Source organism: Helianthus annuus, chromosome 9 (genome assembly GCF_002127325.2).
Source record: "Helianthus annuus cultivar XRQ/B chromosome 9, HanXRQr2.0-SUNRISE, whole genome shotgun sequence".
NCBI classification, from domain to species: Eukaryota; Viridiplantae; Streptophyta; class Magnoliopsida; order Asterales; family Asteraceae; genus Helianthus; species Helianthus annuus.
Window position 1 is genome coordinate 135,080,212 of NC_035441.2, and position 72,089 is coordinate 135,152,300.

At 35.6% G+C, this 72,089-nt stretch overlaps 3 protein-coding genes and 3 long non-coding RNA genes across 7 annotated transcripts; all 6 read left to right on the plus strand.

Annotated features, from left to right (window-relative positions):
• The first annotated feature begins 26,716 nt into the window (after positions 1 to 26,716).
• Positions 26,717 to 34,333, plus strand: LOC110878789 (beta-galactosidase 6). Of its 2 annotated transcripts, XM_022127147.2 has the most exons (18): positions 26,717 to 26,975; positions 29,307 to 29,402; positions 29,559 to 29,671; positions 29,765 to 29,831; positions 30,381 to 30,473; positions 30,543 to 30,686; positions 30,763 to 30,857; positions 30,940 to 31,048; positions 31,414 to 31,617; positions 31,721 to 31,885; positions 31,962 to 32,143; positions 32,222 to 32,313; positions 32,409 to 32,518; positions 32,620 to 32,712; positions 33,119 to 33,220; positions 33,346 to 33,491; positions 33,621 to 33,954; positions 34,072 to 34,333. In XM_022127147.2, the coding sequence occupies exons 1-18, from the start codon at positions 26,805 to 26,807 to the stop codon at positions 34,180 to 34,182; spliced, it is 2,427 nt and encodes an 808-aa protein (XP_021982839.1). In that variant the 5' UTR covers positions 26,717 to 26,804; the 3' UTR covers positions 34,183 to 34,333. The 2 variants fall into 2 exon arrangements, with proteins under 2 accessions (XP_021982839.1, XP_035833500.1); XM_035977607.1 differs by lacking the exon at positions 29,307 to 29,402.
• A 1,741-nt stretch (positions 34,334 to 36,074) lies between these two features.
• LOC110878788 lies at positions 36,075 to 37,753 on the plus strand. Its single transcript, XR_002558222.2, has 3 exons — positions 36,075 to 36,328; positions 37,000 to 37,416; positions 37,625 to 37,753. It is a non-coding gene; the product is annotated as an uncharacterized LOC110878788 (long non-coding RNA).
• LOC110876412 (phenylalanine--tRNA ligase, chloroplastic/mitochondrial) lies at positions 37,752 to 38,548 on the plus strand. Its single transcript, XM_022124586.2, has 4 exons — positions 37,752 to 37,794; positions 37,877 to 37,981; positions 38,062 to 38,175; positions 38,269 to 38,548. The coding sequence occupies exons 2-4, from the start codon at positions 37,898 to 37,900 to the stop codon at positions 38,317 to 38,319; spliced, it is 249 nt and encodes an 82-aa protein (XP_021980278.2). The 5' UTR covers positions 37,752 to 37,794; positions 37,877 to 37,897; the 3' UTR covers positions 38,320 to 38,548.
• Positions 38,549 to 44,983: 6,435 nt separating this feature from the next.
• LOC110876411 lies at positions 44,984 to 46,088 on the plus strand. The gene is made up of 3 exons (XM_035977608.1): positions 44,984 to 45,047; positions 45,146 to 45,200; positions 45,330 to 46,088. Exons 1-3 carry the CDS (start codon positions 45,028 to 45,030, stop codon positions 45,630 to 45,632), a joined length of 378 nt encoding a protein of 125 aa, XP_035833501.1. The 5' UTR covers positions 44,984 to 45,027; the 3' UTR covers positions 45,633 to 46,088.
• Positions 46,089 to 49,290: 3,202 nt separating this feature from the next.
• On the plus strand, positions 49,291 to 49,845 carry LOC110876410. Its single transcript, XR_004867318.1, has 3 exons — positions 49,291 to 49,377; positions 49,452 to 49,587; positions 49,667 to 49,845. It is a non-coding gene; the product is annotated as an uncharacterized LOC110876410 (long non-coding RNA).
• A 120-nt stretch (positions 49,846 to 49,965) lies between these two features.
• LOC110874706 lies at positions 49,966 to 50,724 on the plus strand. Its single transcript, XR_002556153.2, has 4 exons — positions 49,966 to 50,077; positions 50,192 to 50,371; positions 50,461 to 50,529; positions 50,631 to 50,724. It is a non-coding gene; the product is annotated as an uncharacterized LOC110874706 (long non-coding RNA).
• The last annotated feature ends 21,365 nt before the right edge of the window (positions 50,725 to 72,089 follow it).

Below are 72,089 nucleotides of genomic sequence, written 5' to 3' on the forward strand. Positions count from 1 at the left end.
TCATTTTTGGTAACCTTAAGAACAGGGTGATCCTCCCCAGCTTTCCGTTTCAACAAATATCGACAGGATCCAAACGTTGTGAGATCATACATCTCAGCCAGTTCCGCCATTCCCAAATCAATCCCTTCTTGCTCAATGATCCTTTCCAGGGTATACAATACCCTCCAGATCATCGGCATGGCTTGAATATAAGACATGCCAGTCAGGGAAAAGAAAGATTGGGTGAAAGTTGGAAAAGGATATGAATATCCTATGGTGAACGGAGTTACAGGAAAAGCCACCCATGTGTCGGAAATAAAATCGCTTAAAGCAGTAGGAGTGAAAGACTTGAAGATAGCAGCCGCCGGAAAACAGGGACGGATCCTATCGATGTGAGCATCGGTGAAGCAACACCTCTCGGTGAGAGAATCTTTAACGATCCCTTGACCTTTCAAAGGGCTGCTCTTCTTGTGATCCTTGTGAGGGGAATTTCGGAGCAACATACTAACAGAAGAATGCAAACAGAGGAGCAGAAAAACAGAGTAAAAGAAGGAAGAAAGAAAAGAGGAGAATACCTGATCGATCTTCGGACGAGATTATAAAGGGAGTATATCTTGAATTTAAATGCAAATTGATCATAACTCTATCTCCTATTTATAATCATGATCTGCAGGGTTGTCACTTCAATGACGTAAGGGTTGCAACGGCTAGTCCGATTATAACAGCTAGTTATCCGAGTCGCCCGTTGCAGATAGAATCAAAGCAAAATATAACTCGTTAATTTACAATAAACTCCTTATATTTTGGGGGCAATTGTTAGGGCTGGATTTTTATAATACATGATCCTTACGTGTGATCCTAACCAGTGATCCTTGTTTCTTTGGCAGATAGTGATCCTCAGCAGAGTTCCAGGATCAGGATCACGGACCATCATAGGATCCTCATGCTAACAGTTGCTTTCATTAACTTTAATGTTGTTTTGCAGGAATGACTAGCAGGATCCGCTCTTAGCATCACAATCAAGGGATGCGTCTTTACAACTTTGGCATATGCTTAATCGGAGATGAACGTTGTGAAGGATATGGAAACTTGGCATGATTTAAGGGCGATAATTTAGGCTAGATTTACTTTTATTTCTAAAGGGGTAATGAGCTGATTATTAGTTTGTTTACCTAAAATAGGCCACTCACACTTGTATATATAACACTCTTCCCCATTCGGAAGACACACAACACAATTCTCACACACTTAGACACACATTACGATAGTGATCCTTGTACTCAGCTCATTATCATCCGAAGTTGTAACCATATTTTGATATATTGAAGTTGGTGATCGGTAGTTGCCATCACCCGAGGTTTTTTATGCCGGAGATCATACATTGATCAAGGGCTTTTTCCTCGTATAAATCATTGTGTCTTTGCATATTTCATACTGAAGTGATCCTTTACTTTTTCAACAAACCAAGCATCATTCCCCATTTACTTAGAGTTTGGTTGCATTATCCTTGTGTGATTTTTGACCAAAACAATGTTTAACCATCAGAATACTCCCAACTATACGCTTACAATCAAAATGGATGCTTAATCATCAGAAGATCCAAAATAATAAAGTATATGCTAAATTATCAGAAGGAGCAGAATCAAGAAGCCTGTTAAATCAATACTGCATGCTTATACTGTGAGTCATTCTCTTTTTATCAACTGTTTTACTATACCTGAAATTATTTTCAGAGGTTATAATTACCGGGATTAAGTCGTGGTTATCTTGAATCACCGGCTAGTGGGGTATTGTGCACATTACTAATCTCTCACGGTTAGGTTAATAAGCCCTAACATAGGTTAGGCAAATAAGTCCTAACAGTGATAATCGTCGCTACTTGGGTGAAAGGACCCAATAGTGGCATGACCATTGTCACCAGGAAGTGAGACCGGCGCCAGATAAAAATAAGATACTGTCATTGTAATCGTTCTTATGCTGTAATTTATAACTAAGGGTCATTTTATAAAACCTGAATGAACTCACTCAGGATTTCCCGCTGACAAAACCTTTTTAAAACGCGTTTCAGGTAATTATAGTAGATTGGAGTAAGAGTTGGATACGGCACTGTTAGGGCATGAATTTTATGCTAAGGATCATCTATCCTGAGATTGGGCATGGATCACGGATTCTTAATGGATGATGCAGATAGTCTGAGGATCCAGAGTCTGAGGATCACGAGTCTGAGGATCACGAGTCTAAGGATCACGAGTCTGAGGATCACGCGTCTGAGGATCCAGGATCCTTAACAGAACTTACAATTGTCACGTTTTTAATGTGTAAATGCAGATAATGGACGAAGTGGACCACTTCTTTGCGGGAATATCGTGGAATATGCTTCCTAGGCACGTGCATAATGAGGAAATAACCGTTAGTGGTGGTCATGGGTGACTTCCACCTTTTTCGGGAAGCTAGTTACTTGTTTTTTTCTTATCTTTTAAGGGGAAAATGAGCTCAATTAAGGCACAATTCGTACACACCACACAAACAACACACAACACTCGAATTCTCTGCAAACACTTAGCAAAAAACACACACTTTCACTAGAAATTCATTGTATTGAGCTTGTTTTCTTCCGAAGTTGTACAAGGATCACTATTGTTTTTGCAATATAGTTGGTGATCGGTAGTTTCCATCACCCGAGGTTTTTTATGCCGGAGATCTTCTCAAGATCAAGGGCTTTTTCCTCGTATAAATCTCGGTGTTCATCGTTGATTTCATATACTTGTCGTTCATACAATTAACCAAGCATCATACCTCACAAAATCAGATTTTGTTGCATTATCCTTGTGTGATTTTTGACCAAAACAGTTTGGCGCCCACCGTGGGACAATTGGTGCTTCAATTCTGAGAAATTTTGTTCATTTCATTCATTTCGGTTCATTACCTTCAACCACATGGCTTCTCCAGCGAAGAACACTCCAAGCTCTATGTCGGCGGTCACTTTTTCACAGGGCATTCCGCCTTTGCATCATCTCCCCCTTGCATTCCAAAAGAATGCTGAGAATTCTCCGAAAAAGACAACCCCCGTTTTCACAAAACCAACTGTTGTTTCTTCCTCTACACTTACTAACAGCGATTTTTATGCTTTGATTGTGCAGATGAAGGATCACATGCAGCAGGTCAAAACTAATGGCAGGATCCTTCGCGAAATTGATAAAATCAGCAGAGGATCACTCCCCTTTGATGTCGAGGTCGCTGAATTTCGACACTCCGGTCATAACTTCCCAGCACTTTGCAGCTCCACATGTCCAATACCAGGGTGGATCAACAAGAATACGTTTTGGATCATCGGCAATGTCTCAGGCTCAAGGATCCTCTTTCCAGCCTTCAGGATCCTCATTTCAGCATCAGGGATTCTTCACCAATTTAGGAGAATGCATGGGGACGCAACCAGTTCAAGGATCCTCTCAGGTTCAAGGATCCTCTCAGGTTCAAGGATCCTCTCAGGTTCAAGGATCCTCTCAGGTTCATGGATCCTCCTCCCGGGTTCAAGGATCCTCTCAGGTTCAAGGATCCTCTCAGGTTCAAGGATCCTCTCAGGTTCAGGGATCCTCCTCCCAGGTTCAAGGATCCTCTCAGGTTCAAGGATCCTCTCAGGTTCAAGGATCCTCTCAGGTTCAAGGTTCCTCCTTCCAGGTTCAAGGATCTTCATCTCGGGTTTCCGGATCCATGGATTATCCTCCAAGACCTATGTTCACAACACCTCAAGGATCCAACATCTTCCAGGATCAAGGATACTTAAGGAGTGTGTAACCCGGAAGTTCAGATGTTTATCTAGGAGACTTCATACCAATGCAGACCATTGCTTCCTCTGGTCCCTCGGTTATGCCAGAATCCCGCCAACATGGATTCACATCTGGAATTCCAAACTTGAATCATTCAGGAGAGATACCGAAGAGGTTTCAGACACCAAATCTGGTTGCTTGTGCAAGGGCTTTGGATCCACACTTACCGGATCAACATTAAAATGGCTGCTAAGTCTTCCTCCTTACTCTATTACTTCATTTGCTAATCTAGTTAATTTGTTTAATAGCCAATTTTCATGTAGTAGAAAATTTGAACGATTAACTAGTGATCTATATAGGGTAACACAAGGTCAAAATGAATCACTTAGAGATTACATCACTAAGTTTAGTAAAGAATCCTTAGATATCCCTAACTTGGATATAGCTACGGCTGTAGAAGCCTTTAAAATGGGTTTACTTAGGGATTCAATGTTCTATGATGATCTTGTCTTGACCCCTTACAGGAACTTAGATGAGGAAAGAAACAGGGCCCTTAGGTTCATCCGTTTAGAGGATGACAAAAGGATCCACGAGAGATTGTCAGGATCCTCGAAGCAAGACAAATAAGGATCCTATCTCAAGGATAACTGATCTAAGCAATACTCCAAGCATGACGACCAAAGTGTGCATGCTATGGAACAAGAGGAAGATGATCAGGATTATCCTCCTATTTCTGAATATTGTTTTTCTGCTGATAATAATGAACTAATCCTTTCTATGCAGAGTTTAGGTGACAAGGTTAGGTGGCCAAGGAAGAATGACAAACCGTCTGCCACCGAAGATGAATCGAAATGGTGTGCTTACCATGGGGATTCTGGTCATCTCACAGATGAGTGCATAGCATTAAGGAAGGAGATAGGTATCTTTAGAGCAAAGGATACTTGAAGGAATTGCTTGGAAGGAAAAATTCAAGGATCAAGTATCCTGAGAAAGTTCCTGAAAAAGCTCCTCCTCCACCATCCGATGCTTGAATCATCCATTTCATCTCCGGAGGTTCTCAGCAGCTAAGAGACGTGCAAAGGAAACAAAGATGGAGAATGGGGGCAAACCTGTTCGGACCTCCATCCTTACCCAGCAGAAAGTGATATCATATGATGAGGATAACTGTGCGGACATTCAGGATCCTCATCACGACGGTGTAGTTATTACATTATTTATATCTAACCATTTTGTTCGCAGGATTCTCATTGATGGGAAAAGCTCAGTGAACATAATCCAGTTGGATGTCCTCAATAGAATGGACATCCTTGAATCCGATATTGTCCAAAGATCATCTGTCCTTGTGGGATTCAGTGGAGAGACAAAGATTACATTGGGGGACACCAAACTTCCTATCTACATAGAGGGAGTGAATTATGTTAAAAAAATTCTATGTTATTGATTGCTTATCTTGCTGTAATTTTATCTTTGGCAGGCCATGGATACACGATATGAAGGCAATCCCTCTCAACATATCATTAATGTGTCAAGGTCCCAACTCTATGAGATATGGTGAAGATAGAAAGTGATCAGCAGGAGGCAAAGAACTGTTACACTTCTTCAATGAAGCTAGCCTCCAAGGAGCAAGACATCATGGAGGCAAGAGAGCAAGACATCAAGGATATTATGTTTTACCCAGAGGATCCTGAATCCAAAATTTTTATAGGATCTGGGATCCTAGACAGTATTGAGCAGGATTTAGTATCCTTCTTGGAAAGAAGAAAATCTACCTTCGCTTGGAAACATGAAGATATGACATGATAAAGTTTGCACTTGAAAGGAATGCCATTATCCAAGAAGAGGTAGACAAATTGCTCAAGACAAGTTTGAGTGGACTGATAAGCATGAAGCTGCACTTAAGGTTCTTAAGGATTATCTATCCTTAGCACCAGCCCTGATGAAACCAGAAAATGGAGAATCGTTATCCTTATACTTAGCTATTTCAGCTAAAGCAGTAAGTGTGATCCTAGTTAAGGATCATGAAGGCTCTCAACATCCGGTATACTATGTAAGTAAAATTCTACTTGATGCTGAGGCCAGGTATTCTCATTTAGAGAAATTAATTCTTGATTTAATTATGGCTTCTGCTAAACATAGACATTATTTAGAAACTCACACCATTATTGTGAAAACTAACCTTTCTATCAAGAATGTTCTCAGGAAAACTGAAATGGCAGGTAGAATGGCAAAGTGGATAGTCAAGCTTAATGCATATGACATTAAGTATAAACCTAGGACTGTCATCAAGTCCGAAGCTTTAGCTGACTTTGTGGCTGATTTCAGTAGTGATCTACAAAGGGAAGCTGAATTAGAAGTTCAACAACTTGAGAAGACCAAGGATCCATGGACACTCTTCACGGATGGAGCTTCAAATGTTAAAGGAACTGGACAAAGCACACTACTAAAATCGACACAGGGGGACATTATACCCCAATCCATTGCATGTGAATTCCAAACCACTAATCATGAGGCAGAGTATGAGGCCTTGATAGCAGGTTTGCAATTAGCTAATAATATGAGGATCAGGTATCTTCAAGTATATGTAGATTCTCTATCAATTACTAATCATTATAATAGTTCTTACACTGTCAAATGTGAAAAGCTAATCAAGTACTTAGAAATAGTCAGGAAACTGGCAGATTCTTTTGCTTTTTCAGTCTACCACAGGTACCCAGGGAAGAAAATGCAGAAGCTGATGCTTTAACTAACCATGGATCATTCCTAAAGATGCCAGAAGATGTGAAAAATACTCATCACCCATGTTTTAACTCCTGCAATTGAGGATCACGTAGCCATGGAGATAGTGGAGGATTCTGCAATCATACCTGGTGATCCTGCACAGTCGAATTCAGGATCCTGGATCCTTCCAATCCTAAGATATATACAACATGGAGAGATCCCTACAGGACAAAATCCTAAAGCTTTCAAAGTCAAGGAGACTGTGGAAACCACACTGGGGGCAGAGCACTATTCTCAAGGATCCTTAGAACAGGATACTATTGGCCTACCATGAAGATGTATGCTGTGGAATACACAAAGAAGTGTGATGCTTGTCAAAGACACAGTAATATTCTACACCAGCCAACATAACATCTGCATCCTAAGAAGAAGCTTTTGCTCAAAATCAGAAAAAAGGAAATGGCCAGTTATCAACAAAGAATGGTTGGAGCGTACAACAAGAATGTCAGGATTAGAAGATTTCAAGTTGGTGATTTTGTGCTAAGAAAAGCATTCCAGAACACTACAAATCCTTCTGATGGCAAGCTAGCACCAAAGTGGGAAGACCCCTATCTAATTGAAGCTGAATCAGGAAAGGGGGCATATCATTTGTTAACAATGGATGGTGATCTCCTACCAAGAGCTTGGAATGCTGTTCATTTCAAAAAATACTTTAAGTAAGAAGGATCAGGGATCCTCAGCGATACCGGTATTCTGATTAAGGATCCAGGATTCTCAAAGGATATATGATTCTACATTTGGTAACACATTACTTTCATTTTCATTTTCATTCATTTTATACTTATTACTTATCATAAGTTAAAGATGTTAATCAGTTAACATCTATTTTCACAAAGTTTAAGCTTTTGCAGAGTTGTTATCATTTTACAGAAGATCAAAGTGGTTGGCCAACCCTCCAAAGTTTTGGGCTTGTCCCCAGTTTGGGCCTGTCCCCAGTTTCGCCAGTAGCGCACGATGATCCTGGTGCAGTTCAAGGCAGTGCGACCAGTACTCGTTTTAGGGGCTGACAATTTCATTGTACTGGCTGTACCCAGGATCCTACGTATAATGGTAGACGTACCATACATCCGTTCCTAAGGTTTCTAACGTTTTCACGTTAGCTAAGGTTTCGGCATTTTCATGTCGCTCAAGTTTGGATAGTCGCCAGTGAGGGCCATACTCCAGTTTACACAAGTTATATGGGCTTGACCCCAGTTTACATCCGTTTATATGGGATTGACCCCAGTTTACATCCGTTTATTTGGGCTTGTCCCTAGTTTATTTGGGCTTGTCCCCAGTTTGCTGGGCTTGTCCCCAGTTACTAACTCTTATCTTATATTGGCTTAGTCCCAAGTTGTATCCTATTTCAGGTTTTTGGAAACAAACGACCAAGGATCCTTGATCCTTACCTTCCATTAAGGTTTGTCTTATGGTTATCCTGTTTACAATGATAAAGGTTAGGATCCTAACTTGGATTCTCAGGTATGATCCTTAACTATTTTGATTTTATTCATTATTCATTTGAATAACCCTTATACTTTGACAACTGAACTTATGATCCTTAAAATATACTACTTTTCGGAACTTTTCGACTATAGGATATTTGATCCTGGATCATATCCTAAAATTCTTAAACTTAATTTGTTTAACTTTTCTTATTCAAACAAATGTATATCACAACAATTGAAAACTAAAGGATGCATAAGGATAGCGACACGGGAGATAGCCAAAAAGTTAAAGTTATTTTATTCACAAAACATTAAACCTTTTAAGGTTGTCAAAATTGCCAACCCACGTTTCTACCAGCAAAACGTGGCCCGTCCACATGGGTTGGCAAAGGGTGTCCATTGTTTACGGGTCTTTGTAGTGTAGAAAATAAAAGACGGAAGGATAACGATTGGCTTCATCCCCCAAACAGAGGATCCATCCACCACCCATTATCCTGCCTATTGTTCAAGGATCCATGATCCTTCACCCTAGAAACTACTGTCTAAAGTGATACAAGTTTGACGATAAGGATCCTTGATCCTAGAAGCTTTACTTTTCATAGTTTGCTTATTCAGCAATAATTTACAAGGATATAGAATCCTAACTTGGATTCTCCGGTATGTTATATTCTAACTTTTTTGAAGCTAACTTAAAGTGCGGAAGGTTAAAGGACTGTGAAGAAGGATTCATTCTCCACAAACAGAAGGATCTTCTTGTCTGTAAAGGCATTTGAGGAGTTATCTCTAACTCTATATTTGCAATGAAGATTATAGCAGGTCTTATCAGTGACGACAAGTAGTGTAACGACTAGTTACCAGCAGCAACAGCTAGTCCGCTTCTGACGGAAATATGACAGCTGTGAATCCTTATCACAACTGCCATATTGGGGGCAATTGTTAGGGCATGAATTTTATGCTAAGGATCATCTATCCTGAGACTAGGCATGGATCACGGATGCTTAATGGCTGATGCAGAGAGTCTGAGGATCCAGAGTCTGAAGATCATGAGTCTGAGGACCACGAGTCCGAGGATCCTTAACAGAACTTATGTTTTGTTACAATTGTCACGTTTTTAATGTGTAAATGCAGATAATGGACGTAGTGGACTACTTCTTTGCGGGAATATCGTGGAATATGCTTCCTAGGCACGTGCATAATGAGGAAATAACCGTTAGTGGTGGTCATGGGTGACTTCCACCTTTCTCGGGAAGCTAGTTACTTGTTTTTTTCTTATCTTTTAAGGGGAAAATGAGCTCAATTAAGGCACAATTCGTACACACCACACAAACAACACACAACACTCGAATTCTCTGCAAACACTTAGCAAAAAACACACACTTTCACTAGAAATTCATTGTATTGAGCTTGTTTTCTTCCGAAGTTGTACAAGGATCACTATTGTTTTTGCAATATAGTTGGTGATCGGTAGTTTCCATCACCCGAGGTTTTTTATGCCGGAGATCTTCTCAAGATCAAGGGCTTTTTCCTCGTATAAATCTCGGTGTTCATCGTTGATTTCATATACTTGTCGTTCATACAATTAACCAAGCATCATACCTCACAAAATCAGATTTGGTTGCATTATCCTTGTGTGATTTTTGACCAAAACAGGCACCAACAAGCCTTACAGAAGTGGCTCATTTTTATTAATTAAATTAAATTAAGAAAAATTGTTTTATATAATCGGGTTTATCCCTTATCAAAGCTACCATTGTAAAATATGGGTTTTTATCCCATCTATTTAATAAATAAAATCCGGTGTTTCTAAACTCTGGTATTTTTCCTAACTCACGGTCCTGATGAAATTTCCGCTGCAATATTTTTCAAAATAATCACCGGTACCACTTGGCTGTTCGCGGCTCCCGATTCCGTCCAGGGTGGGTCGGAGGTCGTGACAGAAAGGTGGTATCAGAGCCACTGACTTAAGCCAATAGGTGTTGTGATAATAATACCTAAGCTTAAATAAAAGAGTTAGGAATTTGCTATTAACTGGTAGCACACATGATAGCATTTAGACTTGAACTTAAGAAAATATGCCTTAGTGTAAGCTAAGCTAAATACTTGTGTAAATAGAGTGTGATAGAATTTTTGGTATGCCATGAGAATGATAACTAGAACCTTGCAAGTATAATAAATAAGCAATAACACTTGACCCCTGTTATTTCTTCTTTATTTGTACTACTTTGTTTTAGAACATGATCCGTCATGTGAAGACTAATTTGCTTAGTCCTTGTTGAAAGTCATAATGCACTTTCTAAATCATGATTTAATAAAAATACTATTTATGGGAAATATAAAATTTCTCCGACAAGACTGGGTATGGTGTAGCAGACTCTCCAACTTGTCCGGATATACTAAGGTTACCTCTCCGGCTAGAACCGGGTAAGCAGGTATATAATATGTCAAACAAGTGACAAAAATTCCCTAAATAGTATCATGACCTGATATCTGACTTGTTTTTGGAAATATGAATATGTTAAATACATTAACCTTATTAAAGGGTATGTATATTACAGCATGTGAAATATGATTATATAGATATGTATATCTGTAAGGAATTCCAAAAGTCAAAAAAGAATAAAGCACAAGCATATGTGTCAATAATAAATCTAGATTTCTTTATCAGAAATCTCTTGCATATATCTTTAATCCCGATATCAAACATTATTTCGTTTGATCATTTGTCTCGTAACTCATGCGACAAAATAAACGACGGGAACACTTTAAGTTGAGACACCATCAAAAGTATAAGAATTTCCAATGCGTTACCATAAACTACTAACGCAAGTAAGAAACATGTAAAGTTGTGCTAGTGCACAAGAAAACACATGAAACTTAAATTATACGTACACAGACGTTGAAGTATATCACACGCGACTTTCAAAGCAAGACCTTTGGAAAATATGATTGGGCACGACGACACCAATACTAATTCCGTCAGTGGAAGAACTACTAATCAAAAAGCGGCACTCTGCCACATGATCCTACAAACGATCTGAATATCGCTGAGGTACGTTGGGACAACAGAATCAGTGATCCCAACAGAAATTCCCCAAGAATGCTACAGGCCAGACTCCATTCTCTTTGGTATTTGGGGCAGAATCAGTGATCCTAACAGAAATGGTGGTTCCAACTGCTAGAACAAGTATCCGTGATCCTAAGAAAATGATGAGAACTTGGTTCAAGACCTGGATACTATTGAATAAATCATGGATCTGGCTAGGATAAGGATGGCCAGTTATCAACAAAGAATGGCTGGTGCTTACAACAAAAATGTCAGGATCAGGAAGTTTCAAATTGGTGATATGGTGTTAAGGAAAGCATTTCAGAATACCACCAATCCTGCTGATGGAAAATTGGCACCAAAATGGGAAGGCCCTTATTTGATTGAAGCTGAGGCAGGAAAAGGGGGCATATCGATTGCTGACTATGGAAGGTGATTTGCTACCAAGAGCTTGGAATGCTGTCCACTTGAAGAAATATTTCATGTGAGCAGGATCCTCATAGAACAGATGATCCTTACATTGTGGGTATCCTTGAAGGATCCTTAAAGCACAGATGATCCTTACTTTGGTAACGTCCTAAACTCAAACTATTTCATTTCCTTATTTTCTCATATAAGGATAAGGATCATGTGTCCTTTATCCACTTTTCACGTGATTCTGAGTTTTGAAAGTTCAGGTATCCTTAGTAAAATGTTGATTATCCACAAAAGCAATCAGTTCCTTGGGTTTGTCCCCAGTTATTTGGGCTTGACCCCAGTTTCGCCTGTAGCGCATGATGATCCTGGTATAGTTCATGGCAGTGGGACCAGTACTCGCTTTAGGGGCTGATAATTCCATTGTACTGGCTATACCTAGGATCCTACGTATAATGGTAGACGTACCATACATCCGTTCCTAAGGTTTCTAACGTTTTCACGTTAGCTAAGGTTTTGGCATTTTCATGTCACTAAGTTTGGATAGTCGCCAGTTAGGGCCATACTCCAGTTTACATACGATCCTTGGGCTTGTCCCTAGTTATCCTTGGGCTTGTCCCCAGTTATCCTTGGGCTTGTCCCCAGTTATCCTTGGGCTTGTCCCCAGTTGCTAACTTTTATCTTATATTGGCTTAGTCCCAAGTTATGCTCTATTTCAGGTCCTTGAAGTTAAACAACTAAGGATCCTTGATCCTTACTTCTCTCTAAGGTTTATCTTATAGTTATCCTGATTATGGTATTAAGGGTTAGGATCCTAACTTGGATCCTCAGGTATGATCCTTAACTATTTTAATTTTGTTCATTGCTTATTTGAAACACCCTTGTAATTTGACAACTAAGCTCGTGATCCTTAAAATATACTACTTTTTGGGATTTTTCAACTATAGGATATTTGATCCTGGATCATATCCTAAATATTTTCAATCTGACTTATCCAAAATTTCTTATTTAAACAAGTATACATCAAAACAATTGAAAGTTAAAAAGACAAACAAGGATAACAACACAAGATAAGCCAAAAAAGATTGAAGTTATTAACAAACGTTAAACCACTAAAAGTTGTCAAGGTTGCCAACCTACGTTTCTACCAGCAAAACGTGGCCCGTCCACATGGGTTGGCAACGGGTGTCCATTGTTTATGTGGTCTTAGCATGCAGGTAATTAAAAGGCGGCAGGATCACTATGGCTTCATCCCCCAAACAGAGGATCCCTCCACCATTTGCAATCCTGCCTATTGTCTGAAGGATCCTGGATCCTTAACCCTAAAACTATTGTTCAAGTACAAACCATCAATTGTTCAACAAAAATAACCATCAAACTAAAAAAATTGGGCTCCGGCTATGTCTGGAAGTTTCCATCATCGCCCAATCACGCAGCCTAAACCTTCGCTGCATCACCACCTCCGGCTCCACTTGCTTCACCACCTTGATCCTTGCCACTGCCTCCAGCCTCAATTGTCAGGATCTCTTCAGCCTCCGCTTCATCATCCAGCTCAGCCAGCCTTGCCTTCCAGCCTTCCACATCCCAGGTGCTCCTGTCAAAGTCAGGATCCTGAGCTTCCAAGGCCATTTGCAGTTTGGTCTTGTACATCGCTATGGCGGCAGAGACTTTGGCATCTTCGGTGATCTCATGCTTCTCGTAGTCGACATTAATCAGCACCTTAGCCGTCTCGTTTCTGGCATTCTGGAGATCCTTCTGGAGGTCGGCAATCTTGAGATCCTTTAGCAGTGCAACCTGTTGGAGGTCAGCAATCTTCTTATCCTGATCCTCAACGTGGCCAACGTAATCCTCAATCTCAGCGAATTTCTGCAAAGAGGATAATGGATATTTCAAGACCAGGTGATCCTCATACAAGCAGGATATACAAGCAGGGACAGTGATCCTTACCTCACTGAAGTAGTCAAGGAATTGTTGGCGGATCAAGGGCAGACCTTGCAGATCCTCAGCTACGGAGGCTTTTCTCTTCTTTCCTCCCCTTCCTTTGAGGGGTGCCTTGGGGATTGAAGCGGTTGGGCTGGCAGGAGTTTTCTTCTTAGAGGATCTGACAGTGGTAAGATCAGTGACACTGAACTTTGAGGCAGACTTTGTGGATTTTCCAGCACTTGCACAACCAAAACAAAGATAAGTACCTTTACCCTACTTATATTTCACTATTTATTTGAAATTTTAAACAAAGATACTTACTTGACATCGTGACAGAGCCTGAGGATACCTCTTGTGGATCCTGGGTGGTTGTCTTGAACGATCTTATTTCAGGATCGAGTCTCTTAAAGGCGGCAAGCCTCTCTTTGGCAACAGGAGACAGTTTGAGGTGTGAGACGGTAACAGCTACACAACAAAAAAGTAAAAGGGTGTCAGTGATCCTTATATGAAAAGAAAGTTGTCTGGTGATCCTTCTCAGGATCCTCCATCCTACCATGGGTAGCCCATTTCTTGGGTAGATCCTTCCCGTCAGGGATAGAATCCCTTTTTACGAAAAAGAAACGCCGTTTCCAATTAGTGTCGTTCTTGGTGGCCTTGAAGATTGGGTGTTCTTCACCAGGCTTTCGTTTGAACAAGTACCGGTGGGAACCAAAGGTGGTAAGATCATACATCTCGCCCAGCTCTGACATCCCTAGGTCTATCCCCTCCTGCTCAATGATCCTTTCAAGGGTATGCAAAACCCTCCAGATCATCGGCATGGCTTGGATATAAGAAACGCTGGTTAGGGAGAAGAAAGATTGGGTAAAGGCTGGAAAAGGATATGTATAGCCTATGGTGAACGGAGTAACGGGGAAGGCAACCCATGATTCAGAGACATGATCGCTCAGGGCAGTGGGATCGAAGGATTTAAATACGGCATTCGCTGGGAAGCAGTAGCGGATCCTATCAATCTGCAGATCGGTGAAACAACAGCGTTCTTTTATGGAATCTTCGATGATCCCCTGGCTTTTCAGTGGGCTGTTCTTCTGGTGGTCCTTAGCAAGAGAGTTCCGGAGCAACATTTTTGGCGAGATGATGGAAAGAGAAAGAAAACAGAGTAAGAGAAGGAAGAAGATGAAGAGAGAATACCTGTTTGATCTTCGGATTAGATTATAAAGGGAGTATCTCTGAAATTTAAATGATAATTGATCATATCTCTATCTCCTATTTATAATCATGATCGTGCAGGGTTGTCACTTCTGTGACGACAGAATTGCAACGGATAGTTAGATTGCAACGGCTATATATCCGTTAGTTAGTTGCGGATAAGATCATAAAATTTAACTCGTTTATGTTACATAATTACTCCTTATATTTTGGGGGCAATTGTTAGGGCAGGATTTTTAATGACCTATGATCCTCACTTATTATCCTAATCAGTGATCCTTACTTCTGTGACAGATAGTGATCCTCAGAAGTGCTTTAGGATCAGGATCATGGATCATCCTAAGGATCCTTATACTAACGATTGTATACTTTGAATTTCGTATTGTTTTGCAGGAGTAACAAGTTGGACCTGGTCTTGGCAACGTTACTAAGGAATATTCCACGGCTATTTCGCACACGTTTGACTGGAAATGGACGTTGTGGAGAACGTGGGAGCATGGCACGAATTTCGGATAGTTAGTTAGCATAGTTAACTTCTATTTTTAAAAGGGGTAACGAGCTAGTAGTTAGAACACTTGGCTAATTCCAGCTACACACTCTCGTACAATTGCACTCTTGAGCATTCGGCAAAACACTTAACAGTTTTCACACATTCTTGCACGATATACCATAGTGATCCTTGTACCTAGCTCGTTACTATCCGAAGTTGTAAACATTTGTTGGTTAATTTGAACTTGGTGATCGGTAGTTTCCATCACCCGAGGTTTTTTATGCCGGAGATCATTCATTGATCAAGGGCTTTTTCCTCGTATAAATCTTTGTGTCAATTGTGCAAATTACATCTAAGTGATCCTTATCATTGTTCCTCATTTCAAGCATCATACCCCGTAACAAAGAGTTTGGTTGCATTATCCTCATCAGATTTTTGACCAAAACAGTAACTAGTCTATTCTATGTTTTAATTGTATTATGTGGAGTAAGTGTTGTTAATCAGAGAAATCGAAGTAACTGAATGTTTAATCGACGCGAAACGATTTACGACTGTGAATAGTAGGAAGTAACAATGCGATAAAGTTAATCAATCAATAATCAAGCTAATCGAATCATCAATTGAACTCGAAACTCGAATTATGCGAATTTGGTGTTATTATACGTGTGTGTGTGCCTTATATGCTACTTGTGCGTGCTTACTTTATATATGTGTGGTGATCAATCGAATCGAAACTCGAAACTCAATCGAACTCAATCGAATTCGAATTATGATGAATGGTAGCGAAAAGATAGTGTGGAATATAGATGCTTGTATGTAGATATAGTGGTTGGGATTAAAAGTAATTTGAATAGGAAACTCTATCGTATTCATATCGCCTTCAATCGAAACCGAAACATCAGAAATCGTCGCACCGAACGCTCAAAACAGGCTGTGGATCGATCAGGCTCCTAGCCGATCGAACAGCCCAGCCGATCGGACGGACTGTCCGATCGAGCAGGCTGTCCGATCGGGATGCCTGGCCGATCGGCCAGCTCTTTCCCATTTTGGAAGCCTATAAATAGGCTTGTCATTATCATTCTTTCCACTTTTGGAAACCCTCTGATCGACCAGCTCGTGTTCCTCACAATTTCTCAGATTTCTCTCAATCCCGGTAAGATTTCATCCTAAATCTTGTACTTTCTTGATCAATACATGCTCCTACACCTTTCTATCTTTCAAATCTTGATTTCTAACCATGAAATCATCAAGATCTAAGTATTCTAGGATGATGTCATCATGGTGTTCTTCAAGAACTTCATGTTTTGGCCTCAATCCACCAAGAATCACTTGGATCTAGCCGATTTCCACATAAACAAACTAAGATCTATCACAGATCTGAACATTTACATGGTGTGAAGGATTGAAAGAGAGATTTTCAACTTTCTTTCAACTCTTTTACACTCAATGCCTTCAAAACGGTAGAAACGGAGCTTGAGCCAACTCGCCAATCATTCTAATGGTTGCATGGTTCAAGATTCGGATTCTATCTACGAGGTTCACCGATTTCGAGTTAAACGTTAAACTACCGTTCCGAACCGTTCACCGGCCGGACTTGGGTGATTCCTGTCCGAGCAGAGAGAACACGTAAGAACGAAAGTGTCATGGTTCAGTTCATTGTCAAAATACTTCAATATACGTCAAACAATCAGAACAGTCAAGAGTTAGACGAACAGGCCGACCAGGTCAGGATGCTGACCGATCGAACAGGCTGTTCGAACAAACAGCCCAACCGATCGGACATGCCAGATGATCGACCAGGCCAGCCGATCGGCTCGCACATGACCCCACACTTTGACAATTTCATGAAGTATGGTATTGAACGAAATGATGTTCGATCGAATGAGCTGTTTGATAACATTACTCTTCGGATCATGAGATACTATGCTTCAACACTTAATCAATTTTTCAACTCGTTCGATGTATTGGAGTGCCACTCGATCGAACATGTTGTTCGATCAGGTGACATCACTTGCTACTGAAGTGTCTAACCGATCGGTTAGGCCGGCCGATCGAACAGGCTGTTCGATCGATTGACCCGAAAGGTAAGAACACTTCAATGTTCTCAAATACTACAACGAAAAACTTCAAAAGGTCAAACCATCATACACAAACACATCATACTCAAAGAAAGAAACAATCCACTCGAACAGTCCAACCGATCGAGCCTACCGGCCGATCGAACAGGCTGTCCGAACGGACTGTCTGACCGAACGAACAACCCGTTCGATCGACCAGGCTGTTCGACCCATCATCACTTGTTTCCATTTTACGCGTTACTCATCGTTATGTTATCGAACTATTCAGGCTAACCCTACTCTCAAGCACTCCCTTCAATCCATCAATCAATCGCTGTGAGTATACTCGAACCCTTTTTGCTTTAGCACTTTTGGGTGTTACATACGTTACTTATCTAAATCACAATCGAACACACTACCCAACTATATAAACGCTAACCGTTCTGCATGTACTACGTGACTAAATGAATGCTTGTTGTTATGTTTACACGTGGAATGCTGTCTACCTGCCTTAACGACGTAGTACTATAGTTTGGACTCAGCACCCGTTCACACGGGGGTTGTTAAGGACAATTACTTGAATGGATTACGGTGGTAATCATGTATTGCGATCTGTCTCGGACAGTCAACCCGCAGTCATTGGTATCTCCATGTCGATAATTAACATGCTTCGTTTTCCTCTGTGTACGTGCTGGTTATGCGTAAACTATTTCGAACTCTATATGCTATTATCAAACTTGTATGCTCACCTTTACACTTTATGTATTGACTTTATTTTAACGTATGTGACAGGCAATTAGGATGCTTATCTGCTAGGAAGGCGAGCTAGAATAAGCGTCTAGAGCATAGTTGTCTGTAGATCTTGCAGATCGAATCTCTAGAAGCATTTGAACAACACTTACATATTATTTAAATCTGAGTTGTCGGAACAATATATTTGACTAGATGCTTATCTGTAATAACTTGTTTTATTATTTGGGATACGGTATGGGACGTATTATTTAAACTAAATAGTAATGATAGTTGTTGTGGAAACTTCTGGACAATCTGTTTCGCTCAGTGCCATGCCCCGATGATTCCGCCATCGGTTGGGGTGTGACAAAAATAGTGCCACGTGTTCACATATTAGACAACCTAAGAAGACTAAAATCAAAGAAGAAGGCTGATGTACAGCCATGTGTACTGTCACACCCCAACCAATGGCGGAAACATCGGGATGAGACGAAGTGTGAAGATTGCTCGAGACATCATAACGCTAATAATTGTGACAAGTATTTAAATAATCGTTTCATTTCATTTCTAAAGAATCAAGTACAAGGTTTTGAAACGAAGTACAACAACATGAATAATAAAATGATACAATACAAATACAATTCTTTCTAAGTGTGTATCTAAGCATCCTACTAGATTCCATGCATCGTCAACATCCACCTGTAACATGTTAAAATAAAGTTCAATGCAAAAGCAAAGGCGAGTATACAAGTTTGAAACATACATAGCAAAAGATAAGTTTGAACAATTCCTCATAGCAAGCATGTGATTCAAGATGAACATTTAAATATGGTATGTGTCTAACATATCAAACCAAGGAAACGCAATATGCTCATGACATTACCGAAGATAAAGAGGCGGGTCGTTAAACCTATAGCGCTACATATGTCACGGTTTGGCTCGTATGAAGTTAATGATAAATTCGACACATAAGATTAATCCAAGTTTAAAGCATCAAGCCATCACGTATACAAGCATGTTATAGGAATGTTCATGTGTTTAAGCAAAATGTTCATGTGTAAGTTTGTTGATAGATAAACATGTTACACCCCAAAAGTGGTAAAAGTAAAAAAGGGGAATACGAGTATACTCACAAGGCTTGCATATGCTTTCCGATTATCCAATTGTTGACGAGTAGAGATTTAGAGTCCGAATGTATAAGGGTTAAAGTTCAAGTATGTTTAGAGTCGAGATTCGGTGTTTAAAACAACATAAAAATAAGATATGAGAATAACATGGAAAATAATCATTTAGTACATATGATGCTTGTTCTTGACACTAGGAAACTCGAAGGAGTTTAGATGTTTTTTCATGGAACAAGGTTCCATTAGAATCGTGACAAGTTATCATAGTCTAGGATGATGTAATCTAGTACCCCGACATATGAACACTAGTTCATCATCAAAGATTCGATTATTCGAATAATATGTTTAGGGTATATAATATATGTCCAATAGTTCAAGCATGAGGTAGAAGATTAAAATCTTCATTTTGGTACCTCTAAATGTCATAGAAATCATGTAGGAGGTAGGAAGATCAAGTCTTCCATTTAGGCACCTCTATGTGTTCACCACTACACTTGATATAAAAACAACCAAGGAGGGTCATGAACATATAATAAAGAATAAGAAATATACACACTAACTAAGAGAAATCATCAAATCATGTGAGGATTGTATGTTTGGACAACCCAAGTTGTTCCATAATCACTCATGTATCAAAGATAAAGTTTGACATGACTTGTGGGTTAAAAACCCTAAACAAAACACCAAGTTTATGAGGTTTAATCCTCTGATTTTTAAGTGTCTCAACCTTGTTTTTAAGCCTAACCAACCACTAAAGTGTTGTAAGCATTAGGACATAGGTTTGAGATGAGATAGACTCAAGTTTGGTAAGAAATAACAAGGATTTCATGAAAACAAAAACAATCAGTGGACTTTGGAGCCTTTTTGCCGGAGTTCCAGGGACTTATTTACTGTGAAAAACCCATGGAAACGTAGATAAGGTCAATACAAAGTAGTAGGAAAAAGAATCGAGTGAATCGGATAAGAATTGAGTGAGTTATGCTCATTTTCGTGAAGGGGTGTCAATCTGCTCGAACCCTTGCTTTCAGCTACGGTTTTGAGGATGTTTTGAGAGTTTTTAGTGTTGCAAAAGTGGTAGGGAGGCTGGTTATAAGTGGTATTTATAGGGGGAAGGATTAGGGTTTCAATGGGTTGGGCTTTGTAAGTGTTTAGAAGGGGTTACACCTTGAAACTAGCCCACAAAACCCAACTATATGGGGCTGAATTTTGCTGAATTGGGGCTGCCATATTTCTTTATTTTTTTATTTTTTTAAAACATTATAATGAGTAATTTTGTTAATTAAGTTGTGTAATAATATGCAACAATGTTTCCCCTAACTTGTAACAAGGTGAAATATGAAATAAAACATGATTTAACTAGGTAAAAAGTGTAATGTACAAGTATGTAACATGTTTGTAAGTGACAAGTATATGTCACATATTAGATGATTAACCGTTGTATAAATAAGCATATTATTAGGGGTTTTTAGGTATCAACAATTTAAGGACAAGCATGGACATGCATCGTGAATAAGTATCGTATAAGTATGAATTACAAATAAGGATTCGATGTACAATGAATTCGAACGTATGAACATGTATGAATATGTAGATGGTGAATTTAAAGAATTACGAATTTTATTTATGATCCAGTCTCGGATTTTACAATGAAAAGACGACTACAATAATACAAGATTTCCAAAAATAGCATCACAAGGCGAGCTTTCTAATTATGGAAAGTATGAAAAAGCAGGGCGTTACATGTACTCTATAGAGATTCTCTATAATTGTGCTAATGAGAAATCGTTTTTTTTAATCCTTCTTTTGTTTTTACTGTGCTAATATAGTTCTCAGCAAAGAAAAGTGCTAATAAAATTCACATATGTGTTAAAATTAATTATTTTGTTTGATTAACATGTGCTAATATAATTCAAAAGTGTCACTATATACGGGATATACTTGATCGGAGATACATTGTTATAAACAAAGTTCATACGAATCAGAACCTAGCAGACCCTTCACTTTCTATTGCTAGACATGAGGAGCATGCTGAGAAAAAATTGGGCTTATATTTGATAGATAATGGATTTGATCTTAAATAGTATTTTGTGTATTCGAACAATTACATTGTGTATATTTATTTTGATTTAATGGTTAACTAATTATAAATAAATGTTTTAGTGTTCGACTTTTATACATTTAAGCAATTCTTGAATGGTATATTCTAAATGTACGTAGTCGATCAGATTCATTGGAATAAATCTGAATCAAGGCTATTATGATAATTGGTTGTTTCATGAGATGAAAAGCTCAAGGTGTTGAATTCCAATATTTATAGATATTCATTAGAGAATGGTTTCAGACGTAACTCGCTTCAAAATGATCTTTATGGATCTTAGTCATAAGATGTTTTGAAACTGGTATGCTCATTTTATCCTTAGACCTAAGGGATATACTTGAGCTAACTTTAGCCAAAGGTTGTTCTTTGATCATATCTAATGTTATACCTGTGCAAAGCAGTAATGAGGATATTTAAATGGGAATACCTCTAAAGTTAAGAGAGAGTTGTATGTTACCAAAGGAATTATGTTTTCCTTTAAGAATGAAGTTTGACATTCTGACACCCTTGTTGATGCGAACTGTTGTGAAACGCATGGCCACTCTCAAACTAAGAGTAGTTTGTTAGACCACTTCTAATATGAGAACGAGAACAAGAATAGTTAAACAATATACATGAGAATGTATCATGATCTGTGTCACATGTTTAACAAAGGTTCTTTATATAATGGATAACGCATAATGTTACCGTTGCTTTAGTACTTGGTCAAGTAAGAAGGTACTTGAAGACAAGGAACCAGTTGACAAATATGATACATCATACCTTGTTAGGGGCAGTGGGATGTAGCTAGGCATCCACCACTTCAAGTGAGAGATTGTTGGATATGAGATGTCCGATTGTTAATTAATTAAAGTTGAAAAAAGATACGATCAAAAGAGTTACACTTTATACGACAAATAAGAAACAATATTTAAGAGTTAAATATTATAGTTCATGATTTACGGTTTTAACGAAGAGCGAGTATAAATATTTGGTTAAATATTTATAGGTGAATAATTATTTATTACATTTAGTTGATTATTTTATTAATAGTTACAGTAATTGAAAATTAATAGATAGTGGTGGGAAATATTTAAATGTTAAATAATATTAAAACATATTTATGAGATAAATATAAAGTGGGTTAAGTATTTGTGTTCAAATACAATATGTAGGACCTATGAGTAGTTTAAATACAAGGTTTTGGTTGAAAACAAGTTACACCATCACAACCACCACATCCATCGTCGAATCCACCTCCACGTCGGAGCACCACAGTCGGACCACCCCCGATTCGCCGCCAGCCGCCCTATTCCGGCTAGCACCCACCACAACGTCACCCACTGTTCAACCGGGCCTTTCCCAATCAGTCCCACCCGACGTCGCACCTTATCCAAGGGCCGACCAGCGCCACCGCCCCCAATTCCGGGGAACTCACCGGGAAAGCAGATTTTTTCCGGTTGTGCGGCATTCTGTCCGGGTTTAACCGTGAAGAAGTTTAGGGTCTCGCGTATTTAAGGTTTTTCGAGCTACGAGTTAAGAAGTTGATTCGAGGTGTTGATTCGGGAACTCCGGGTTTCGTGAACACGTAAACTAGCGTAACGTTTGTCGTTTCCATTGTGTATATTCTTCGATTTTCGTTAAGAGGTACGTTTCACTAGACCACTATATGCTTGTGTTAATTGTTTATTCAAATTGCAATTGGATCACTGACGGGATATTTTCATTTGATTGAATATATGTACACACTTCCCCTGCCAATTAATATGTGATATTAATTAATTAAATGCAATATGATTTTATTACAAATTAAAATTGTACACCGTAAATCCCAATACCTATTAAATGGAGCATTTATATTTATAGAGTAAGGTTAACATACAAAAAGCCTTATCATACATCACGTAGGAGACAATGGTAACCGTTGGATCAGGGGTATAATCACGCATGAGACCACATAATCACGCATGGGACCACATAATCACGCATGGGACTATAATCACGCACGTTCTATGATAATAACGCACGTTATATTTTTTGTCATGTATGTTAATGTAGGTTAAGCCTTGAAGTACATTATACTTTCTCTATATTTATAATGTAATACTATTTCATAGAAGTTATTGTGATTTTTATAATACTTGTTTAACAATGTAGTGTACGAAATGGCAAAGAATAATATAATGTTATTACATCCTGCATTTAAATTTATTATATAATGAGTAAACTGTTAAAATGGTCTAAAACTCAAACCTTTTAGATCTGGATCCCTATGGTTTCAATTTTGTTGCCATTTTCATCCAAAAGCAAAATTTGGTCAAATTTTTAAGTTAACATCCAGTTTTTTTTTCTCTCTTTTAATGAATGGCAAAATGGACAGAGTTTTTTATTTTGTTATAATAAAACGTTAAAAGACCATTTTGCCTTTCATTAAAAGGGAGGAAAAAGACAAAAAACTGGATGTTAACTGAAAAATCTGATCAGATTTTGATTTTAGATGAAAATGACAACAAAATTGAAACCACAGAGACCTAGATTCAAAAGGTTTAAGTTTTGGACTAAAATGGAAAAAAATGACCAAACCTCAGGTACCATTTTAGCATTTTACGCTACTATTTTATAAAAGTTGTTTTGATTTTTATAAAAGTAGTTACACTTTCAACTTTAGGCTTCTATGTCATTTTTTACAATCCTTGAGTTATATTATAAAATCTTAGTTTAGTTCATAAAATATTATTTTATAAGATTCATAAAATGTGGTCGTTTTTATATGATTATCGTTCAACATGAATACACATCACTCATATTTACGTTGATATGTCTTCTATATAGGACTTGTGGGTTCGTTATTGAAGTCTGACGTTTTAACTATACGTTATTACGTTTTAACTGCAAGTTTTTGTTGTCATTTTAACAATGATTTCTCAACACTTACGACTTACAATACATAAGTAGGCAAAAGATCAAATACAAATAATCTTAACATACTAAACATACAAATTGAAGGAAAACCCAAAAAGACAAGGTGACATTTTTGTAATTACCACCAACTATCAAAGTTACAACCAAAAATACCTAAAAAACACAATTTTTTTTTAACATTTTTTTTTGGCTGCTACTAAAAGTAGCGATTTTTTAATAAAAAATGTTAAAAAAATAATTTGTGTGTTTTTTTTATTTTTTTAGATTTTTTTAGGTTTTTTGGGGGGTTTAGTTTTTAGCATTTTAGCTTGGGGGGGGGGGAGGGTTAGGTTTTTTTAGGTTTTTGGGGGTGGGGGGTGGGGGGGGGGGGTTAGGTTTTTTTAGGTTTTTGGGGGTGGGGGGGGGGGGTTAGTTTTTTTTAGGTTTTGGGGGGGGGGGGGTTGGGGGGTTTAGGTTTTTTTTGGGGGTGGGGGGAGTGGTTAGGTTTTTTTAGGTATATTTGTAGAGTAACTTTGATAATTATTGATAATTACAAAAATGCCACATTGTCTTTTTGAGTTTTCCTTCAATTTGTATGTTTAGTATGTTAAGATTATTTGTACAAGAACTTTACCCTACATAAGTATTAGTTTAGTATATGGTATTTTAAGAAAGAATTAAAATCATAACAAGCTTTATAAACTACTGTTTTGTATGTTTTTTAGTTATTAAAGAGTTAAAATATTTTTAAACAATGTCTGTATTAGTTAAGGGTAAATATTATTTGGTGGGATAGTTTATTTTTTTATTCGTATATTTTAATTTCGATAACATTAATTGGGTTAAGATTTGGTATGAACCAATAATGTAATTTGCTTTTCTATGGAAAACCAAATATGTGAAATTTACATAATATGTTAAGTTTATTTTAAATGCAATACTTTTTTTTTTTTTTTTTTTTTTTTGCTTTTTTAAGGTAGATTCATTGTATAGCGATTTTAATTTATTTTATATTTCATTTGTTTTGTTTTGATTCTCTATTTGTCACTAACCCAATTAGCATTTTACTCTCAAATGATGATTTTCATTTAAAAGAGAACTTATAATTTTGTTCACTGATATTGAATGAATTACTATATGTGTGTATATACTAAATTTAAAGTTCGGTTTCTTATTCCATGAACACATTTATTTGTAATTATTTAATTGTATTATGAATATCAAATCCCCGCCCAAAGGCCAAATCTTTAAACCGGATTTTTAACTCTCCATTTAATAAATACTGTATTTTATAAATAAGGGTTTATTCTTTTTTTTTTTTTTTCTTAAAGAAACGATTGTGTAAGATTTATGTATATTTTTTATTGTATTATTATTACATGTATCATGACTTTTAAGAATTCATTTTGTTTACGTTGTTTTGATTTTCAGATTCACAATGATATATTTTTAATACATTATATTATAATACTATAAGATTATTCATAAGACAATGCTATTTTGACAACCATTTCAATATAATTGTTTATTATACAAAAATACAAACTACGATGTATTGATTTAAAATTTCATTATTATTATATACAATTTTTTAATATTGTGATAAAGTTAACTTACATAACAAAAAAAAAAAAAAAAAAGCGTTGAATTGAACACGTTTTAGACATACTATATTTTTAGGTTCTCTCTTTTGTTTGCTATAACGAGTGCACAAAAAACAAGGTTCCCATCCGCCGTAACGTGCGGGTCTCATGCTAGTGTTATATATGTATATATAATAATTTAAGCATGCATAATAATCATGTTGCATCTTTCCAATGGTGAAAATAATTGGGATAAGGGAGGGGGTGGTCACTAGTGATAGAATTCTATCACTCATAAGCACCAATCAAGTTCCGTCATGTCATCAACCATTATTCCATCACTCACAACCTTTTTTTAGTGGGGGTGGTCATCACTCACCACCACACCCAACAATTTCCCCCCAACCAACAACTACCCTCACAAAATAATATCATCACGGCGTTGAAAATATCACGGAATCGAGAAACCCTGATACAATAACGCGTTATACTTTGAGTGGCGGTGGAAAGACAAAACCCATCACTCGTTATATTGGGCTATCACGGAACCGCCCCGTGTGCTCTAAGATAGCCTGGATAAATTAGTTGGATAAAACTATAATAGTGCCTCGTTGAATTGTGAAAAGAAAATCTCGTTTTAGTATGTACATACATGATTCAATAACTGTGACTTTAATATAATTATAACAACTATAATTTAGTCTTTCAAGTTAAACATTTAAGAGATTATAAACAGGGTGAACCCAAAATGAGCATATCAACGAGGTAACATTCATTCGAACCAAAACAAGTCCAACGACCTAGAAAAACGTTCGATACCACACTTCAATATATCAAAGTCTGGATGAGGCTAACGGTGTTTGGTTTGAGAAATTACGCATCAATGACGATATTATGATGCATAACACCATACTTAAATTAGTCAAATCATTTTGTTTAGTCAGCCGAACACGAAACAAATTTGTTACATATTTTTTTGGTCACAAACAAAAGATTATCAACCAAAATGGATCATACATGTGACGTGTAGGTATTGTTCTAGGTATTGTTCTTGGCATCACGTTAGTATATTTATCTAAAATAATATTCACACTTAAACAATTACCAACCTATAAAAACCATGTTTGCCGTGCAATGCAACAAATATGTTGTTCATTTTCTTTAACAACTCCAGCCGTCTCTTTATATCTCACAACACACAACCATTATCATTAATTCCATGTAACGTCACATACTAAATTTTCACCAACATATACATTTTCACATATCCCCTCTCTCACTTTGTTTTAAAAACAGAAACAATATGGTGTTGCTTGTGTGGTGGAGTATTATACTACTAGTGGTGGTCAGTGGTGGCGCTAACGTGGTGGTGGAGGGAGCAAATGTGAGTTATGACGGGCGATCGCTTATCATAGATGGGCATCGCAAGCTTTTGTTTTCAGGCTCGATTCATTATCCTCGAAGCACACCTGATGTACGTTTTATACTCTCTTTCACATTATGCTTCCTGATAATTAACGCATTTATTACCTATGAAAAGTGGTCTAGTGATATGGTGTTTGCTCTCCCACAAAAGTGGTATGAGTTCAAATTCCTGCAAATGAAAAATAGTTTTTCAAAAGAAAAAAAAGGAAAACGCATTTATTATTAGTTAATTTATTGCTAAGAGCGATATTAATTACTTTGCTCCCAGATTAAGGCCCCCAAGACTTTCGTAACACTTTATGTATCGACAAAAATGTTTATTCTTAGACCATGCGTAATGGGGCGTTTTTTGTAAATTTTTTTGCCCGAAAACGCCCTATAACGCCCCACCCCCCATTACATGGGGCGTTATAAGGCAAAATTTTTGAAAAATAAAAGGTGCCGGCGTTTTGAAGAAAACGCCCAAAATTCTTGCATGGGCTGACATGTACATGGGCTAGACCAATAGAAAGGGACCAAGTGGGGCTGACATTTGATTTCCTTTTTTTTTTTTTTTTTTTTTTATGATTGAATGGGCATTATGGGGCATTATACCCACTACACCACTTTTGCTATAATGCCCCCTTGCTGACTAGGACGCCACGTGTCGTATAATGCCCCATGGTGGGGGCATTATAAGGTTCTACCACTACACATGGTCTTAGGGTGTAAGGGGCACTCCCTTAAGAGGGGAGTCCCCTCTCTTACGCACCACCAATTAGCTAGTGTCACGTCAACTCCCCTCTTAAACTCCCCTAACACCCCGTTTTGATGGCGGCACTCCCCTCTTAGGGGACTTGGGTTTTTTTTTTTTTTTTTTTTTTTTTTTTTTGTAAAATTATGCATGTTTATAAATTAAAAAAATATTAATAAAAATAAAAATTAAATAAAAGACATTTCATTAAATTAAAAAAAAACAACCTAGGAAAATAAAAATTACATTCAAAGTAGAAAAAATAAAAAATACATTCAAACTAGAAAAATAAAAATTACATTCAAACTAGAAAAATATAAAAACAAACTACTCGTCGTCCGAACTCACTTCAAGATGAGGCAGATCTAAACTTCCGAGATGCTCAACGAGATCGTGTTTTAGTCTCAAAGCGTGTCTTCGTCAATGAGCTCGCTATAAGCTGTATCATCGAAGACGGGTTCGACTGGAGGATCTTGAATATGTACCGGTGCTATCGCCCTTCCGTCGTCTTTTATAATCATGTTGTGTAAAATAAGACACGTATACACGATGGACCTTATCTTTCTCACCGTTTTCGAACACACTGGACGATTTAGTATTCCCCACACCAAACGCCCGTTCCACATCTTTTCTTCATTCTCCCGTCTAAGCCCTCTTTAAACCACTCGTCATACGCTTCCACGTCACTAACAATTTTTAGGAACAAAGACTTGGACATACGAAATCTGTGACGAAAAGTATCGTCATTAAATTTTGGATTTTCAACAAAATAATCGGTCATGAGTGTCTCATGGCCTCCCTCACGATCTCGACGGACAACTTTTTTTTTACTAGACGATGCCGTGTCTAGTAGCTCCGCTTGTTGGATGAGATTTTGGAAGAAAATTAAGCTACCATCGCTTGACGATGCATCTCCATCGTCGGGAAAGTCCGGTAGGGTAGAAAGAAGCGGAAACTTGGAATCCATTTTGTGTTGTATTTGAAAGATTTGTGAGTTTGAGAGTGGTGGGTGTGGTAAAAAATTTGATTTAGGTTGGTTTATGTTTATATTGTTAAAAAAATTGATTTTTTTTTTTAAATTTTGACCGTTGGACAACGGTCGTTTTTCGACAATCGTGCTAAACCAACGCGGTGACTCCACACCGAAAGCACTCACCGATTCGGGTCCCCGCTTGGATGGCGGCGGTGTTCCCGATCGGTGACTAGGCTCACCGAAATCCTCCCCGCTGAACGCCCCGTGCACCCTTGTATTAAAGTAACCTAAAATTCACTTATTTATAATTTACATGACATGGAATTAAATACAAAAGAAGTGTCACAATCTGAACAACGTAATGTCACCGTAACGTATTAATTATTATTACCATTACTATTTTTACATTTATAGAATAGACAAACTAGATTTAATTTTTAAATAATTTTATTAACTTGTTGTTATCAATTATAGATTTAATTTTTAAATAACTTTATGATCAATAATTGAATATATGATAAAATGTTTATAGTCAACATTATCAATAATATAACTAATAAATTTGTAATATTGCAAATGAACAAGTTGGTAAATCTAGGTGAGAATCTTACTAACTGTTTTCAATTTTCATGTGGCTGTAAAAACTAACCACTTGACCACAATATATGTGGCAGATGTGGCCATCTTTGATAGCTAAAGCCAAGCAAGGTGGTCTAGATGTTATACAAACCTATGTATTTTGGAACCTCCATGAGCCACAACCTGGCAAGGTGATCTCTCAATCAACTTACACCGGCTCACTTGTTACCAACTCATGCAATTGCACTTTATATTATTATTATTATTATTATTATTATTATTATTACTATTATTATTATTATTATTATTATTATTATTATTATTATTTTTGCTGGATGAATTTGTAGTATGATTTTACTGGAAGAAATGACATTGTAAGTTTCATCAAGCAAGTCCAACAACAAGGTCTTTATGTGTGTCTTCGAATCGGCCCCTTCATTGAGGCTGAATGGACTTACGGGTAACTAATTGTAACTTGAACCATTCACACTTATAACTTACCTTTCGCCTTTCGGGTTGTTAATCATTCACTATGATTCTTTCTTAATTTCAGAGGTTTGCCATTTTGGTTGCATGATGTTCCTGGCATTGTCTTCCGAAGCAACAATCGACAATTTAAGGTAAAAAAGAAAACTTGACTTTTTGAAAATACGACAATAGGCAATTGACTTTATATTTTAAATTTTCAATAATTTTCACCAACCACAAGAGGACATTGGTCACCAATCACTGACGGATTAGACCCTCAATTAAAATCTCCAACGCAAAGTGAAATCTCCTGCGCGACTTTAATTTTATTAAAAATCATTTTCTTGATTCATGGGGCCCTTGGCGCAACACTATGGATATGTTGCGCTAGGATGAATCTGCTGCGCCAAAATAATCGAATCTTTTGTGCTATTTTGAATTTTGTTACGCCAAAGGATCCAACCTACCACAATATTTTTAAATTTGTTGCATCAAGTTGAAATCTGACGCACCAAAAGACACATGTTGTGCTCTGGTTGGTTAATAATTCTAAAAAAGTGAAGGCTATCTTGTTAATTTCCCTCCATGAAAGTGGACATTTTCAGTGATTTTCTCTCTTTTGACCTTCAAAGTCAAAGTCAAAGTCAAAGTCAAACGTAATTTCTCAATTCAAAACTCATATTATATGTGTGTTTGTGTAGCTTCATATGAAAAACTTCACAACTAAAATCGTGAACATGATGAAGGCAGAGAATTTGTTTAATTCACAAGGAGGCCCTATTATTTTATCACAGGTTTGCAACTTTTTTGCTTTTTTATTTCTATTTACTTGATTATGCAATCAAAATTTGTATACTTGGTAGATAGAGAATGAGTACCAAATGGTCGAAGGAGCTTATCATGAGGACGGAACACGATACCTTAAGTGGACCGCACAAATGGCTGTTGACCAAAACACGAGTGAACCATGGATCATGTGCAAGCAAGACAACGCCCCTGGTCCAATGGTTCGTGTCTTGTACCTTCTAAACAACTCCATTAGTTACACATTGACTTTTTAAGGCACACATATGCATCATGCAGATTAACACATGCAATGGAATGAGATGTGCTGAGACATGGAAAGGACCAAACTCGCCAAATAAGCCTTCCATGTGGACTGAAAATTGGACTTCTTTGTAGATACTTACTTCCATACTACATCTAAATTAAAGAAACTCATAAACTAATCTTTACTAATTAGTTTACTGCTTCTTGAAGCTTACAACCATATGGAGAAGGTCCCCAAATGAGATCAGCCCAAGATTTGGCTTTTCATACAACACTTTTCATTGTAAAGATGAATGGAAGCTTTGTAAACTACTATATGGTACTAATATCAGACAAATCCGTTATTTATATATATGAATATATGATACTCAAGTGGTGGTAATCGTGTCGGGTTGAATTGATGAACCCAAACACGTGCCCAAATATTTATTTGTGTCATGTAACCTATACATGACAAGTGAAACTTATTTATCTAAGCTAGTCAAACCCGACCTTATAAAATTTATTTGGGAGTTTCTATGTATTCTAATTTTAAACAGATTGTCAGCTAGATATGTTTACTTAAACGTGTTAAAAATAACAATGTGAAACCTGATTATTTGCATATCATGACACGAAGTCACTCTTTTATATCGATTCAATTGAGTAAACATGCATGAAGTTGTACCTTTTGTTTTATGACAGTACCACGGTGGAACAAATTTTGGACGAACGTCCGCATCATTCATTATAACAGGATATTATGATCAAGCTCCTCTTGATGAATATGGCATGATCAGACAACCAAAGTATGGGCATCTTAAGCATATGCATGCAGCATTGAAGCTATGTTCCCATGCCTTACTCTACGGAGAGTTAACCACTCAACACTTGGGTATTAATCAAGAAGTAAGCATTTGTTTTTTTCTTTTTTTTTTTTTTTTTGCAAAAAAAAAAAACTAGATTATATACACGTCTTTTTTGGTTTGAAACATATGGATTAATCATACAGGCATATGTATACACGGGGAATTTGAGCGAATGTGCAGCGTTTCTTCTCAATAACGGTAGTAAAAAAAGTGTTCAAGTCGTATTTCGCAATTCTACATATAGTTTGCCACCAAAGTCGATCAGCATCTTACCCGACTGTAAAAATGTTGTTTTCAATACTGCCATGGTATGTTTCTTGAATGTGAATAGCCTCTTTTGGAAAACGATGATATAAAACAGTTATTGTTTCTTGAATGCAACAGGTAAGCACACAAGTTAATACACGATCAATGCAACCGATTATAAGGTTCAACACACCTCAACAATGGGAGGTCTTTAGTGAAGCTGTCCCCCAATTTGACCAGACCTCATTGAGGTCGAATACATTGCTAGAACAAATGAATACAACAAAAGATGATTCAGATTATTTGTGGTACATAATGAGGTAAAGTTTAATGATCTTCATGTTCATTCGACTAACTAGAAGAAAATAAATGTAAATATGATGTTTGTGAATATATAGTATCAAGAAAAAGTCGCTAGAAGCTCAATATATGCTTGAAGCGAACTCTCGTGGACATGTTTTACGTGCATATGTTAATGGAGCTCTTGTGGGTAGGAATGAAATTGAGTTTATATGTTGAATTGATATCGATCATGTTATCATATCTAGTACTAACTGACAATATTGTCTTTCCATCTGCGTCTAGGTTCTACACATGGAACTCGTAAAGTTCCAAACATTACATTGAAAGACACCATTTCATTGTCAACAGGAATCAACAACATTTCTTTCTTGAATATAATGGTTGGGCTGCCGGTACGTTATACATGACAATCTTAGTGTCAAATTTAGTATGTAAAACATAAAGAACCCAAACTACATTGCTGATTTATTGATCCGATGATTGAGTTGTGAAGGACTCAGGACCACATATGGAGCGTAAACATTCAGGGTTAAGAGAGGTGCTGATTCAGGGGGTCAACTTCACAAGCCACTTATGGGGATATCAAGTAAGCCATGACACCAAAATACTTTGTATCGTGTACTTTAAAAGGGAGAATCACTTAAAAGTCCATATTCATTTGATAAAATATTCTTGACTTTTAAGAAAAATTCAATCAACCGGTGCTTAACATGTTGTTGCGTTAGCGCCCCACCAACCACCAACTCATAGTCTCAAGTCAAATTGCAGTATCCAAGAGAATATGGCGCAACAAGGCGTGCCACGTGGAAGCTTCCGTTTGGCTAAAGCAAGTTGTGAATTAGAAAAAAAAAAAAAAGCTAAATGATATTTTTTGTAAAAAAGTCAAGGTATATTGTCAAACTCATCGGTCAAGATGGTCCTTTTGGTGATTTCCCCATCTTAAATACTCACATACATGAGTGGGATGAGATTTCAATAATTGATAATTACAGGTCGGATTACTCGGGGAGAAGCTATCGGTTTACACCGCTGAAGGGTCTAGTAATGTCTCATGGAACCAGTATGAAACCCCTAATATGCTAACATGGTATAAGGTGAGCCTTGGACACTAAAACACAAGGGTTAACGCCGGATCATTATAAGTTAAACATGCATCTTTGAAATAATGTGCATACTACTTACATGTTCTAAAAATTGTGAACTTTTTTCGTACCTGCAGACAACTTTTGACATGCCTGAAGGTGACAGCCCGATTGTGCTAAACCTTGGTTCGATGGGGAAAGGAGAAGCTTGGATCAATGGGCAAAGTATTGGAAGATATTGGGTCTCCTTTAAGACTCCTTCAGGATCTCCTTCACAAACATGGTTAGTTTAAACGCTGAATATGCAATATCTGCTTATCTCACCATGACAAACATCTTTTCAGTTGTGTACCTCATTTAATCAATTTCATAGCATATGTGACAAACAAAAGATTTGGCATATGTCTAACAGGTACAATGTACCGCGATATTTCCTTAAACCAACGGGAAACCTGTTGGTTTTGTTTGAGGAAGAGTATGGAAACCCACTAAATATTTCACTAGATTCAGTTTCAGTCAACAAAGTTTGTGGGCGTGTAACGGATTTACATCCTCCTATGATAAATTCATGGGGAGTACGTGGTCACTTTCATTGGAGACCATGGCCTAGAGTTCATCTAAGATGTCCTAAAAAACGAATCATTTCCAAGATTGTGTTTGCAAGTCATGGTAACCCTTCAGGCGATTGCGGAAGCTATTCCATTGGCAATTGTCATTCATCAAATTCTAAACAAATCGTTGAAAAGGTGAAATTCTTTGATTTACTTTGCAAAATGACCATAAGGCACTTGTTAAGGATGTTTAAAACCTTTTGCAACCATACAACATATTGACTTGTATGTATATGCATTTTGATCTTTCAGGCTTGTTTAGGGAGAAGGCAGTGTTCGATTTCTCATACAATAGAAAATTTTGGCGGAGACCCGTGTCCTGGAACACCTAAGACACTTTTAGTGGACGCGCGATGCGAATAAGAATAAAGTTTTCTTCATTTGCACACAAAAGGGGAACTTAAAAAGCAAACGTACTCAAATTTACTTGTTGTGACATATGTTCATTTTATTGTACATTGATAGCAAGTTCAAAAGTTCAATAACAAAGTATCCAAGAAGTTGCAATTAGAAGTGAACTATCCATGTTATTTTTAGAACTTAGTTGACATTGGGCTACTTCCAGATTCAAAGAAGTATGTAGAAGGAAGAAAACAAAAGTAAATGATATACATACATTCGTACGTATTAAAATGTATTTCTTTTGAGTAACAAAAAAAAAAAAGTAAACACACATATTAAAATGTCTCTCTTTTGAGTAACAAAAAAAAGTAAACACAATGGTTTCTTCGTATATCGATGATCCATTATCCATCCTTTACCCATAACTTAAATCTTGAACAAATAGCGTGGTCAATACATGAATTGATCGTACTAGCCACACCACCGAAGTTGTAATCAAATAGTGCACTGATGTGATTCAACCAACGAAAATTCATTCACTTTACAATCTCCTATATTTAGCATACTCTCTTACTTTAACCCTTCCATTACATATCCTATGTCATAATTGTTCTCTCATCCAACAACCTATTTCTTCTCGCAAATGTAGTCTGATTATGGAACACCATGGGTTAAACCTAAATTCACAGCCCACCAACGCCCTCATTTGCTATTCGGGTTAAGTTATTTTACAAAGGCTACTAAAAATAAGTAGTGTAAGAAGACATTATAAAGTAAAACCTAACCCACACCCCACAAAAACCTAAAAAAAACCTAACCCCCCCCCCCCCCCCCCCCCTCCTCCCAAAAAAAAAAAGAAAGAAAAATTGATGTAGTGAGTTTATTTTTAGGACCATTTGTACAATTTTTATTTTTAGGAGCCTTTCTATTTAAGGGTGTAGGGAGTGGGCGGCAAACCCACTCGGCAAAGTGAGTTTGCCACTCGGTAACACCACCACCAACACTAGTTTGCCACTCAAAGTTTACCAAATCGGTGGTGGCTTGACGATGCGGTGAGGGGAGGAAGGAGAGAGAGAGGGGATGTGTGGGTGGGGTCCATGCCATCTCTCAACCAATCACACATTTTCCTTTTTTTTAAAGTTTACCACTTCATCAAATGTCTAACCATTGTCAACACTTTTCACCAAAGTTTGAACACTTTTCACTGATTGACGTAGCGCACTCTGATTGGTCAGTTTTTTGGTTTACCACTCCAAAATGTTTAACCACTCCTTACACCCTAATCCTAAACCTTTACTATTCATGAAGTTGCGTATTAAATATATAGATAGATTTGAGAGCAGAGACATGATATTTTTGTAAAAACAAGGAAAATAATTTGTAAAATCAAAATATCTTTTATCAAAACTTGATTAAGAAAAGTAATTACTTTGACAATCAATCAATTAATGAGTAAAAAAGTGCTAAACTTACAATAATCCTTTTCAATCCAAACATGGAAGGCTTGCATTTTCTTCTTCGGATGCAAATTTTACTCTCACTTGGTGCAGGTGTAGAATGAGACATTGGTAGGCAATGATGGGAGTTCTGACAGGATCCGGTATATTAGTGCTGCTATGATCGCAACCAAAAGAATACCATCTCCTTATTCCTTTATATCTTTTCACGCCTTGATCCTATGCACACCTATGTTCTCAGGTATGGCCTACGTTATGCATCTCGGGCCTGGCGGGCGCGTGCGCCTTCGTCAAAGCCTTCCTCTGGGAAACCTGAGTTCGATCCTTCAGCCAAACGAGTATTATTGGTAATTTCACTGTGGGTTACCAAGTTTTCCTCAAAATTGGTGGTGGTTTCAGGAGACTCTCGGTGTACTCCGTTTGGTCCGATATACGCCCTGAGAATGCTCGAGATTGATTCCAGTGGCGGACAAAAAAAAAAAAAAAACCTGTGCTGTGGTGCATCTTACAACCAGTCACCATGGCTGCTCTCACCTTTGCTCACCACATCCTCCTCTCCAAACCCTCCTCCTTCCTTCATTCCACCAAATCCGCACATGGGTTCACCACCTTCGTCTTCGTATCCTCACCTTTTATTCGCAGACACAAATCCACACAACCAATAGCTTCTTCACTCCTTGAACTCGGTGGAATTCAAATCTCCAAACAAGGTATTTCTTCTTGCAATATCTTACCCCTTTTCATTCAATTGCATTTGGTTATCTTTTCTTTTCTGATATTTAGCTTCATTGTATTGTGTACTTTACCATATATTATTTGCCCTTTTTGTTTTGAGTTCTTATATACATGCTGATTTATGTAGGTAGAGAATTTAATATATTTTGCTTTATGAAATCTTATCTGGGATTGTTTTTGTTGTTGTTATCTGTTCCTTTTTTAACTTAATTTCAATAGTGGAAATTGCATTGAATAGAAAAACACTTACTTGGGGTTAATTTTTACTTTCAAAATCATTGCTAAACCAATCCAGTCTTTGGGTATGTTATGACAATCATCCAGATTTCAGAAACAGTTATAAAGCCCTCCAACTTGATACAGCATCTTAAGTTGTTTTTGTTCTTTTTTTTTTTTTAATTTGGATAGAGATGACAGCTATCAAGTTTGATATTGTATAAGCCCAAGGGGCACTCAAGGCACATAGGCACCGGCTTATGTTGATTATTGCATTAATTAGGTTTTTTCTAAACCATTTTTTGTAAACGTTAAGTTTCATGTCCTTTTATTATACTATGCCAATTTTTGGTGAATCTTTTATTATCAAGTCAACTGTTAGCTAGCTAGTCTTTTGAATTTTGTGTCCTGATATAGTTTTGTGATACAGATGTGGTTAAGGATGAACCGACAAATAATGTCCCGGATCTAATATTCACTAAACTTGGATTGCAACTTCATAGAAGAGACAATCATCCCCTTGGGATCCTCAAGAATGCAATATATGAGTATTTTTGACACCAACTATAACAATCAGTTTCTTAAGTTTGATGATTTGTGCCCTATCGTTACTACTAATCATTTGGGCCCATATTCGAGGTGGCAGTTTCAATCCATTTATTTAAACATTAATTATGTATAAATTATTTTTCGATCAATGTTGGTTCGGGTCTGATCAACTCAATCCAGATGGAAGGAGTTAGAATGTTCAGTCCAAATGATTGGAATGATTCTGGTAAGGATGGAACTTCGTACGCTGCAGATGATCTAAAAGCTTGTCTTGAGGGTTTGGCACGTCACCTTTTCGGTAAGAAAATGAAATTTGGATCTAAATGCAATAGTTGATGTTAGTAGTCACTTCACGATTCAGATTTTAATATTATATTTGTTAAGTTGAGACGGAGCCAACTAATATGACTCTTACTCAATGATTTTGTATGCAACCATGAGATGCATATACTTTTTGAGTTGGAACGAACCATCTTTTGGCATTTAAAACTCATTAAAATGTTCAGGTGCTGTTGAAATGTGATGGGCCAAAACGAGCTGGCCTAAAACAACTTTTGTCCTAATCTTATTATATAGTAATATACTTTGAAGAACCTGATTTGACTTCCATGGCCTCCCCTTGTTGATGCAGTTTACGAAAGGTCAACTTGGGATAAAATTCAAGCCATTTTCAAAGGTATGAGTTGTCAACTTGGTTCATTTGTTGTGAGTTCCTCAGAATTTGCATATTATATTCTAATAAATAATATTATATGCAGTATCCACCTTGTTATAAAGACATGAGTTTCTGGATCAATGACTCATTCACAGAAAACAACCTTTGCGAAATTGTCAGAGGCGTTGCTAGTGATCTTGCGGAGGAGGTATAAAATTGTCTTTGGTTCTTTCTATGATTATTTATTTATTTATTTTAGTATGAAATAACACTCATCTATATATTCAGGTACAATTGATTGACAACTTCACCAACAAGAAAGCAATGACTAGCCATTGTTACAGGATCACATATCGCTCCATGGAGCGTTCTCTTACAGACGAGGAAATAAATGAGTTACAGGTAGATTAACATCTTTTGATCTAAGCGTGTTTCATTTCAAATCCAAATTTACTAATAAAAGCATTATGATTTGATGGATGGATATCGATACAGTGGAATGTTCGAGATCAGGTGCAGAGACAGATGAATGTTGAACTAAGATGATTTTCTGTAGCATATTTGTTTTTTTTTTCAATCCAACAAGTCATTCATAAGTTACATTATAATTTTGATATAACTGCAATTTTTTTTGGGGTAAAATTAGGGCTGCCAACTAGCAACTCCCCTGTGATTATCCATCAGTAAATTTATGCATGGTGTAACATTTGGTCACTCATGTCAACCAGTATATGTATAATCCATGTTACGAGTTTTAAGGATTTGTTTTTAGCTATCGGGACTTAAGTTATTAGAAGGTCGCTTATCCTAGAATTACTCAAATACATTTAACTATAGAGTTCTCCTTTCATCTACAACCAGCGTGGCCAAAACGAGTTGATGGTATTTAAGACGTGACACATTAATAAACACAACATCTCTTCTGTCCATGGCAATGTAACATTAGCCTAGTGTGTTATACATGTAGTATGGAGTAAAAGCAACTATTCCACTTGTCACGAACATGAAGGTTTCACATGTCAAGAACAGAAACGAGCTGAAATATCAAATCCACCCCATAGCGTAGAGCTACCATGTCCTCCTTTTAGAGTTATAGCAACTTTGTGAGGCTATGACCGTGTTTATTTGTTCTATCCTAGTAAAAATCAATATACCAGTTACCAAACATGTTGAACTTGAAAACAGGTAAGGAGTGGCTAGTGTAGCAGATAAGACAAAGGAATGGAGATTGAGATGACTTACGCATATGAGGGGACTGAGACGGCGACAGTTAGAGCATTAGAAACCCCATATGTGGAGGGGAGGAAGAGTAGAGGCATACCTAAATTGATTTGCGATGAGCGAATTAGACAAGATTTGCTAGAGTTGCACATCTCTGAGGATATGCGAGATAAGAGTTTGTGGAGACGTAAGCTTAAGGTCAAAGATTTTTAGGGGATGTTACAAATGTGTTTTAGCTTTCTCTAAGCGATATCTTTTTTGTTACACTTTTAGGTGGACTTTTTCACATGACAATATCCTTGTACTTGGGTCTATGGGTATGTTTGGCATGGAGCTTTTAGAAGCTTCTAGCTTTAACCTTTTAAGAAAAAGCTCCTACTGAATAAAAAGTCTTGTTTGGTTGAAGGAGCTTTAAGCTTTTAGGTTAGGAGCTTGAAGCTTTTGGTTGAACGCTACTACTAGTAGCGTTTAGAAGGAGCTACAAGCTTTTAGGGAAAAAATGACTATTTTAACCTCTAAAAATAAGGAACTTTTTTTAATGCACCAATTTTCTAAATTTTTAGTTATGTCCATTTTGGTCATTTTATACATTTTATTAAAAGCTCCAACTACTCTACCAAACACCAAATATATCTAAAAAATTACAGTTACTAGCTACCAGCTACTAGCTACCAGCTACAGCTACCAGCTTTCAGCTACCAGCCACCAGCTACTTTTGCCAAACATACCCTATATGTTGGTATGTTAGGTTTTTTCTTTTTCTATTTTTGCTGATACTATTTCACCACACATTTTGTTATTGGTAGCTTTCTATTTCTATATATTTAGTTATGTATTTTTATTTGTTATTTAGTTTGGAGTTGCGGGTCTCTCTAGAAACAGTCTCTCTATCCCCAAGGATGGATGTAAGGTTTACTCAGGCCGATCCTTGTGGGTTGCTGGGTGGACGACTGCACAACCCAAATCTTTTTTCCTTGTTTATGTACTATAGGTCGATTTGTTTGTGATTACTCTTCGCCCCTTCTATCCTTCCTTGTAAAGTTGTAATCGAAGATTTAAATCATATTGGAATAACCAATTGAAGGCTGTTTAGAAGGCTCGAATCTATAGCATAAAGATGAGAGATGCACGCCACAGTCCTCACCGGAACACGATACCACCAGAAATGGCAGATCCATCCTTAGTGGCGGAGCCAGAAATTTTTTCTTATGGTGTCTTTTTTATGGATACCCCGGTTTATAGTAACCCAGAGTCGAACTTTTTGGATTGGTTCGGATCTAGTCAGGTCAAATCATATAATAAAAGCAAATATCATAGTAAAGTACAATGTCATTGAATAAAAACACATAATAAAATTACAAAGTCAATTGAAATATATAAAAAAATGCATTTAATAGTTGCTCTGTACGCATTTTCATGTTTTGAAAATGATTCATAATGTTTTCAATGGAAACTTGCAAACCCCCCCCCCCCCTCTTTTTCATTATAACAAACAAGTGCACGCATTATTCAAATGATCATCAAACATCCTGTTAGGTTAAACAATTGAAACAAAACCAATTAGGCATGAGGCTATAATGATTACTGGATTAGAAAAAATAAAAATTAAACATGGACCTTTAATGATTTAAAGTATACTAATTAAATTCAAGTAACTGGGCTTAATTTTTTAAATATAAATTTGTTTATTATGTAATTCTTTTAGAAGAAAACAAAAGAATGGTGTCGTTTGTAAAAAGACAATGGTGTCGCTCGTAAAAAAATAATGGTGTCGCTCGAATTTTTTCTATTATACGTTGTATTTGCTACACAAAATTCAATGATGTCGGATGAAACCGTTGTTCAAAGTGTGGCTCCGCCACTTTCGATCCCAATTTTTATCGAATCATATTAGGTTTGAAACACTTACTTTGACTTGGTTTAATAGGATATTTATTTTTTGACTTTATATTAGAATCTCCATTGTTACTACATTAATTTTGCTTTGTTTATTGTTGTAACAATTCTCTTATCGCACAGGGCCTTCGAAATCTATAAGGAACTGTCCTCATGTCCTTTTCTGATATGTGTTATAGCTTAAATGTAATAATTGTAAGTCCAGGGACTGAATGTGTCAAGTTGTAAAAGTTTGAAAAGTTGTTATTGACCGTTAATAAAGTAGTTGAAGCTGATGAAACTGATCAGCTTGTTGTTGGAACTTCTTTCTCTCTCTAGATTCTTTTCCTAAATCTTCAAGCCCTATCATTGGTATCAGAGCCACCGACCCTCGTCGGAGCTCCTGAAACCGTCACAATCCACCACCGCGGACCACCGTCATTCTTGTTACAATTTTGATCACTTCTTTCACTTCTTTCTTTGTTTCATTCCAATCGTTTATTCATTTCTTAGCTTGGATTAATCAATTGTGGTTAATTCATTCTTTGATTTGATCAATTCGTGATTAAATCAACCCTAAATCAGCAACTCATTTCTTTCAAACCCTAATCTTGTCCACTGGTACTAGACAACAGGATATCGAGAAGCAGATTAAAGAAAACCAAATGACTATTGGGAAAATGGAGATTATTGTCCAAGATCTTCAAGCTAACTCCCAATTGATCAATGAAAATATGCAGACGGTGGCTACTAGTACAGAAGAAAACAAGGCTGCAGTCATGCAGATTCAATTGCAGTTACAATCTGTTTTTGTCACACCCCGACCACGTGGAACATACAAAACGTGGCGGAAACGTCGGGGAGTGTTGTAACAGAATCAATTGTTTCAAATCCATGGCAATTGAAGTTTCGTTTTATTAATCAAACATGAAAGTTTACATTGTTTTATACAAGAACCAAGGAGTACATAACATAATTTAACTAATTCTTGTCTCGTTTTAAGTCACTAAGGCACAGGTCCGCCTAAGTATGTCTTGATAAGTCCTATGCATCATCTCCTGAAAACACATGTGAAAATAGGTACGTCAGCATAAAAATGCCTGTGAGATACATTGGTTTTGTGAAAACGGAATTCATGACTTATGTTTGAGAAAATGTTTAGTCATGAACCTGGTAATTTGCTTTGTCTTGTAAATCATTTGAAAAACGATAAGATCAGATGATATGTATAAATAAGAGAACACTGTATGGTTAAACGGATAACCATGTAAAATGAGTTTGTATAAGATAAGTCGTTTGTAAAACAATGTCTCGTGAAAAGTGTGTTATTTGTATAAAATGTCATATGTCTCAAATTGAAATGATTCAAATAACACTGCGATATGTAATACCATACAAACACTTATATATAGGAAGTACCAGCGGCGTATCCACCATGCTTGTATCATATTACACACGCCTCGTTACTTAATCACTTACTCAAACCAAACCATCAAGATGAAGTGTTTAACGATTGTAGAAATGTTCATGTATAGTCGAATGACTATTGTCAAATGTAAATCATGTCAACAGATACAACTGGTTCACACGGTTCAATGGTTACAGACGGTTCATGTAATCAAAGGGGTAAGACGGTTCACATAGTCAAATGGTTACAACGGTTCAAAATGTAGCATAATGTGTTCATATACTGGATGAGCATATGCAACAGAAATGCAATGTAAAACCATGTACTAATTATGCACACAATCTATTACTTATATTAAAACAAAACAATTTTGGCCACTTGGCATTTCCTTAAACCTCTTTTTGCCACCTGTCAAGTAAATATTAGACAGAATTCTTCTTTGGGCGGCAATGCATCGATTCACTTCCCAATTTCTCTTTGATTGTACCCCCTTTCCAATTGATTGTAACGCTTAGAAAGAGAATTCAACTTTCCATATTATTGTTCGAATCATCTTCCAAAATATGTTTCAATTCCCATGTTTAATTATCTTTCATCTCAATAGCCGTAAATCTATAAAACCATATGACTTCTGGTGTGTCTTCTCATCGATTGTTAAGGCAAACGATTTGTCAATCATATTTGTTTGTTCACAAGGATTTGGCATTCAAACGATCTGTCAACACTTATTGAAGGTACGATTATTTGTCACTGGTATGCTTATTTTATATGGAACTTCATCTGTAGCAAATTTTAGGGTTTTTTTAATAGGTCTTTTGATTCAATATTCGATTTCGTGTTGATCTGATCTGAATATCATAAGTAAGCATATGTTATTGATTATGGATTGATTTGCTCTCAATATTCGATTTTAGGTTTTCTTTATGTTGAAATCAGATCTGCAGATTATTACATTTTTATTGGCTTATACTGATCTGAATATCTCTGATTTTTGTGTCGCTTTTGATAATTATGTTGATCTGATTTGAATATCATAAGTAAGCATATGTTATTGATTATGGATTGATTTGCTCTCAATATTCGATTTTAGGTTTTCTTTATGTTGAAATCAGATCTGCAGATTATTACATTTTTATTGGCTTATACTGATCTGAATATCTCTGATTTTTGTGTCGCTTTTGATAATTATGAAATTATGAAGTTGTATAAATTCTTAGGACTTATTTGTTAATATGTTATTCCTCTGCTCTTAATTTTATAGGTTTACTTAATGTTGAATTAAGATCTGCTAGGCCTGTAAACGAACCGAACGTTCATGAACTGTTCATGAACTTGTTCGGCGGGAAGTTCGTTTATGTTCGTTTATTTAATAAACGAACGAACACGAACAAAAAAATTTGTTCGTTTAACTAAATGAACAAACATGAACACAACTTGTGTTCGTTCATTTATGTTCGTGAACATTCTTTTATGTTCGTTCATTTATGTTCATGAACGTTCAGTTAAATGTTAATAAATATATAAATAGTTATATTTATAAATATTAGGCTTTCTAACTACTTACATAAATATAACTAATTAGTATATCTATGAACCCTTATTTAGATGTGTTTTCGAAAGAAATATAATATATAAGACTTGTTTCTTCAATCATGTTAATTTATGTTTATTCAAATATGTTTAGTTAATTTTTTTATGTTCATTTGTGTTCGTTTATGTTCGTGAACTGTTCGTTTAAGCTTTAAACGAACGAACATGAACATGCCCGATTTCTTAATGAACGAACACGAACAAAAAAATATGTTCGATTATATGTTCGTGTTCGTGTTCGTGTTCGGTTAAAGTTAAATGAACGAACATGAACATGCCTATGTTCGTGTTCGTTCGGTTCGTTTACAGGCCTAAGATCTGCAGATTATTGAGTCTAAATTGTTAGGTATTTTTATTTTTTTTGTAGAGCAGTTTAACTGAATCTTTTTTAATCGTCGACCTATATATTGATTGAGTTATATTACACCGATCCCAACGATGAACATATTTGTATAGTAGAAACTAATACATTTATACAAAAAACTTACTTCTAAACATTGCTCATATTGCCTAATGATTTATTGAAACTGTATGCCAACGATGAACATATTTATTGAATCATGTAGGCCTGTATACTTATTATTCATAAAAAAATTGGGGTCTAATACAGAGATCTTGCCTTATGAATGTTTGAAACTGTAACGGAACATGGATCATACTGATTACATCATGTAGCAGTATATATTTGTTCTTTATTACTGTTTTGTATATTGTATATATGCACTTACACATTTATAAGGAAAACCATGTATATATGCACTTACACATTTATAAATGTAACCATGTTTTTTATTATGCTGTATCATAAATGTATGCCAACGATGAACATATTTATTGAATCATGTAGGCCTGTATACTTATTATTCATTAAAAAATTGGGGTCTAATACAGAGATCTTGCCTTATGAATGTTTGAAACTGTAACGGAACATGGATCATACTGATTACATCATGTAGCAGTATATATTTGTTCTTTATTACTGTTTTGTATACTGTATATATGCACTTACACATTTATAAGGAAAACCATGTATATATGCACTTACACATTTATAAATGTAACCATGTTTTTTATTATGATGTATCGTAAATGTTTAATTTTTCAAATAAAAATCATCTGACGTGCTTTGTTTATGTAACCTCTTATTGTAGGTATTTCCTATGGCTGAAAGTTCATCAAGGTATTTCATTTGTATAATCTCTCTTTTGTTTGCATTTTTTATTTCTCATGCTAACCTTTACATGTTACACTTGATTAACATCGTAATCTATAAATCAGTTTCAGACTACCCAGTTTTTGTAGGCACATGAATAAAGCAGACGAATTTATTATGGTAAATGACAAATTATTACATAACTTTATTTTCTTTTTTTCTTTATCTGTATATATTAAGTACAGTTTGTTAATATTTTATTGTTAAGATTTATTCAGTATAAGTATAAATCATTTTTTTTTGTATCAGTGTATTCCAGATGACGCTGCGTGCACACTATGGGGTGAATATAAATGTCCTACGAATGTTGATATAATCACAGAAGATGGCCGACAATTTAATGTTGGAATAAGCGCCTCTAAAGGAAAGATATTCTTTTTTCATGGTTGGTCCAAAGTTGTAGACCATTTACGACTAACCATTGGGTGTTTGGTTCTATTTAATCCTATAGATTACGCTACGTTTAAGTTAACTTCTTTCCTTGATGGGGTTAGTCATACCACTTTTTGGACGTATCTGCTCCCTCCATCATCTCAATTTTATGTAAGATAACTTATAGCTATATTTTTATAATTGTATTGATGTAGTAATTTAATTATATTAAATTTACTGTTTGCTGATTTGGTTTTATCATCCCCACAGGTCATTCCAGAATGTATCCTGCCAAAACACTATGATTATTCGTCAAATGATGTAATAGCTACTGTTATTACAGACAACAACACGTTTAACGTTCTAATTAAAACATTTGACGGAAAAGTAGGTTTTTCTGCTGGTATTGACGTAATTGTTAGTCTATTACGGTTGAATGATGGTTGTTTTATGTTTTTTACAAAATCTTTTGGGAATTTTTTCCATTTAAAAGTTTTTGGGAAAAACGGGGTTGAAATGAAATATTCAGACGTAGATGTCGATGAGGTAAGTGTCATATTTGACCATAATTATACACTTTTTACAATTTAATTTAATTGATGTTATGCATTTAATTTTCAGGCTGAGGTTGCACCTCTTGATGTTGAAAATGATGACGATGAAGAAATAAATGGCGGTGTAAAAAAGTTTGTTCGCATGGCTGGTGAAGATCATTTTGTAAGTTTTAAATTAATTTTACATACTGCTAAAAATCAAATGTTATCCATTTTTTACTTAATAACCATTATTCTTTTGTTTTTACAACAATACAGAGGATTCCTGATCCTGTTTCACGCATGGCTAGACTTCACGAAGGTTTAAAAGATTTGACCGTTAGATTTTCGCATCTGGATCCGCCATTGCAGATTACCAACGGTACCAGACGTGAAAGACGTGAAAGAAAAGGGAAGGCTGGTTTTCGATATGCGTTGACCTCTTGGAAGAAGTTCATGAAAGCCGGTATGATTAAGGTCTGCGACCAGGTTCACTTTTCCTTTAATGAAAATGATCAGGTTTTGACTGTTGAGAGGGTTGTACCTTACGTTAGGCGTACCAATTAGTTATAAGACAAATACGGCATGTTTTTTGCCTTTGAATTGTTTTTCGTTTTAACATTGGTGTTGATTTTGAATTTCAAGTTTTTATATTACTTTAATTTAATATCTCAACTGTTATTTTAACAACTATATGACATGTGTTTAAACTTTACTCTATGTTTTTTGTACTTTTTATTTCCATTACAAGTATGATGGATCAAAATTTAGCTAGAAACTACTATTAAGGATACAATTAAATAGATATATTCTAATATTAACAATTAACAATTAACAATATTAAGATTAACATATTAAGACTAAGATTAACACTAAGACGAAGATTCCTGATTATTTTTAAATAAAAAGCAATTATTCCCCACGGATTTTGAACGTACATCCAGCATCCACCCGAGTAACATAATTAGTTTAGTTTGCTAAAAGTATAAAACCCTAGAATATTACTACAACAATTTTATTCTTTCATTACGGTCCGATTTTTAGAAAGCAACCATTTTCAACACATTTACAACTGGTATATAACTGCTTGCCTTAAACTGCCAATTCTATATAAAACACCTGTAAACGGGTCGAAATCTCCAGATTTATAATTAGAGACTTAAAGTATTGAGTCTCTGTTCATTGGTAGACTTTACTAAAAAAGCTTAAAATGTATATGTTAAAAGATATATTCTAATGATTTTATGATATATAGGACGTTGATTATTAATGTTGCGAACGAGGCAGAAACAAATATATGTTTAGTCTTTGAACTGATATTTAATGTTTGCACTTATTTTTATTGTTTTATGTGTTGGCGAGTTGGTAATTAGCACTTGAACTGATTTATTTTTTTTTGTGTGTTTTCTTTTTTTAATAGTTACATTTCAATTAAAGTTACTGAAGTGGGAGTTTAGAACCTATATTGGATTGCTCGAGCAGGTAAGTGTAATCACATTTTTTTCAGATTAATATCATGTTTACAAAGTAGACTACATTGTGCTTTAAACATATCCACTGCTTATTATGTTGTACAACATCCAATGTAATCCATCTCAATGTAAACCATCAACTGTTTATGATGTTGTACAACATTGAATGTTGTCGGTTTTCCCAATGTATATACACTAAAATGGAGTCAATTATATATTTACTAATTTTATTATGGTAACTTTGATTATGCTAATGATTTATTTATATATTAGTATACATATATTCATAATAATTAATTTTATTTTTTTTCAAATTTTCGTATATGAAACTTGAAAATGAAATATGATAATGTTATATATATGGTAATGATTGTGAATTTATTTTAACTTTAATGTCAATTTCCGTTCTGATTCAATATTTTTTTTATTTTTTTTCGAAATTTAAATTGAAAATTTAAATATGGTAATGATTGTAATTTTATTTAAAATAATAGATTGATTGAATAATATACATTGCAATTCAACTAACTTAATGATTGTACAAATTTGTGATTGCTTTATATATTTAAGGGAAAAAAATTTACCAAAAATAATATATTAGCATAAATAAGAACTTCGAAATACATTTTCATTCACAAATTCATTTCTTTAGTCTAAGAAACATCATCATTCAATCGTCCAAAATGTATGGCTTTTCTTTGACATTCAATACGGTTTTCATATTGGTTTCTATGTAGTATTTTAAATGTATGACAATACGGTTTTCAATTCTTTCATTTTTTGCATGCTATGTAGAATGGAACAACCAGCCATCATGTTGCTCAAGAATTTGAATCTCAACCAGGATGACTCTACCATCAAAGTTCGCATTGTCAGACTATGGAGTCGAGCAGCCTTCAATGATTCTCGAAAGGTTTATTGCTATGATATGATTTTAATGGACGAAGAGGTAAGTGTACATAAAGATGTTTATAATGATAGTTCATATACATATTTTTTCATTGTTTTTTGGATTAATTTGCTGTACTTATTGTACATATTAGGGGACGAAAATTCAAGCCTTTGTCTTAGCCAAGACTGCCAGAGAGTATGAACATTTGTTGAAGGAGAAGCAGTGTTTGTTCATCCGTAATCCTTCATTAGGCGAGAATCGACAGAAAGTGAAGTATGTCCATATTTCGACGAAAATTAATCTAAACAGCAACGCAATAGTTTCGGTTTGTGATGAACCTGTTGGTACTGAGTGGGGATTTGACTTCTCTCCCTTTAGTTCTGTTGTTCAAGACCCGACTGACGACAATAAGTCCTTTAAAAGTCCAATTGGTATTCTTACTTTTTTGACTTTAATATATAATACCGATATGTTATTTATATGATGTTACAAATAATTTTATGTTAATACTGTTTTATTTGTAGACGTAATTGGTTTTGTCGTTAAGAGTTTTCCTTACGATCTAAAAGAGGATACCAAAGACGGGAAACAAGAAAAGAAGCTAACATTCATGCTTCAGGATTTAGAGTTTGTTAATTCTTTTTTTGTCTACTAACTATATATAACTCAATCACTCATATTCTAATTTTTAACTTATGTTATTTTTTTTCATAGAGGGAAGCAAATATATGTTACTCTTTGGGATGCTTATGCTGAACAGATTTTGGATTTTGAAAGGGACAACCAAGATGAAAAAAATGTTGTTGTAATTGTCCAATTCGGAAAATACAGGTTCTGGGGAGGTAATCTCCTAATTTCTCATAAAAATATTTATTAACTTACATAATCTTTTGTTAACAAATGTCCCTCTAAATTAATTTTAGAATTTTGTGTACACCATTAGGGTTTCTTTATGTTTCAAATCTCTACACTGTCACTCGCGTGTTGATCAACGCTGAAATTGATGACATTTTAACTTTTAAGAAGAGGTACGTTTTAACATCACCATATCCCGACTTTTATACTGGCTTCACAAATAACGTTGAATTAATTGTTTTGATAGGTTCCTTTCAAACATTACCCCTGAAACGTCTTCCACCTTTTCTGGGTTGAGTGCATCCAGAATAAAGGATCCTACTGAAGAGTATCTTTCAGATTTTGAGTTCAGTACTATTGGATCTTTAAATCAAATCTCGGAGGTACAAGAGATCTAACTTTTACCATGTTTATTTATTTGACATATCATTAAGACGTAATTTGTAATATCTTTTTTTACAGAAAAAGTTTGTAATTATTGTCGGAACTATAAAGAGTTTTGCTTCCGAGGATTCTTGGTTTTATAATGCTTGCAGAAATTGTAATCGAGCGGTCACCACAAAAACAATTTCAAAAGAAAAGCAAGATGGTTCCGATGGTTTTGAAGATATTGTGGTTCTAGAGTGTAAGGACGATGGCTGTAACAGTAAGATTGTTTACTCCGTTCCGAGGTAATATTACTTTACATATCAATTGATATTTTACATGTTTACGAGTTCCCTGAATGTTAACATAGAATTAACGTGTTTCAGGATCAGGGTTCCGATACGGGTTCAGGATTGTACAGGAATTGTGACGCTCACCCTATTTGAGCGTGAGGTGCTTAGGCTGTTGAAGGTTAACGCGACTCAGCTGTTGGATAAGAACCTTGATGTACGTTATATTTTGTTGTTCTGTTTTAAATATGTCGATTAATATTAGTAACTTTTCATTTCATCGCTTTTTATCAAAATTTTCCTAATTTTTTTTTTGTATATCACTCGCCAGTTAGCTAACGAAGGGAATTTTCCGCAAGAACTCAATGCTCTACTTAACAGGAAGTTTGCATTCAAGATATCCATCGGTTCATTTAACATAAAAAACAAATCGGATGGTTACTCTATTTCAAAATTAACAGACAATCAAACTGTTATTGGCGAACTAGATAAAATTTTCGATGTCATTCAGGTACTTTGAAAACCTATGCACTGCTGTATTCTTATAGTTTATGTAACTCTAACCAATTATCTAATTTTTATTATATTACATATTTTCAGCCTGTTGACGAGGAGCGTGTGAATGCTGTTAGCTCTGAAATCAAAGCAGCAGACGAGGTCCCCGTTAATGTGTGTAATTTATATCTGGTTGTTCCTTATAATTCCTTTGAATTTTTTTTTCTTTGAATCGTTATTTGTTTTCCCTGTTTTAAGGATTCTGTCTCCCGTAGCAAAGCCGATGATACACCTGTTTCGAATTTTACTAAAGACATGTTTAAAACACCCGATGAAGATGTCAACGGTACCTCAATTCGTGTCCTGGAGAACGAGCTGAAGCGGAATTTGGACAACATCTATGATGATGATGTGATGTCTTCTCAGTCGTCTACAAAACCACGTAAAGCTGGCAAGGAGGTTGTCGATGATGATGGTGTCACGGTTGGATTACTGATTCCCAAGGTTGAGAAGTAGTTTGTGGCAACTAAGAATGTTTTGAACATCTCAGTGGTTTTTATTTTTTCGTGGAGTGTTTGTTTGTTTTTTCGTAAAACCTATTAATGGTTCCCGTGTGACAACTTTTGTTTTTTTTTATCCTTTTGGCTGGTTGCAATTATATTAATAAGAGATGTTCATTTTGCATTTTCGTATGTATGTCATTGGTTGTGTTTATAACATTTTCCAAGAATTAATGCTTCTTTATGTTACTGTATAGTTTTTTTAAAGTATGTATTTTCTAAATGAAGGAAACGGCAGAAGTGGAATCCGTTGATTTGTTTTCTGACTTGAAAGAAGATGGTGTTTGGTATTCTATTATCTTTGTTAGCGTTGAATTTGTATGGCATGACAAAGACTTAGACAGATTGATTGTTGTGCTTCTCGACCAACAGGTAACCTCATAACATGTTTACTAAAGTTTCGACTTATAACTTAATTTTTAATATAATTTATTGAAATTCCTTTTACATGACATTGTTTAGAGGCAAAAGATTGCAGCAATTGTGCCTATAAAGTTTTCTAACTTATATGCATTTAGCAAGATGGTTGGTGGTCTATATTCTCTGTCCCAATTCAAAACCGAAAATTTCATGTATCATGAATATCCAAGATATGAAGGCTACATCATTGTCTCAACAAACAAAAAGATCGTATTTAATGAATTCTCAAAACTAACACCATTTTTAGTTCATCCTCCTAAAGGTTTTGTTTTGTACCCGTTGACACCATGCATTAAAACATTAGCTCATGACAGAAGACATGAAAAGTATATTGTTGGTAAGTTAAATTTCTTTTAACCTTGGCGCTAACATGTTATTGTTTAAACTTTAATTATATTTGTTAGCTATTAGTTATTAAGATTTTTTTTTCATTTATTTGAAAATTTATGTTATTATTTGTACCTTTTGTAGATGTTGTTGGAAGAATGATATGTGGCGAAAGAGACAAAAAGAAACATATGTTTAGGTTATTCCTACAAGATTTCACGTAAGTCAACTCTTTTGATGAGTACACATTATATAAAACTACCTATTTAACATCAAATTAAAATATAACAGAGGACATGTTATTGAAATGGAATTGTATGACATGAGAGGATTGGGATACGTTACAACTCGAATGAATATAGAAAAAAAGTGTATAATATACGTTGCTCGGGTCAAGTTGGTTTATTGCAACGCCAGTAAGTTTTTTAGTTTGTTTTATTTTGTATCTTAACTTTTAAGTTGACACAATTATTTGTTTAAAACTCTATAATATAATTTGCAGGAAACATTTTGAGATCAACGGATTTGAGTAACATCATTTTTTCGCCTACAATTCCGGAATCACATCTTATTGGTTCTAATATTCGATCATCTATTCCATGTGATTGTATTTTTAAATGACCCGTTTATTATTTTATGTTACATGGCATTCTTTTACTTATTTATATATATACTTTTTAAACCTTTCAATGAGATGTTAAAATGTAGTGTTTTTTGATGTTATGATTTAAATATTTTTTATCTACATCTGCATTCGATGTATATGATAGTAGTTGTTCCATATATTTGAACTGTTCTAGACTTTTATGAAATTAACATAAATTCTTTCGTTCACACTTTATTTAAATGGACATATTTTTGTAGGATTTACAATACACGTTTTATAACATTTTAACATTGGTTTGTAAATAACTATTTCAAATGAATATAAGGTTGTTTATATAATATTATCCGTGATTTGATTATTCAAATTGATAACATACCAAAAATACAACAAAATATAATTAGATAGTATGAAGAAATAGGATATTTTAAATTTGGAAACACTTATTAATCATAAATCAAGATAATCTACATAAATCTTTCAAAACTCTTGCATTAGCATTAAAAGTAGATATGATAACTTTTTAAAATTTTCGTATATTGTAATCATGCTAAAATTAGATATTTACTTAAATACTTAAGAAATTCGTAATTTTTTGTAAATAAAATATGGTTATCATGTTTCCAAAGAAATGATATACATTGGTAAGATAAATCCATCATAACCCCTATAATATCTAAACAATCAACTTTTACAATTTCCATTTATTTATAAAAAATATACACGCAACCGTATATGAGAATATGTTCTCACTAATCAACCTAATCGTTTCTTTCAAAGAGGTATGTTTCTACAACATTAACCTTCACAATAACCAATAAACCCTATTGATCTTCATCTTCTTCATAGAATCTTCATCTAACTCTTGATCGGTAATTCTCAATATTTCATATATACTTTATTTTGATTTTGTTTTTTCATCAAGTTTGTTCACAAGTCTGAGTCTTTCTCTGTTTGGTGTTTCGAGATCTTATATCTTAGTCAACGAATCGTTATTTGCTACATAATGTGTTTGTTTTGATGTTTTACTTTTGATTGTACTGGAAACTCAAAGCATTATCTACAGAGTTTGTTTTATTTATTTTCATGAAGTTGTATTTTAGGGTTTTTTTGCCGATTAATGTTTATGTATAAAGCTGATGGATGTTTAGGTATAATGTTGTTTTACAGGAGATGAATGTTTGTTCTATGTCTTGAATCTTAGACAAGGATCTGCTGATTTTGAAAGCTTTTTGTTCTTTATTTTTTTATTTATTCTTAAAACTTTTAACCGATTATTATTTTAAATGTTTGCATGTCATCATATTGATCTTTAAGATTCTAAAAAAACTGTTTCTGAATCTATGTTTTTGTTATCTTTTTTTTTTTTTTACAGTTGTGACGTTTGTTTGGTATTGCATTCATAAGGATTGATTCGGTATCCATAAAGTTTTTATTAGATTTTGTACAAAATCTTATTAATGGATTTGATCACGAATAGCCTGAAATTATTGTTTCATTTGCAGATTTGATGGTTTGACTGTTAATTGTAAAGTAAGTTTTTTTAAGTTTTGTAATAAAAAACAAATGGCCGTTAACTACATGTTTAAAGTGTAGTCAACCTTTTGTCGAAACTATCTTTTACCTTTAACTTGGATCTTTTATGTCATGATTAGTATCATCTAGGTAGTATTCAGTTTGTTTATTTTATATCTTAGACTTAAATGAATGTTTTCATACTTTCCTTTTTTTATTCAGTCTTATATTATTGTTTTACGGTCCTTATATATGTAATCTATAGATCGTTTAATATATTTTATACTATTTTTTTGAATTACTGATGTATTTTTTGTTGATATTGATGTTACATTGTTTGAAACGTATTTATTAAAAAAATATCTCTATTTTTGTAGTATATGTTTTCCAAAACTGCATCATTGAATGTATATATGCTGTTGGGTGAAATATTGATTTATGATAAATCTATATTTAGATTTAATAAATTTTTATAATGCTCAGTTTCACTTAACTCTATTTCAGTTCAGTTGCTGGTTGTGTTAATAATGGGAGACAATTCCGATGATGAGGTTCTTGAAATATCTCGTGATCAGTTCGTTCAGAAAGTAGACGAGGTACACTACTAATATCTATAAACACATTTCTGATTATTGGTTGTATGGGAGTTATTATTTTGCATATTTTCATTTTTAGGCCTTACGTAAAGATTATGGCTTCTTTTATTCAAATGAAGAAGCAAATGTCCCCAAGGTAATCGTATATTTTCTATGTGAATTAAGAAATGTGCATTTTCTATTGTAATGTAAAATGTGGCTTTTTAACAGGATAGTTGTGTTCCGGAAGAAGATACTATCACCATGGATCAAATTGGAAATACAAGGAAGGTTAAACAACATGACGTTGAATGTACTTCCATGGGATTTATATCTCAAGGATCTCAATCTCTCACAGAAGATGTAAGTTTTTAGATTCATACAAATAATATTATTTTGTTAACGACCATATGGTATCGTTTTGAAGATATCATTTTTTTCAATCATAAAGGCAAAGGAAAATATAAAGTCGGTTGGTAGTTCCAAGTATAAGAAGCGTTTACATGGAGACAATTGCGTACAAAACACTATTCCTGAAGATCCGAAAGTTTTGAACTTTACACGTAAAGGAGAATACAGGCTGGTATAATTTTTGCTAAAAAAATATTTACATTTACATTATTTATCGTTAGTATTGGATATTTAAGATTTAAACTGGTAAATAAACGTTTTTACGTGCAGCGTCTTCCGGTCGGGGTTTCAAATCGCGCTGGTTTTACAAAGAAGCTTCATACTCTGAACATTGAAAACATGCAGGGCCAAGTTAGTACTTACGAAGTCAAACCAGAAAAGAACGGAAAAGCTTTACGCTATTCAGTCATCGACTGGCCTGTCTTTATGGCCGAAAATAACTTGAATGACGGCGACATGCTTGATTTCACTTATGTGACTTCAAAGAAAACCGTTATCTTAAAAAATGTCCGACATGTCTAAGCAAAAGTGCACCGAACTTTCATAAACTGTCTTTACAACAACTGTTGGGTCTTTGTTTTGGTAACTATCCTTTGAACATTTAACCATATGGACTTATTTCTGATGTGGACTTTTGTATGTTACCTAACTTTTGTGTATATGTTTAGTGTTTAAGTTTATGTTTGTTTCTATAACTAGAAATGTATATCAATATTCCAGAATGCTATACTATTAAATATATTATTTAGGAGTCAATTGTCAATTTTTCAATTGACATTTGTTTCATACTTTCGTTTAATATTGATGATATAATCAATATACTTTAATTGATTATTGTAATTCATAACATACCAAAAATACAAAAACTATTCTTGGAAAGGTCAAACTATAGCTAATTTTAAATTTGGAATAACTAATCAAACATAAATCAAGAAAATTTTTTGCAATTTAACTTGATTTGCTATTAAATTGATTCCATAAATATGTAAACCACTATTTATATTGAACGAAGACTACTATTTCGTTTACTATGTAAGCGTATAGTTTGTTGGTTTACTTAAGGCTTATACATTTTACGATTGTATCTTCTTCTTCTTCTTATTACGCTAACCTGAATCACATTTCCGGTGATGTCAAAAAGATCGAAAAATGAAAATGTGTCTTCTTCATTAAAAGATGTACAGAACGAGAACATTGCAAACCGTAAGTGCCATTTCATTGATTTATCAAAATAAAGTATCAATTTCGCGATCATGTTCCTTAATTTTTCATGAACCTATTTACAGTTATACTCACATCGAAAAGGTCAAAGATTGAGTCTTCGTCTTTCGTCAATCAACCTTGCAATACAAACAATTCAAGGGGTAGCATTTTGAATATCTTTCAGTTTACTGATTATTAGGTAGATACATGGCTCAAACAATTGACATATACTATTTTTTGTATGCTTTTATTATTGATGTTGCAGGTTGCATGTCAAGGATTCCATTTTCAGACATAACTAATGGTATACATATAATTCACACATATATGCATAATCCTTTAATATGTTGGTATAGTAGTTTCCTTTATATTTATACTTTGTAAATTGTAATTTAAATTTTTTTTTAGTTCGCAATCCTGATACGAATAAGGAAGCCAAAGAGAGGCGAAGACAACGAAAAATCTATTTGGATTCTCGGAAAAATCGGTCTCTACAAAGACATTCTAACGCTCTCAGGAATGTATCTTCAGGTAATAGTTGTAAACTAAATGTAATTCTGAAAGGAACGTACCATCAACTAAAAGTTTTAAAGTTAGATGCATTGATGAAGATAATGTGACCACGATTGCGTCGTAAACATTTAAATAGCAAAACCTTTTGTCTGTAACAACTTATAATCGTATATTTATGTTGTAATTGCTAGATGACCATTATATTTAAAGTAGCATTCCAACAGGATACATGTATCACAATATTTAAACATATAACATAGGCCAAAATATTATCAAGTTCTGTTCCAACAGCTAACATAAACAAAACATTTAAACAGCTTCCTAAAAAACCAGTCCTACACACTTATATACTTATTGCCAAAACCGTTAGTTAGACAAAATTACCATATAAAATGGTTGAACGGTTTTGATCTATGGTACTAACCCCATTATTCTTCGATTACATCCCTAACAAAGAGTGTAGGCATGTCCTCATACCACTCTAAAACGCAAAGATAACCCATCTTGATGTTGTTTTCACGAACCCATGCTGGCCATCCCAATACACTAAACCGATTTTTCTTTTTTGCTCTTTTTGGTTCAGCCGTGACGTTCAGATTTGTTTCCACACCACGCCTGTTTTTAATGGTCACCTTTCCGCACCGATCGATTCCCATGGCTCTTGCAACCTTTACTGGTATCCGCTAAAAAATGCCAAACAAGTATCCAGACGGTAATGATAAAGGCACTAAGGACACCATATAACAACAACAGTTAACTTACTACACAAATAATCAATATAAATACTTACAAAACGTGTACAAGAGGAGTGCATGAAAATGAGATTTGGTTCTGGTGCGTCCCAGTCAATTTCTTCGGAAGTGAAAGATTCGTCTGAGTCCGAATCTGTTAGCATTATCACTTCCGTTTCTTTGTTGTGTTTCTTTCGCTCAGTTGAAGAACGCGCCATTGACTACATACAATTATAACAGTAAATATTAGATGTTGATTATCATAGAACATATCGATTTTGGAAAAATCCCCAAATTTAATAACATTTGTGTGTAACACTTATGCCAAACAAATATACATATCAACAATTATCCTGACCAAAAAACCTAAAACAAACAATAATAGATGTTCAGAAAAGAATTAATCAATAATAATAATAATGCCCCAACGATAATCATTATCAAATCGAAACCCTAAACCGACCTAACCGATAAAACAAACAATACGAAACCAAATCCTGAAACAATAACGGCAGATTAAGATCACAAAACATGTAATTTCGCTCAGCCAAAACGCAAATCTATATAACATGATGAAACGACGAAGAGAATGCCGTTAAAAACTATATGTTGTCTATCAAAGAACATGTCGGTTTATGAAAAATCGTCAAATTTAGATTGCAAATCCCTAACACTGATTCAATTAAACCTCTAGGTTATGTGAGAAACATTAGTTTGAATCGTACCTGTTGTTGATTTCTCTTTTCGACGCTGATAATGTGAATGCCGATCGACTGTTAAACTTTGTATTCGTATGGAGACTGTTGTCATATATAGGGGCAACAATAGGGAAAGAGATAAGAATCATTGTTAGCTATAAAATATCTGATATATGATTTGACAAGTAGATGATTACTTATATATACTAATAAAACTATTTGATTACTTAATGTAATCAAATTATAAATATAAAACCGGTTGAATTTTTAATAAAAATAATAACTATAACATATTTTTTTAAAAAAAATATGAAACAATGAAATTATTTTTAAATATACTGATTCACTATACATTATAAATGTTACTAATAAATATGAAATTTAAGAACTTACAAACCATTTTCATTGCCGGAAAGAAATAAACGTATCATTTTTGGTCCATTCCCATTCCATTTATTATGTCGTCGTTCAAACTACTGCAAATTGTAATATTCTACCAAACTGCAATACAACTTCCTTTATGTTACTCCTATGTCAAAAAACATGCCATTGTATTACACATAACAGTTTCCTATTTTCGAATACTTTATTTGTAATTATACATCAAATTGTATTTATACACATGTATTGTATTTATACTCACGTATTTACTATTATCCCAGATGTCCAGCAACGAACACCATTGGGCAACATTTCAAACGGTATTATTTAACTTTTTATCTTTAGAGTATGCACATTTTCAATTTAAACCCTATCATTATATTTCATTTAGCTTATATGTGTTTTATATTTAATGATTGTCTGCAAGTTTTCATCCCTAAACTTACACAAGATGAGAGTAAGGAGAGGCGTAAACTTAGAAAATTATACATCGATGGTAAACGTTATGGAACGCAAAAAGGTACATCACAATCTATACATGTTATAGCATCTACCTCTGGTTCTTTATCCATTCCGCATGACATGGTCAATGTTACAACAGAGGCGTCCATTGGATATGGAGGTAAAACTTTAATAAATGTTTGAAGTCCGATATTATTAAAAAAAAATTAATTTCTTTAGTGGATAATGTTTATATGTGAATTATCTATTTTTTATTATAAAACTACAGTTTTTGACCTGAGACTTCTTCAAAATCACTGCAAAGAGAGACGGAGGTTAAGGAAGTTATATTTAGACAGTAAAAGATCTACAAGTCTACAACGACGAAAATTACACCCTTCCAATACTTTATCATCTTCTTCTGAATTAAGATTGATATCTTCCAACACGCACAACGTTACTCCTACAACGTCGGTTGTACCTACAAGTAATAATTATATTTACCAAATAATTCAAATTTAATTTCAAAAACGGTATATATGTTTAAAAAAGTTAATAAGTTTGAGTATATTATGTTATTTAGGTAATCTTAGTTGTCTTACAAACAACATGACTACACCAATAAACATCCGTCGTTTTTCTCTATCTTCAAACATCACAAATTCTAGCAACACACCTACTATTCTACAAAGTTCTTCTTTACAGAGGATGTCGCCGGGAAAACGTAAGTTATTAAGTAAACCACGAGTTACAACTCCTATACCAATGATCGACTTGACGACAGAGGAAACTACAGATGATGCAATTTACAAAGGAGTTTCAACAGGTATAAGATCAATTATTTTATTTATTTAATTAAGTAAATAGTATATATTTTTTTATACAAACTTATACTTCGTAAAGTAATATTCTTTTTTTGTTCAACTAACATTACAGATTATTTTGATCATGGTGACCAATGTATTACTTGTGAAGTATGCAATGCTAAATTATGGGATGCTGAAAAAGGAAGATGAAGAAAAGAGAAAGGAAGAATATGCTATTTCTTATGTTGTGGTTATGGCAAAGTAGAGCTACCAGATTATAAAGATGCTGTTCCAAGTTATAAGACGTATAAGGATAAGGAAAGCAAACATTTTTTGAATAATATTCGACGGTATAACTCCATGTTTGCTTTCACGTCAATGGGTGGTAAGGTTGATCACACTGTCAACAGAGGTAACGGACCATTCTGCTACAGAATTAGTGGAGAGAACTACCACAGCACTGGAAGCCTGCTTCCGGAAGACGGAGATCAACCTAAATTTTGCCAGCTCTACATTTTCGATACTGACAACGAACTTTCCAACAGACAATCCGTTTTTAGGTAAATATAATAAAGTATAATTTTTTCCCATCAAATCTTTCTATAATATATTTTTTATTAATATTGATGTTTGTTGACACTCCGCTATTTTTTAATCAGTCGTTCCAAGGATTCATCATCCGCGAGTGTCGCTGAACTTGATAGTAAACTGATTGAACATATAAAATGTGTTTTAGATTCAGAAAACCAGTTGGTAAAAGCTTATAGGATGGTTAGAGACTGTTTTCATGAAAACCCTGATCTTAATCTGAAGCTTCGTCTAATTGGTATTAGAGAAAAGGATGGACGAACGTATAATTTACCAACTTGTGGTGAAGTTGCTGCTCTAATTGTGGGGGATATTGCAAACACAATCAACAATAGAGATATAGTTATTGAAACGCAGACAGGTACTTTGAAAAGAATTAGTGAATTGCATCCTTCATACCTTGCACTTCAATATCCTATTTTATTCCCTTATGGAGATGATGGTTACAGAATTGACATCCCTCATCGAGGTGTCGTAGACGTAATCAATAAGAAACGTCCAAATTGTACAATGAGAGAGTTTTTTGCATATCGTGTGCAAGACAGAATTAATCAGTTTTCATTGATTCTTAATTCAAGGAGACTCTTTCAACAATTCTTGGTTGATGCGTATACTATGATTGAGAGCGAAAGGCTTAACTACATACGACTTCAACAAAAGAATCTAAGGTCAGATAGCTATGAAAGTCTATGTGAATTAAGAAATAAGGGCCAGCAAGACATATCTAAGGTTGGAAAACGAATCTTTTTGCCCTCTTCGTTTACCGGTGGCGCTAGATATATGATGCAAAATTATTTAGATGCCATTGCTACCTGTAAGTGGTTTGGTTATCCGGATTTTTTTATAACCATCACGTGCAATCCAAAGTGGCCTGAGGTAAAAAGGTTTCTTAGAGACACAAATCTTAAACCTGAAGATAGGCCCGATATACTGACGAGATTGTTTAAAATAAAGTTGGATTCAATTTGCAAAGATTTTAAAGAACGCCATCTATTTGGAAAAGTTGCAGCAGGTATTTTATCAAATTCCTTTTTATATACATATTAGATTATTTAAATCTACTAATGATTTCTTTTTGTACAGTTGTTTACACAATCGAGTTTCAAAAGAGAGGATTGCCTCATGCCCACCTATGCTTATTCTTAGAAAATGAATCCAAACTTCCAACGGTAGACCATGTTGATCCATTTATAACTGCAGAAATCCCTGATGAAGATGAAGATGCAAAATTATATGCGCTTGTGAAAGACTATATGATTCATGGTCCATGTGGTAACGCTAATTTAAGTTGTCCATGTATGGTTGACAATAAGTGTTCGAAGGGTTTTCCAAAGAATTTTCAAGATCATACTACACTGGATTCAAATGGATTCCCAATATACAAAAGAAGAGATAATGGTGCTTATGTAGTAAAAAATGGAATCGACTTAGACAACAGAAGTGTTGTGCCATACAACAAAAAACTTTTGAAACGCTACCAGGCACATATAAATGTTGAGTGGTGCAATCAAGCCGGATCAATTAAATATTTGTTTAAATATATAAATAAAGGCCCTGATAGAGCAACCGTTGCTGTTGTCCAACATGATAATAACAATGAACAACTAGAACAAGACGAGGTCAAAGAATATTATGATTGTAGGTATATATCGGCTTGTGAGGCATCTTGGAGGATCTTCGCCTATGATGTGCATTACAGGACTCCTTCTGTTATGAGGCTGCCTTTCCATCTTCCCGGAAAACAACCTGTTGTTTTTGGACCCGACGAGGATATTAATCAAGTCCTTAACAAACCATCTGTCAAAGCTTCAATGTTTCTTTCCTGGATGGAACGTAACAAAGACCCGAATGACACATTGGCCCGTACACTTACATATGTTCAGTTTCCAAGTTGGTATGTATGGAAGCTTGATAAACGTTGTTGGGAACCTAGACAAAGACATAAGTCAATTGGGAGAATTCACGCTGTAAGTCCGTCTCTTGGGGAAGCATATTATTTAAGAATTCTTCTTAACAAAGTGAAAGGACCAAAATCTTTTGATGATATTAAAACAGTTGATGGTAAGGTATATGATACATTTAGAGATGCATGTTATGCACTCGGTCTTTTGGACGATGACGCAGAATACATTGAGGCAATCAAGGAAGCAAATGAAACAGGATCCCCTTCGTATCTTCGTAATTTATTTGCTACTTTGCTATTAACAAATACGTTGTCCAGACCTGAGGTTGTATGGGAAAGCACATGGAGATACATGACAGACGACTTTGTCTACAGACTTAGAAAATATCATCGTCTTACAGGTAATTGTTTTACACAAAATGTTGTTATTATCCCTTTTTTTTTGTTTTTGGTTGCGTAAAAAAAACAATTTTCATTTAAAGAAAACATGGTTTTGTGTTTCATTTATGCTATATGGTTTGGTTCATTAAATATTTTTTTATTTCATAACTTGATAATATATTTTTTTTCCAATTTTTTACAGCTTTATCAATTCCAGATCACCAGCTTAAAAACTACGTTTTGAGTGAAGTTGAAAAATTCTTAGCCAGAAACAACTCATCACTCAAAAGATTTGAGACAATGCCGTACCCAGATACTGCGTCTATGTCTGATTCAGACAATCGTTTGATTAACGAGGAGCGTATCTACGACCAAACGAATCTTCAAGTTGAATTTAATAATCAACTTAATTTGCTAACTGAGGAGCAACGGTCAGTTTTCCAACAAATAATCAACGCAATTGAGGGTAACAAAGGTGGGGTTTTTTTTGTGTACGGCTATGGTGGGACCGGCAAGACCTTCTTATGGAAGACATTATCTGCGGCAATCAGATCAAAAGGTCAAATTGTATTAAACGTTGCTTCAAGTGGCATCGCGTCGTTGTTATTGTCTGGTGGCAGGACCGCGCATTCCAGGTTTCGTATTCCATTGAATCTTACAGAGGATTCAGTTTGTCATATAAAACCTAATGGAGATGTTGCTAGACTACTACACGAAACAAACTTGATTATATGGGATGAAGCGCCTATGGTCCATAAGCATGCATTCGAAGCGTTGGATAGAACAATGAACGACATTTTCAATATCGAAACTTCAAACAGATCAAACATCCGCTTTGGAGGGAAGGTTATTGTTTTAAGAGGCGATTTTAGACAGATCCTTCCTGTTGTTCCAAATGGTGGAAGACAAGAGATTGTCAATGCCTCAATAAGTTCGTCTTATCTGTGGAATACATGTAAGTTGCTGAGATTAACAAAAAACATGAGGTTAACAGTTGGAAGTTCAGCATCGGACGCTGAAGAAATAAAACAATTTGCCAAATGGCTTTTGGATATAGGTGAGGGAAATGTTGGTGGTCCAAATGATGGAGAAGCGTCAATTGAAATACCAAGCGACCTTCTAATCACTGATACATCGGATCCCATTTCAACTTTAATTGATTTTGTGTATCCTTCAATTCTCGAAAACTTCAACAATCAGAATTATTTCAGTGAGAGGGCTATACTTGCACCTAAGAACGAGGTTGTGCATGAAATTAATGATCGGTTGTTGTCACTATTCCCAGGCGAAGAACGAGAGTATCTTAGTTCAGACAGTCTTTGTCAGTCTGAAAATCCAAACGCTACACAACAAAAACTATACTCTCCTGATGTGCTTAACGGTCTTAAAGTATCCGGCTTACCTAATCATAGGCTAGCACTAAAAGTAGGCGTGCCGGTGATGCTATTACGTAACATTGACCAACAAAATGGGCTTTGCAATGGTACACGACTACAAGTCAAAAAAATGTATAACCGTGTAATAGAAGCCGAGATAATATCCGGAGGGAACATAGGCACTCGCACTTATATACCAAGGATTAGTTTGATACCTTCTGATAAAAAAATTCCTTTTGAGTTTCAAAGGAGACAATTTCCGTTGGCTGTTTGTTTCGCAATGACTATTAACAAGAGTCAGGGACAATCACTGTCTAGAGTTGGTCTGTATCTGAAGCAACCAGTTTTCACCCATGGTCAGCTGTATGTTGCTTTATCAAGAGTTAAAACCAGACAAGGAGTTAAACTTCTGATTTTGGACAATGACGGCAAACCTACTAATAAAACGACAAATGTAGTTTACAAAGAAGTATTTCGTGACTTGTGATCTCCATGTACTCATTCATCAAACGATCTTTCATTCCATGTAACTGTTCCATAAAAATCATAATAACATGTTTTTGAAGTTATTTAATTTTTAATTATTTTTGTTTTTTATTCAATTTTGTTACTGTAATAAAAAACGTTTATACTCATACACATACTTAAATATTAAACTAAAAGTATGCATAAATAAACAGTACGTTCACTTACAATCCTCTATCCATTATCTTCCATATACGCAATATTACACAAATTTGGATCATCATGCATCTGGATATATTACATTATTTGTCTCATTGTAGTTTACTAAATTATTATTACTTGAACGGTTATTTAATTCAAACGATTACTTCAATAAATTAAAGTTATTCATTTGTGTTTTAGTCCACCCGCGAACCTCGCGGGTTCTTAAACTAGTGGGCATATATAGCATGAAATGTATTGTAAAGTGATGTACTAAGTATGCGCACTATGGGCGTACATAGCATAAAATGTATTGAAATCATGTACTATAAATGTACTAATGAACATAGCAAGTATATGATGTGGAAACAGGAAAGCATGAAAGTAACAAGTAGGCACATGTGTTTCACCCCAAAACAGTTTGGAAAACAGTAAAAGAGGGGTTCAATGTACTCACCTGAGATTGCTTTGAAGTTCTTGTATAATAACCAAACAATGCTAGATCACGGAATATCAAACGACACCTAATAGGTAGCTATGTTAATATACCGGACCTAAATCGGAAGGATCGGATAGTATGCGGGTTCGTAAACCAAACGAGTATGGAGACTCGTGTAATATGGTTTAACCAAGCCTACATACTAAAATGAAACCTAACCTAAGTGCTTACGATCCATTACGACCCGTTTACGTAGCTTATGCTACCTTAACGCGTCGTTCGCGTAGAACGCGTTTGAAACGCCAAACATCGTGACCACAAGGTATAACCTCGGAAGGTTATAGCTATGGTCACCTAATGTGTTTGGCCGGATCCTAATGATCGACCAAATGGGCCGGGTTCGAAAGTATAAGCGATGGTTTAGATCGCTTACCTTACGACCCTATATAAGCACTATACTAAAAGTGACGAGCTAAGCATGTTAGAACATGCTTAACTAAGTTTTGAAAACAGGTTTGGCATCAAAACAAACGGTTTTGATGCTCACGAGTAGTTTGGTTACAAAATACGCAAGAATGCGCATTTTGGCCGAAACTACGACTCGTCACTGAGCCTAGATAACGTGGTAATCAGTAGGTATAGTCGCCATGGACTATAACTATCGTGATCACGCTCACGTTATGAAGTTCCAATGAACTTCGTGTTGACCATAGGCTGGTCAACGCAGAAAGTCAACAAAACGTTGACTTTCGGACTCGAAAAGCGAATAAAAGAACGAAAGAACACTTACGAAGGGTCCCCGAATGCTAATCTAGATCAAAATGGCTCAGGTATGAAACAAAGGTTCCAACTTAGAGCTTTTGATCAGATTTTTGTGGGTTTTCACCAAAAGGGGGGGTATTTATAGGAAAAGTAAAGCCGTTAGGATCGTTTCTTGAATATCGTGCCACGATCCAAGCCTTACACTTGTCAAGATGTTGTGGTGGCTTAATGTGACCCTTAGCTCCTGAGATGGTGAAAGGGCATTGCCCTTTGGAGTGTTTGAAAGGCCAATCTTAGCAAGAAAACAACTTTTCTGTTACTGAAGGGGCCATGCGGCCCGCATCAGGATATGCACAAACTCAGGCGGGCCGCCTGGGCCTGTCTGATCTGCACATACTTTCAGAAATGGCAGTTTTGGTCCCTGTTGCGTATTTAAGCCATTTCCGACACTTCTAAGGCCCGTAAAGCCAACTTTAAGGCCCTAAAATGATGCCTAAACATTGTGGACATGAAACATGCTAAAAAATATGCCGGGTGTTGGTTCGTTTGGCCGTACGATCACGATGTTCGCTTAGTTACGACGAAATGCGCATAAGCGCGAAAGACGATCCAAATGACGCGACGAACGGATTTTTCTCATGCCAAACACTAAGGCATAATATAAGGATGCTTACATAAATTTTTGGATGTCCGGATGTATTCAGAACGTAAGTTATGCGCGAAAGTGCAAACTTATGCACTTTTTGACACTTTTAGTCCCTGAATGATCCAAAAGTTTGTTTTAGCATACCAAACCCTTCAAAGCCTATTTCTAAGCTATGTAAAGGATATTTATGGTATGTTTAACTTATGGACATGTTCCGGAATGTTCGTTATAGTTCAAATTGGCATACGTTCGCAGTTTGTCAAGTTTAGTCCCTGTAAGCGAATTAACTTGTTTTTGCCATACCAAAGCCTTCAAAACTTATTTCTAAGTTATGTAAAGGTTATTTAAGGTATGTTAAGTATATGTTGATGTCCTGGTGTATTTGTCGCATTAAACTGAGTACGTTTACGCACCAGGTTGCGTATAATTCTCCAGAAAGCGATGTAAAGTTTGAAATTGAACAAGAATTGATATGTGCAATAGATACACATATTTATACAAGATCCCAAGTATGAAATACGATATTTCATCGGCTTGGTATTTGTTTGATGGTCGCGGTGACACAGGTGTCACAGTCTCCCCTACTTTAGGAAATTTCGTCCCGAAATTTATTCGTAGGAGTCTATTTGTGACTCTGCCAAATAACCATCAGCGATATGCAAAGTAATGTCCTGTCATTTCCTTAACGGTCATTCTTCAGAAACGAAATGAACAGATGGAGTAATTTTCAATGGTTGCTTCATCAGAAATGGAAATGAAGGATTACACAACGGATATTCATTTCCTCAACAGATAAATCTTTAGAAACGAAAATGAACTAACGGAGTCATTTTCAATGGTTGCTTCCTCAGAGTTGGAAATGAGGGATTACACAACGGATATTCATTTCCTCAATGGGTAAATCTTTAGAAACGAAAATGAATTAACGGAGTCATTTTCAACGGTTGCTTCATCAGAGTTGGAAATGAAGGATTGCACAACGGATATTCATTTCCCCAACGGATAAATCGTCAGAAACGAAAATGAACTAACGGAGTCATTTTCAACGGTTGCTTCATCAGAGTTGGAAATGTAGGATTACACAACGGATATTCATTTTCCCAACGGATAAATCGTCAGAAACGAAAATGAACTAACGGAGTCATTTTCAACGGTTGCTTCATCAGAGTTGGAAATGAAGGATTACACAACGGATATTCATTTCCCCAACGGATAAATCGTCAGAAACGAAAATGAACTAACGGAGTCATTTTCAACGGTTGCTTCATTAGAGTTAGAAATGAAGGATCACACAACGGATATTCATTTCCCCAACGGATAAATCATCAGAAACGAAAATGAACTAACGGAGTCATTTTCAACGGTTGCTTCATCAGAGTTGGAAATGAAGGATTACACAAAGGATATTCATTTCCCCAACGGATAAATCGTCAGAAACGAAAATGAACTAACGGAGTCATTTTCGACGGTTGCTTCATCAGAGTTGGAAATGAATAGGGTTAACTCTAGACACATGACAGAACTTGTTGTGATTCCTGTGCACTAAATTCCATAATTATGTATGCATCCATAATTACGTAATCCCTTGCACAGTCCGCACAGTTTGTTTTGTAATGTTTTGGGGAAGGATATCAAATTTGTGATGAGGGTGACTAGACTTCCATCGGGTCCTTTTAATTAGATCGACAGGGGATCTTCTTAGTTAGGCCACCAAGGAGTCCTTTCAGTTATATCATCACATGATATCCCTAACCAGATTTTTGGATCAATCTGTTTGACTAGACCACTCAAGGCGTCTAATTATGAAGTAGTACTTTATAATCCGAAGGACTTAACTATAACATAGAAGTCCATTGAGGATTTTAAGTAATACCTTTGGGTATCCTACTATGAATCTCTTGTACAAGGATATGTAAGATTCTACGAAGATTTGGATAATATAATTTGGATCACACAACAACACATAAGGGAACAAATAAGCACAAAGTCACATCATTGTTTAACTTGATTATAATTTGTTATTAACTTATTATTGATTGAATACGGATATGGAAACAAATCGACGGGTCTCAATGTTCACGGGAATCTATCTGAGAAGATAGAAAGATCTCCCAAAATTCGATTTTTGATTACAAGGAATCACCACATTTGAACTAAGATATACAACAATTAAAGACTTACGGGAAATCCTTAGGTACCCTATTAAGGATTTATAGTGGTACTTCGGGTATTCGTCATGTGTTGTAACTTGCGCCTTGTACTTCGTTTTTCTTTGAAGAAACGGGTACTTAGGAATTACGTGGAAGACGCAAGAGATCATAGAATGGGAGAATTTTGGGGGTAGTTTGTTCTTCAAGGAATACGGTTACTTGATTGTCGGTATTGTAAGGGATATGTCGTTTATACATGCAACCACAGAAATACATTGCAATGTAAATAAAATATTTATTTATAACCAACGATAACAACTGTTTCTTGGACCTTGACAACAAAAGAAAGTAATACATAAGATGTGATTATTTCTAAACGATGTTGTCTTCCAGTCAGTCAGATGCTCATCCCTGTGCTGGATTTGCATTAGCAAGCTTTGGGCAATTTCTTCGGAAATGACCCATCTCGCCACAGTTGAAACAAGAGCCTGGTAGAAAACAACCTTGAGCAGGATTGTTGCCAGCTTGGTTTGGCGCAGCTGCAGCTGGGCAGACTCTTGTTGTGTGGCCTATAAGTCCACAAGTTTGGCATTTGCGGCACTGTACATTGGCGTGATGATGGAGGCTACATTGGTTGCACAAGGGTGTAGTTCCATTGTATGGTTTTCTAGCAGGGGGTTGAGCTGGTTGGTTGGTTGGGGACGGCTTGACCATTATGAGTGACCACGGCGAAGTTCTGAGAAGCCTTTCGCTTCTTTGACTTCTTAGGAGATTCAGTCTGTTCATCCATGGTCTTTGATTCCTCGATTGGGTTCGATTCCCCGACCGGTTTCTTGTCACCTTTTCGGAAAAGTTTACCTTTCCTGATCTTTGATTCAGTCAAGGTTGCAGATAGCTCAATGGCCTGTCTAACTGTAGTAGGGTTGCTACCAGTCACAATGTCTTGTATTGAGTCAGGGAGGCCATCAATGTACTTTTCGATTGCCTTATCCAAAGGTGTAACCATATCCGGGCATAACAAACTTAACTCCTCATAACGGTCCGTGTAGGCTCGATGCTCACCGCTAACTTGCTTAAGATCGTCGAACTCCGTTTCCAAGGCCCTGATCTCGTGACGAGGACAGAATTCCTTCATCATCAGAGCTCGAAGCTCTTGCCATGTTTGAGCTAGTGCCACATCGGCACCCCTATCTTTCATCACACCATTCCACCATGTCAAAGCTCGTTTCTCAAATACGCTAGATGCGAATTCTACCTTTCGCTCGTTTGGACATTGAACATGTCTGAAGGTGTTCTCTAAACTCTCGAACCATTGTAGAAGTGCAGTCGCTCCTTGAGACCCAGAAAACTTTGATGGCTTAGCTGAGTTGAACGTCTTGAAGTTGCAGGGGGCATTATGGTTGTTGTTGGCTTGGTTCCATTGAGCAAAGGGGTTTGGGAATTGAGCAGCCATTTGCTGCGCAATGATCTCTGCCAGTTCTGCAGTCGCTATCTGGTTTTCGCGTCGAGGAGGCATTCTAAATGAGAGACAAGAAAGAAAACAAATGAAATGGCATTGGGTAAGAATAGGATGTTACAATTACCGACCATAATCATGGTTGAGGGTCATTTGTTTGAATCCACGAAGCAAACAAACAACACCAAGGTTGAGTCAAAGCAAATAGATCCTCATACTGCATCGCGAAGACATGCTCGCCTATAAGTGGACACTCACCCCAAGAGTTCCCAGGTAAGAGTGACTGGTCCGATTATGTGGATTTGTACGAACACTCTAACCTTAGACAGAAATCCCAGGGTACAGGCATTCACTCTTCCAGTTCGCACGTGTTCACACTATTTAGGACCCAAAACTTTGACGAGAGTTTTGAAAATTCAAAGGGGTTCAAAACCTTATAACAGAGGGTTCAAAACCTATTAATCAATCATCCTAGAACGGATGATTAGTTTTCAAAGCGGTTTTGAAATTTATGTTCTTGTTGTGGTCGTCGCCTAAGGATAGGTGACGGTATTGTTTTATGACTAAACGCAAGTAAACTCGCGTTAGGGTCCTAGGAAGGTTATAGACTAGGTCAAAGCATTACTAATAACCTAATTCCCTATAACCATTGGCTCTGATACCAACTTTTCTGTCACACCCCGACCACGTGGAACATACAAAACGTGGCGGAAACGTCGGGGAGTGTTGTAACAGAATCAATTGTTTCAAATCCATGGCAATTGAAGTTTCGTTTTATTAATCAAACATGAAAGTTTACATTGTTTTATACAAGAACCAAGGAGTACATAACATAATTTAACTAATTCTTGTCTCGTTTTAAGTCACTAAGGCACAGGTCCGCCTAAGTATGTCTTGATAAGTCCTATGCATCATCTCCTGAAAACACATGTGAAAATAGGTACGTCAGCATAAAAATGCCTGTGAGATACATTGGTTTTGTGAAAACGGAATTCATGACTTATGTTTGAGAAAATGTTTAGTCATGAACCTGGTAATTTGCTTTGTCTTGTAAATCATTTGAAAAACGATAAGATCAGATGATATGTATAAATAAGAGAACACTGTATGGTTAAACGGATAACCATGTAAAATGAGTTTGTATAAGATAAGTCGTTTGTAAAACAATGTCTCGTGAAAAGTGTGTTATTTGTATAAAATGTCATATGTCTCAAATTGAAATGATTCAAATAACACTGCGATATGTAATACCATACAAACACTTATATATAGGAAGTACCAGCGGCGTATCCACCATGCTTGTATCATATTACACACGCCTCGTTACTTCATCACTTACTCAAACCAAACCATCAAGATGAAGTGTTTAACGATTGTAGAAATGTTCATGTATAGTCGAATGACTATTGTCAAATGTAAATCATGTCAACAGATACAACTGGTTCACACGGTTCAATGGTTACAGACGGTTCATGTAATCAAAGGGGTAAGACGGTTCACATAGTCAAATGGTTACAACGGTTCAAAATGTAGCATAATGTGTTCATATACTGGATGAGCATATGCAACAGAAATGCAATGTAAAACCATGTACTAATTATGCACACAATGGGCATATATAGCATGAAATGTATTTTAAAGTGATGTACTAAGTATGCGCACAATGGGCGTACATAGCATAAAATGTATTGAAATCATGTACTATAAATGTACTAATGAACATAGCAAGTATATGATGTGGAAACAGGAAAGCACGAAAGTAACAAGTAGGCACATGTGTTTCACCCCAAAACAGTTTGGAAAACAGTAAAAGAGGTGTTCAATGTACTCACCTGAGATTGCTTTGAAGTTCTTGTATAATAACCAAACAATGCTAGATCCGGAATATCAAACGGCACCTAATAGGTAGCTATGTTAATATACCGGACCTAAATCGGAAGGATCGGATAGTATGCGGGTTCGTAAACCAAACGAGTATGGAGACTCGTGTAATATGGTTTAACCAATCCTACATACTAAAATGAGACCTAACCTAAGTGCTTACGATCCATTACGACCCGTTTAGGTACCTTATGCTACCTTAACGCGTCGTTCGCGTAGAACGCGTTTGGAACGCCTAACATCGTGACCACAAGGTATAACCTCAGAAGGTTATAGCTATGGTCACCTAATGTGTTTGGTC

What these genes read in the sequence shown, in the direction of transcription:
- LOC110878789 (XM_022127147.2), top strand. Translation starts at nt 26,805, where the DNA reads ATGGTGTTGCTTGTGTGGTGGAGTATTATACTACTAGTGGTGGTCAGT. An exon ending in GCAACAATCGACAATTTAAG is followed by an intron (nt 29,832 to 30,380) that starts GTAAAAAAGAAA and finishes GTGTTTGTGTAG; the next exon opens with CTTCATATGAAAAACTTCAC. An exon ending in GCCACTTATGGGGATATCAA is followed by an intron (nt 32,713 to 33,118) that starts GTAAGCCATGAC and finishes TGATAATTACAG; the next exon opens with GTCGGATTACTCGGGGAGAA.
- LOC110876412 (XM_022124586.2), top strand. Translation starts at nt 37,898, where the DNA reads ATGAGTTTCTGGATCAATGACTCATTCACAGAAAACAACCTTTGCGAA. An exon ending in CTAGTGATCTTGCGGAGGAG is followed by an intron (nt 37,982 to 38,061) that starts GTATAAAATTGT and finishes CTATATATTCAG; the next exon opens with GTACAATTGATTGACAACTT. An exon ending in AGGAAATAAATGAGTTACAG is followed by an intron (nt 38,176 to 38,268) that starts GTAGATTAACAT and finishes ATATCGATACAG; the next exon opens with TGGAATGTTCGAGATCAGGT.
- LOC110876411 (XM_035977608.1), top strand. Translation starts at nt 45,028, where the DNA reads ATGGCTGAAAGTTCATCAAG. An exon ending in ATGGCTGAAAGTTCATCAAG is followed by an intron (nt 45,048 to 45,145) that starts GTATTTCATTTG and finishes TCTATAAATCAG; the next exon opens with TTTCAGACTACCCAGTTTTT. An exon ending in AAGCAGACGAATTTATTATG is followed by an intron (nt 45,201 to 45,329) that starts GTAAATGACAAA and finishes TTTTTGTATCAG; the next exon opens with TGTATTCCAGATGACGCTGC.